At 43.0% G+C, this 71,281-nt stretch overlaps 3 protein-coding genes and 1 long non-coding RNA gene across 6 annotated transcripts in view; 3 read left to right on the forward strand and 1 right to left on the reverse strand.

Annotated features, from left to right (window-relative positions):
- Nucleotides 1-3,296, forward strand: part of LOC142071155 (uncharacterized) — a 7,745-nt gene extending 4,449 nt beyond the window's left edge. The window contains exons 2-3 of the long non-coding RNA XR_012667183.1: nucleotides 1-101; nucleotides 3,025-3,296. The exon at nucleotides 1-101 is cut by the window's left edge and continues 46 nt beyond it. This is a non-coding gene — a long non-coding RNA (uncharacterized LOC142071155). The remainder of the gene's footprint in view (nucleotides 102-3,024) is intronic.
- Nucleotides 3,297-12,118: 8,822 nt separating this feature from the next.
- Nucleotides 12,119-22,927, reverse strand: METTL6 (methyltransferase 6, tRNA N3-cytidine). 3 transcript variants are annotated; one of them, XM_048838726.2, is made up of 8 exons: nucleotides 22,804-22,927; nucleotides 21,539-21,607; nucleotides 21,056-21,436; nucleotides 19,756-19,890; nucleotides 18,423-18,593; nucleotides 15,832-15,973; nucleotides 13,324-13,388; nucleotides 12,119-12,775 (listed from the first exon to the last, which is right to left on the reverse strand). In XM_048838726.2, the coding sequence occupies exons 3-8, from the start codon at nucleotides 21,350-21,352 to the stop codon at nucleotides 12,746-12,748; spliced, it is 840 nt and encodes a 279-aa protein (XP_048694683.1). In that variant the 5' UTR covers nucleotides 21,353-21,436; nucleotides 21,539-21,607; nucleotides 22,804-22,927; the 3' UTR covers nucleotides 12,119-12,745. The 3 variants fall into 3 exon arrangements, with proteins under 3 accessions (XP_048694683.1, XP_048694681.1, XP_048694682.1); XM_048838724.2 differs by lacking the exon at nucleotides 13,324-13,388; XM_048838725.2 differs by lacking the exons at nucleotides 13,324-13,388; nucleotides 22,804-22,927 and adding an exon at nucleotides 22,488-22,617.
- EAF1 (ELL associated factor 1) lies at nucleotides 22,897-47,411 on the forward strand. The gene is made up of 6 exons (XM_048838728.2): nucleotides 22,897-23,029; nucleotides 25,556-25,650; nucleotides 28,977-29,113; nucleotides 30,854-31,020; nucleotides 40,048-40,278; nucleotides 44,950-47,411. The coding sequence occupies exons 1-6, from the start codon at nucleotides 22,927-22,929 to the stop codon at nucleotides 44,994-44,996; spliced, it is 780 nt and encodes a 259-aa protein (XP_048694685.1). The 5' UTR covers nucleotides 22,897-22,926; the 3' UTR covers nucleotides 44,997-47,411.
- Nucleotides 47,412-62,030: 14,619 nt separating this feature from the next.
- The window catches only part of MTURN (maturin, neural progenitor differentiation regulator homolog), a 23,008-nt gene continuing 13,757 nt past the window's right edge, over nucleotides 62,031-71,281 (forward strand). The window contains exon 1 of the mRNA XM_048838719.2: nucleotides 62,031-62,713. Coding sequence (XP_048694676.2) covers nucleotides 62,096-62,713 — 618 coding nt within the window. The 5' untranslated portion in view covers nucleotides 62,031-62,095. The remainder of the gene's footprint in view (nucleotides 62,714-71,281) is intronic.

Genomic DNA, 71,281 nt, shown 5'->3' on the forward strand with positions numbered 1-71,281 from the left:
TCTCTGTCTGAGGGGTTGGAGCAAATGCGGTTGTACTTCAGCGCTTGGCTGTAGACTATGGATCGTGTGGTGTGTCCGGAATGGAAGCTGGAGGCATGAAGGTAGGCACAGCAGTCAGTGGGTCTTTGGTATAGGATGGTGTTAACGTGACCGTCACTTATTTGCACCATGGTGTCTAGGAAATAGACCTCCCGTGTAGATTGGACCAGGCTGAGGTTGATGATGGGGTGGAAACTGTTGAAATTGTGGTGAAATTTTTCCAGGGTTTCCTTCCCATGGATCCAGATGAAGAAGATGTAATCAATGTAGTGTAGGTAGAGAAGGGGCGTGAGTGGACGAGAGCTGAGGAAGCGTTTGTTCCAGGTCAGCCATAAAAATGTTGGCATATTGTAGGGCCATGTGGGTGCCTATAGAGTGCCACTGGTCTGGAGGTATGGATGGTCATCAAATTTGAAATAATTGTGCAAGAGGATAAAGTTAAGTGACTGCAAAGCAAAGATTTCTCTCATCACATATTTACAGAAGTCTGGCTGGATCTTTCAGCAAGGACCACTTCCCCAGTTCAATAATGCCCCTTTTGTCTTTCAAGCATTGTTGATACTGTAAGTAAAGATGAGAGGAGAGAGATGATTTGTGGCCTCTGTTCTTCTTCTTATAGCATTTCTTTTCTCTGAGAATCATCTCCAGCTGGGGTTCAGGTGACAGCAAGTCTGTCTGCAAAGATGTAAATTTCTCATGCACACCCTTCTTGCTACCAAATAATGGCTGCTTAACCAGGTTCATTTGATTATGCTGACACTTGGCTGAGATGCTGACTAGCCTTTTGTCCCTGAGGAACTGGTTTGGGCTGCTTGCCCAGATGTGGAATGTGTCTTAGTAACACCATACAGTAGAATCTTATAAACTTAAAATGCTTGGCAATGTTGTATGTATCAGGACAATAATGATCAGTGAATTATGAGTTTTCAAATGATACCTCACAAGGCATACTTTACACAAAATTTATTTTAATTTTGTAAAAGTGCTGAATATAAGGGTATAGTCTGTCACACTCACCCCCTTGCCCCACTGCTAGGAACAGACTCTTGATTTCAGGGCTGGTGCTATCATAGGAGCTCCTGCTTTCCTTCCCTCAGCCCATCTTGTATTCAGATGGGAGCATTTTTAAGTGATGTATTTAATTTTGACCACAGCTGTTTCAGAATAAACAAGTTAGTGAGATGGCTGTGGTGGATACATGAGGAAGTGGCTGCCTGACTGCTTTAACCACAGAAAGGAAATCAACACTGAATCACAGTAGTCTGGGGAGCAAGGAGATTTTCACTATGCCCCAGAGTGCTAACAACAGAATGTTAAAACAAACCCCTGTAAATGCACTCACACTTCTCCCTAGCCAGTATACTCTTCTTCAAATGGTACTACAGAAATGTGCTGTGTAAAGGCCCAGTCCTGTAAGGTGCCACTGATTTCAGTGGGAGCTGATGGCACTTTGCACTTCGTAAGATACCACCCTTGGTGAATAAGTTGATGGCTAGATAGTGCTTCTAGCACACAGCCGGATGGAAGGAGTAGTATGTAGACAGACTGCCCCAGGGGACTACCAAGAGGCATTGTGCTTCAGAGAGGTTGCAGAGGATGGAGAAGGGAATGCTTTGTGACACTGCTGTATAGGGTACAGCATTCTGCCCCTTGCACAGCCAGTCAGCTCCATTCACCCATGCATAGGTGGGGGAAGGGGAAAAGGAGCAATGGCTCCATCTGCTCCCCACCTATGTGTCACTCAGTCACTGCTGAGGGAAGCACCTGGAGCTCAGCTTCCATGCTCTCCTGGGCACTGCATTTCAATCCAAACAGCCTTTCCCCCCAAGCCCTCTGATGGAAAAGGGATGAGGGGGAATCCTCACCCTTGGCCTAGGTGGCCGCAAAAGGCCAGGACACAATCTAGCCCTAAATGCTAGAAGGGGGAAAATGGTGAGATAGAAGATTGGAAGGCACCACTACTACAAATCTAGTCACCTGCCAGTGCAGTAATGGAAAGTTTACAATATTAAGAACTAGAAAGAATTCGTGCCTAAGACGCTACTGAGCCAACTTCATATGTCCCTATTCAAGCTGCTATGAAAGGTTTATGCTAACACCACAGTATTTAATAATACTGCAAGCTACCTATAGGTAAAAGCCATTTTACCCTCCTCTTCCTCCTCCTTCCACTGAAGTGAGGAGGGTTTGTTAAAGGCAACAAGATGGGGGTTAGTATAGTACAGGAAGTCATAAAATCGCAAACTGAACTACAGCTGTGCTCAGTGTAATTAACATACAAAATACAGCATATCCAATAGTGCACATCCTTTGTAGCTCTGGCTGAGTGACCGACTGATGGAAGAGCACCTCATCTATAAAACACAATGAGTATGAAGAAAATGGAACAATTTGTTTTTAAAATGTACCTGTGTTTTTGGAGAGGAGGGAGGTGTTAAGCAATGTGTTGTGAAGCTTAGAGACAAAGTATCTTACGGTAGTGCAGTTTCTAGGGTAACAATTTAATAAAAATCAAATGAGAGAACATTAAACTGCTAATTGTCAGTGCAACATATTACTGCCTCACAGCTACAGGAATCAATTAGCAGCACAGCTGCCATTCACAGTAATAGGAATTTCACCTTATCCTGCCTTTGCATCATGCTAAGATGTTCCCCCTAATTAGCATGCAAGCAGCTGGCCCCCTTCTTGAAGTAACTCCTAATTTTCCCTTCTTTCTTCAGGATCCAAAGAGCTATTTAAAAAGGAAACAAAGGTTTAATGGCACATGAGAAAGGCCATAGGCCCATCCGTGTATAAATCATTAAGCTAACCATGGGGAAAAAATTATGTGGAGGTTGACTGTTAAGCTTTAAAAGGAAGGTAGCACTGATAAGTATCTACTGCCACCTTGTGAGCAAAATGTCAAACACCTATTCCTTTCTCTTTCAAGTCAACTTCCTTTTAATGTAACTCTTCCTTTCCTCTAATTTTATTTTTGCACAGGTAAGCAACCATGCTGATGGACTCCGCATCTCTGGGTATTGAGAACAAAAAATGTGAAAATGAGCTGCCTTCCCACTGGGCCAGTTAGAGACTTGTCAAATAGTTTGATTTCACATCTTTGTATTGAAGCCAGCCTTGGGGCATAATTTTACATAGCCACCTAGGGGGCCAGTGATTTAGTGTTTTGTTCTCTCCACTGCAAGGTATCCTAATACAAAATATATTGTGTGTTAAGTGAAGATATTTCTGACAATAAAATGAACAGAAACATTTTTAAAGGTTTATTATTTTTAAACTAACAGCTGAAAGCCTGTGCTGTCGCCTGGGTGCGGCAGCTGGCCAAGTAATCCACCCTTTGTGCAGTCTCTCTCATACAACCAATGAAAGTGTTGCATGCAAGTTATCTGTAGTATGAAGGTGGTGAGTGGTTGAGTTCCCTCTGATGTCACAAAGGTCTAGGACTCCTAGCATGGCATAGACACATGCCTTACTGTACCTGTACAGGTGTAATTCATAAAATCAAAAAGGCAGAGAACTTCAAAACTGAAATGTTTGAACCTGGTGATATTCTAAACAAAAAGAGCTCTCAATCATGCATATAGCTGTTTCCACCACTTTGTACTGACTATACAGATATTCTAGGCAACAGAGTGACAATCCTGGATTCGTATTGTATAGATAAATAGCTCTTTTGTGGCTGGACTTTAAACAATAGCATAAAATAGGGTTGTACTAAAAAACACGGTATTGCCAAAAGGTTTACGCTATGAAGCCAGCAAACTGCCAGGCTGCAGCAATTACAGGATAAGCCATTATCCTGTAATCCTCTCCTCTTTTCCCTACTGATGCTGTGAGAATCAGAGTCACTGAGCTGCAATGATGGGTGGGACTGGGCTTAGGAGCAGTTCAGGGTTGCCAATCATCATATTTGGTACTTTTCTTCAAGCCCCAGCTTCTGGAGTCATGTGATTATGAGAATCTTGGCTTCCATTTAAAGAAAAACATTTTTAGCGCTCATGGTTATAGAGAAGAGCTTATAAACTCCAAGGGCTCAAAATCAGAAGGCTCATAAACCCCCCCAAATGTATTATTTTTAAAAAACACATGATTTGGAGAGGTCTGATTCACTAGTTTGAATGATTGGGGTTGATGACATGAGCAGTGCCTCCTTTCCCTTCATCCCCAACCTCTGAGGATCAGCAAAGGAGGGATATGTTAGAACTGTCATAGCTATGAGCCAATTCATACTTCAATGTACTGTATACTGGTAACCAAAGCTGATGCCTGAGCTTTGCATAAAAGCTGCAAGCTGGGGGCTGTCCTTGCTCTCAGTTAAGTCAATTGAAATGTTACCATTCACTTCAACAGAGGCAGGATCAGAATCAGGTCCCTCAAAATCATTTTGGGTTTGGTTTTTTGCTTTCTGGACCTAGAAAAAATTTGTCACACACTCAGATTGCCTATTTCCTTATTGATCTAGCTTTTCATTTGCTTTTTCAACACACTAAACTTTTAAAAAAAAATTTACAGCTGTGGCAGTAGCAATTTCAGGAAAAAGATTACATCACTTCATAAATAACCATCTAGCTCTCACATAGCAGTTTTCATCCATAGATCTCAATGCACTTCACAAAGGAAGCAAGTATCACTATCCCCATTTTATAGATAGAAAACTGAGGCACAGAGGGATTAAATGACCTGACCAAAAAGTCATCCAGCAGGCCAGTAGCAAAGGTGGTGCTAGAACCCAGGTCTCTTGCATCTTACTGGTAACAAATGTATTAGCCATATTTCTCTTCACCAGTGCTTCCTTTTCACTGTAGCAGAGGACATGCTCAGTGACAAGAGGAAGTGCCTTGTGATTAAGGCACTGGATAGGAACTCAGATCAGGATTTGAGTACCACTACTGCTACCAACCACTTGATAATTGGGACAAGTTATTTAATTTGTGTCTCAATTCCCATCTGTAAAATGGGGATAATATTACTTTTCTCCCACCCTTTATCAGTTTTTTGCATTTAAACTGTAAGAGCTTTATGGGAGGAACTGTCTTGCACTGTATGTTTGTATAGCACATAAAACAATGGAGCCCCACTTGGCTGGCGTCTCTACATACCACCATAATAAACATTAAAGTAAAGGAAGGGGATTTTTCAAGATCTTTGGAAGATGCCATCCTTATAGTTGTGGGGTTTAAGCCCCTTTTACCTCAGTTCCAGAGACTTCATCATCAGTAGTATCATAGTCTCTCAGATTTTTATTCCACTGCCCATCACCATAGTATGAGTACCTTCCACATAAAATCAATAGCAAGAACAAAGTCCTTAATTGACTTAATGGAGGCTTTGGCACTTCTCCATTTTTAGGATTTAAAACAAAAACAAACAAACAAAACCACCCATTTGGGAGAGGAGCTTTGATTTTTTCCCCCCCTTTTAGATGGTGGGGGACTGGGGCTCAAGGAGTGTCAATGTTGTAAGTGCCCTTAGACTGGAAAGGCCTTTTTTATGAGGAAGGTTTTGCAGCATTTCCTAAAGACAGTCAGGATTCTGGATCCACCTAATCTCTGCTGGAAGTTTCTCCCAGAAATTGGATCCCCTGAATCAAGAGTGCTTTGTCCTCAGCTCTCAAATGCTTCATCCTGGTCCACTTCATCCAGTGATCTTCACTATCCCAGAGGAGTGCAACTGTCCAAGTGGTTCATAGTTAAAAATTCAGTCTTTAAATGTAGCTGGAGTGGGGGGAAGGGGGCGGCTTGATCCATTAATTGCTTTGAAGTTTAGGACCAAAGCCTTAAACTGATATTAGAAGCTCAGTGGGAGCCAGTTGAGGGATGTGAACACATCAGGCCCATGTTCATAATGGCCTAGACCAGGGGTCGGCAACCTTCGGCACACAGCCCATCAGGGTAATCCACTGGGCGGGCCGTGACACATTTTGTTTACGTTGACTGTCTGTAGGCTTGGCCCCCTGCCGCTCCCAGCGGCCAATGGAAGCTGGGGGAAGCGGTGGCCAGCACGTCCCGGGTGGCTTCCCACAGTTTCCATTGGCCGGAAACAGCAAACCGCGGCCACCAGGAGCTGCGGGGGGCCGTGCCTATGAATGGTCAACGTAAACAAAATGTCTTGCGGCCCACCAGCGGATTACCCTGATGGGCCACGTGCCGAAGGTTGCCAACCCCTTGGCCTAGACTGTTGAAGGAGGTGGGGTGGCTGTATTTTGTGGAGGTCTTCACATTCACCTTCAAATACAGTGAATTACAGTAATCCAGCCTTGACATGACAAATGCCTGGATCACTGCAGAAAAGGCATTGTCCAGGAGGAAAAGATGAATCATCCTAGAAAGCTGGGGATGAAAGCAGGAATTTTTTTATACTGATCCTACGCGGCCATCCAAGCTTAGTGAATAGTCAAACAGGACCTCAAGGCTTTGCACCACTCTGACAAATGGGGACTGTATTTCTAGACAACGTCTCAGCTAATTCTCAAAAGCATTTCCCCTTTCTGACCAGCATCATTTCACTATTAGAGGCATTAACAGGTTTATTTGTTGTATTGGTGCAGAGAGGAACCAAGTTTTTATTTAAAAGCTTTACATTATTTTCTTCTAAACAGTTTTTACAGTGTAGGTTTTGTGTAGCAGCTACAAGTCTGGTGACATGAAAAAGAATCAAGCTCCCACTAAGTGTGACATCATAATAAATCTTCAGATTAAATCATTTTCCCAGAGCACCAGCTTGAAGTTAACATTTCAATAAAAACCTCAGAAGTTACTGGTTTTTTGGACTTCAGTTGCACTACAGGCCCATATATATACACAGGGCATCACAGCTCTTTTATACAGCCGAGAACACCAGCAGCTCTTCTTTGCAACCAAACACCCTACACAAATTGAAGTCCAGAGGCTGACTACAAGAAAATAAAATTCTGCATGCACTGAGAGTTGGGACACTCGGCAGACTGTGGTTAAACGCCTTTAATCCTTCGACCAGTCCATAAATCTCCCTAAGAGATTAGGCTGCAGAGGGCAAGTGAACGAGCTCTCCTTCTGCCAACCCCAAACACCTTTGTTATTGTGAATTACACCTCTTTTAAAGAGCTGAGTATGCCTCCCAAGGCCCCCTCCTTCACTAGCTGTTCACCAAACAAACTCCCTCTGGTATCCAGGTCATCTTCCCCGATTGCTCCTCTCAGCGGCCAATTCTTAATTAAGACTGATCATCTCTGTTGCCAAGGCTGTGCTGGAGTGCTTGCTCACCACACCCCTGCAGAAGCAGAGAGCTCATGTCTCTCACAAGGCAGTGTATTTTCTACTACAGTATTTTGAAAAGCTACATCGTAGGTAGGGTGGGGCCAAATATATGGAGATGTTTATTTTTGTGTGCTATTACAGACTAATATTGCGCAGCCACCTCCTGAGTGCCTCCTCATGGCCACAGGTCACTCTGGAGTGCCCTGCTCTGTTTCCCCCACTCTTCAGGGCCCTTTAAGAGTTCATAGGTCATTCAAACAAGCCCCACAAAGAATCATATTTCTTTAGTCCTCTTTTACAAACTGTCCCTCTAGGCCCCCAACTCTAATTCAGTCTCTCTCCAGATTAATCCCAAAACAACACAAAAGCACAAATTCACACAGTCTTCATCCCAGCTGGCCTTTACAGTCTCTCCCAGGCCTCCCTGCCTAGACAGCTTTCTCCCACTCTCCTAGCTACTTCTGTTTTTGCCCTGCTGAATCAGGGCCCTACAGAAGCCTTCTTGCTCCCTACAGCATCTACAGACACAGTTGCAGTACCCCAGGCTGCCCCCTTTTACTGCAACTTCCTGCTCTTCTTAGCCTGAAAGCACCTGATTCAATCCAGGTGTGATTCATCCTGTAATCAGGGCTATTTTAGCTCCAGGCTTCCCAGCCCATGTTGCATAGGCCTACTCAATCCTTTCATGAGAACCATACCAGGCTGACCATTTACCATACAGGGTGTACTGAGAGTTGAAAGTTAGTGCATAAATGAATACCAAATAAGTGGAAGGTTATTTGGCTGAAGCCAAATAATGGATAGATCCATAAAGGAAAGAGAAAAGTATTACATTTGCCACTTCATTGATTTTACTAAAAATACCAACATATTTGGTACTAACAATTTATACAAATATAACACCAGAAAGTCTATGTAAGTTGAAACTATTATGCTGTCGTCCAACCTGTTTTAAACGCAACCAAGAAAACATTTTCTGCTAAAAGCCACTGACTAGGCTAGTTACTTTATCTTTGCAAAATACAGTCTCTGTGCCTCTGTACAGCCCAGACCTGCCTTTGTTCTAATAAATGTGCTAACAGTAGAAATAGAGAGAGCCAACATGTACTTACGCCTTGAATCAACTGCACCTCTGAGAGGCCCAGATCTTTTTGCAGAATATGTAACTGTGAAGTCATTGCACTAAAGTGCTTGAAATTGCTCACAATTATTCTTCCTAACAACAAACATAATCAGACAACTCATTTGCTGGAAAACCCATCATGTATGCATAACTGCACTGAACGAAGGAAAACCAGTCAACAATGGAAAATTCTGCTTTCCAAAATGTCTTGCACATATTAGCAGTGGTATCACGGACCATCATTTGCACATAAAATGGTATAATTATCTGTGTCTGCAGCATTTTTTAAGCCAGTCTTGTTTTGGAACCTACATGGCTTCCTTCAGAAGATTCACTACGTAGAAGAACAATTCATTTTAGTTGCATGTTATTCAGCGTCCAGAAAATACTATCTTTTCTGGGTTCTTACAGAAGTCCAAATATCTGTGGTAAATTAATTTTTTTTTCCTCGTTATTTATTTTCTTGCAAACTTTCAGGTACACATCAGGAATAACTCTTCCAGTAAAATACTTTGTTGGTGGTATCCCATATCTCCAATATGTTCAAATGCATGAACTTAACATTCCAAACAACAGAAAAAGGTTGTCAGGTCTAATCATTTCCCTGATTTCATGGTGAAACCAAGCCTGCATCTTTTCCCACTCGTTGGCATATGGTTTACTGACATTTGTAGATGTAGAACATTGAGTTAATTACATTTTCAGGCCAATATCAATAGCTTTTATGTTGTTTCCATTCAAGCTGTGCACATTCAGTAGGGGGTTGAGCACACTGATAATTGCTGAACACGAAAGTACCACTGTGTTTGCAGAATCACAGGACAGCACAAGGGAATCCAACCTATCAACAGTCTTTTAGTTCCCAAGGTTAACACAAAGCCTGCTATTATGGGCCTGTTTTCTCCTTCGAATGGTTATTTTTCTAATTGTTTTCTGTTTTAAATTTTGCCTGAAACAGATCTAGCCAGGAGCACCTCACTGGACAAGTTTAAGCAAACTAGATCAAGCAGCCCGTTGAGCTTAATGGGGACAGGAAGGAAGTCATCTCCACATAATCAGGTCAACTAAACAGCAGCCCTGCTTGACTGACAAGAACTCGAGTAGCAAGATGAACAACACATGCTCATTAAAAGTGCTGCATAGCAATTTCTCAGCATGATAGGTGACTAGGATACCATGGAGATAGATTTTAAAATCCTGTTACACACCTTACCCTCATTCCTTTCTCCCCTCCCCAGGGACAATTCTTCAAAGAAGACAGGATTCTAATGTGTGAGCTGCAGTTAAGGTAGGTTATTATTATTATTATAATTTAAATATGAAGACTTCTAATGGTTTTGGGTTCAGAGAAATATCCAGAATTCTAGATGCTGGTCCAGAAGTATGGAGGCCCATAAGCAAGGCCCTGTGATCATCCATTTCAAATAAGCTCCAGCAAAAGGGGCTCTCTACCTACATATCTCTTCTGGGGGGGAGAGGAAGGCAGTGGTTTACTACCCACACCCATTGTCTTTAACTGAGGAAAGCATGCTAATCCCCACCTCCAGCACCTGCAGGGGGCATTTCCACTTTCCTCCTTTTTGCAGAGTTGGACTTTTCCCCTCTTTCTTTGTCCCATTCATCACTAGATGGGGTCAGGGGGACCTCAAGGTTTCTCCCTGCTGTCTGTAGGTGGGAAAGGTTAGACTTCTTCCACTGTATACTACTCCACCCTCCCTGTGTGCTCCAATCCCCACTGCAAGCCTGGTCACCATGAAATAACTGGCAGGCATTTCTCCTCTCCTCCCTAATTACATGAAAGGTAGATGACCCATGCTACAGCAAGCAAGGGCTAGAGTAGGTAAATACCTCCTCCCTCTGGGAGGAACAGAACCACAATGCTAATGGAATTCATAGAACAAACCCACCCTGATTTTGGTATGTGCTATGGGCTAAGATCAGCTTCTCCTTCCTTTCAACCATTTGGAGAACAGGATGATGACAAAACTGCCACACTGGTTCACCCAAGGACAGCATTGAATGGATACCTCAAACAATATTAAATTTCAGAGCAGTGTGAATCAGGCATTGGTTACAGTTTTGTGTAAACCTCAGGGAAAGGAGATTATCCTTTTGCAACATGGATTGTCTAGGGGACCTAGACATCACCTGGGGACTAGGGTACCATTCAGAGGACTTTGTAACCTTCTGGGTTACACAATCACCAGTCATCTCACTGGGCAAGATATCAACTTCCTGGCTTTCCCTGCCAGCAGCGATTGAATTCTGGGGTGGTGAAGGGTCAATATCTCTTTCAACACTGCTCAGAGAAGAGATTCCAGATTCCCTTTCAAGACTCAGAAGTCCTGTGACATTCAAAATGCCTTTTAAAGCAACTGAGGCATGTGATTCTTGGCTCTTTAACTCACAAAGATTAGGCCAGGGTATGTGAAGGGAAAAAGCCCAGAGGTCTCCCCCCTCTTCATTCTTCTTGGCCATTCCCTAACATTATGTAATAGCCAAGTGCTTGTCTGCAAAAAGCATCCACTGTTCTTAACAGGACAGCATTGGCCTCAGCCTCTCTGAAAACGGAAAAAGGGGGAGGGGGTGGTGGTGTCATATCAGTCACCCTTGAAACTTTTTGAGAAATGGACATAAATGCTCACACTGCACTCATGTCAAAGCAGCACTGATGGTCTCACTAACTAACAGCCTCACCAGGCCATCAACTGATAGGGCCTTGAGGTTCAATTGCTTTGTTAGTGGGTCAAAGGTCTATAGCTTTACTAATTTTTGGGGTGGAAGCAGGAAAGAAACAGACACCTGTAAAAGAAATGGACATAAATTAGAAGTAGTGTTTCTTCCTGATATTTCTAACTTGTCATTGTAAGATGTAGCCAAACAAACAAACAAACAAACAAGACAATGGTCCGTGTCAGGTCACATGCTTTACAGAGGCAATGGTTTTGTGTTCCCCCTTAAGTTCCAGGAAGTCTCTCTTTGCTGGAAGAAAGAGGAAGCATATATAAAAATAGTGATCACACTTTAAACTAAGGTTCCATTCAGAAATAGCTTATAAATGATTAATAGAGGTCTTAAGAAATAGTTCAAATTGCTACAGATGGTTATTTTCATAACAACAGTATTTTGGTTAAATTCTCACACATGGAGTCTGTCCATTTCTCTTCTTAACACCGGATATAAATTAGGTGTAGACGCCCTATATGCACTGAAAGGAGAATAAACCCCTATAACTTTAAAAAAAAAAAAAAAAAAAAAAAGGAGTTCTTATGGCACCTTAGAGACTAACCAATTTATTTGGGCATAAGCTTTCATGGGCTATAACCCACTTCATCAGATGCATGGAGTGAAAAATACAGTAGGCACGTATAAATACACAGCACATGAAAAGATAGGAGTTGCCTTACCAAGTGGGGGGTCAGTGCTATCGAGGCCAATTCAATTAGGGGATGTAGCCCATTTCTCAACAGAGGGGAAATTACTTTTTGTACGGCTAACAAGGCCAATTCAATCACAGTAGATGTGGCCCATTCACAACGGTTGAGAAGAAGGTGTGAGTATCAGAGGGAAAATTATTTTCTGTACTGACCCAGCCACTCCCAGTCTTTATTCAGGCCCAATTTGATGGTGTCAAGTTTGCAAATTAATTCCAGTTCTGCAGTTTCTCACTGAAGTCTGTTTAGGCCTTATTATAAAAATGAATATCAAACAAAAAGTGTGCATTAGCAGAAATATAAAATAGTTTTAATATGAAAGAGAAGGGACACAACACTAATCCATTCTTGCAACTAGTGGAAACATTGGCTTATAATTAACATTTAGCCTGTTTATGCTCAACAACATACTTTCCTTAATGAAAATTACAATCCTACGCAAAATCCTTGGAGAATTATTTAAAAACAGACTGTCTTATTTACACATTTTTATATTAAAATCACACAAGAGCACACAATGGTGCACAGAATTTACTTTAAAAAGGGGAGATTTAGGCACTCAAAGAGGTTGATTGTATATAGGTACCTTTATCCTATCTTAAAATTGTATTCTAATAGTCACTCTCATCTTCTATACCCAAGGATCAAAAACAGAAGGTTTTGGAAAACATGATTCTGTCATTCTGGTTTAGCAGACTCCAGGACTGTACAGCCAAGGAAAAACACCACACTAGATTTCCCCCCTTCAACACCCCATTTAAACAAGCGTTTCTGTGGTTCATTAGCAAATACTCATGCTTCACTCAGAGGCTTTCGAAATTTGCTCTGAAGAAAAACCCTTGGAACACGCAGGCCTTCTTTCCTATTCACAGTTTCTCGCAGCACATACTCATTGACCACTTGCTCATATCCTACAGCCTTAAAGAGATGAGACAAGAACTCTACAAGGGAGAAAGATGAAAGGTGGTGTTACTAAAAATTAGTTTAGACTGTTTTTAAGTACTAGTGAGCATTTTTACAAGCATTTGTTTTTAACTACTTAATTACATCCACTTTCATGAAAATCACAAAGGGTTCAAACTTGCAAGTTGCTCTGTGCAGACAGACACCGACACTTGCACTGAGCTTCACTGAAGCCTATGAGGCTCTGCTTTCATGCAGAGCAGCTTGCAGGACTGGGGCTTTAAACTGGTAACACAATCTGTTTCCCAAATTGTGTGCATTTATCCTTTTAAATTGAAAGTTTTCCCATTCCTCTTCTGAATCACTATGAAATTATTTTCACATTGTGTAGTGGGCCAGCACAAAGCCAATGCATCATCTTAAGTCCCGCTTCAACCCCACTTAGAAGATTTCAGTGGTGGACTCGCCTTGCTCTCTACAGAGGGGCAAAATATGCCAAGTTCCCACATTGTAGTTAAACAGAAAAAAAAGTAAGGTGGCACACTGGAAATGTTGATACTACATTGATACTACAGTTCAAACTTACTTTCCGTACACACATAGGAAGAAACCTTAGTGAAGTATTTCTTTCCCTGGAGGAGCGAGCGAGGCCTAGGAGACAGGACATTGGACTGGAAGTCAGAAGACCTGGCTCTGCCGCTGACCTGCTATTTCTCCTCTGTTTACCCTCACACCTTTCTTTATCTGTTCTACCTAATTAGACTGTAAACTCTCCATAGCAGAAATTGTTGCTCATTGTCGTTTGTACAGTGCAAGAAATACAAGCTACTGAAATATAAATAATAGATACTGCTAGGGTGACCAGATGTCCCAATTTTATAGGGACAGTCCCAATTTTGGGGTCTTTTTCTTATATAGGCTCCTATTACCCCCAACCCTCTGTCCCAATTTTTCACATTTGCTGTAAGGTCACCCTGGATACTGCCACCATAGGACAACTTCACTGTAATGAAATCAGGCTATGAGCAAGATCTACACACTCACTCCTCTACTAATTAAAAATAATTTAGGGGAGTGAAAAAATTAGTTCTCTGAGAAGGTGAGAAACTGATAATCTTGTTTGAGCCAATATCTATCCCTTTCAAAAAGGAACAATCACTATCTGCATTTGCTCCTCCTTTCACCTCTCTCATCTGTTTAATTTCTCTCAGCTGAAAATAAGGAGGAACGCTAGCACCTCCTGACTGGCAAGCTCCTCCACGAACCACCACCAAGTGGTCACAAAGCACATTTTGCTACACTAGACAATATGTTTTGCCTATCAAACTCCTGGAAAAACAAATTTGTTAGATCACAGTTAAACTCAACAGGCCATTTTGGAGAGAACTGACACTGGTGAATGATATTTTAAGAGTCATTCGCTACTATTGCACAATATACAGGTTGTTTTCATATCACCACAAGAAAATGAGACAGCAGGTAATAACAGAATCTTCAAAATTCAAGGAAAAAAACCTCACTAAGAATTCCCATCCAAAACACTCAACTGTGATATCTCATTCTCGAAATACCTAACAAGAGATTGAATTCAAATTTCCAGTTCTAGGCTGGGTCCCCCAGTCCCTCCCTCCAACAGCAGAACTCAGTTTGCCACAATTACCAGTATAAGTTTAACTAAACAAGCTATTTGATGAACAAAAATGACTTTAGGAATGCTTGGGTTAAGTTGCATAGCTGCTTGCATTATTTATCTTAAATTTAATTAATATCCTTTAAAGAACAGAAGCATCTCAAAAATGATCAATGGAATTAGCTTTTATTTTTAAATATGAGCAGCAACTAGGTAACCGACTACGTCATAAAATATAAAAATTATTTACTTAGCTCCAAAAGACTTTCAATGTTTGATTTTGCTTTAAAGGAGGGGGGAAAAAAAGACTTTTTTCTTTCATGTAGCCCCATAATTAATACAGGGAAGTATTTGTTCTCTAGTGTTCAGTGAGCGAAACTGGGAGTCAAGAGACCAGAGTTACAATCCCAGTTTTGTACAAGACTCTGGGCAAATTGCTTAATTTCTCTGTGCTTCAGTTTTCCTATCCATAAAGGTGGGACATTTACCTTCTTTTGTAAAGCATTTTGAGATCCCTCAATGAAAGACTATATACAGTAGAACCTCAGAGTTACGAACACCAGAATTACGAACTGACCAGCCAACCACACACCTCATTTGGAACCAGAACTAAACCATCAGGCAGCAGCAGAGACCAAAAAAAGAAGCAAATACAGTACAGTACTGTGGTACATACAAACCACTAAAAAAAAAAGTAGTATTTTTCTTCTGGTTAATAAAGTTTCAAAGCTGTATTAAGTCAATGTTCAGTTGTAAACTTTTGAAAGAACCATAAGGTTCTGTTCAGAGTTATGAACGACCTCCACTCCTGAGGTGTTCATAACTCTGAGGTACTACTGTAAGTATTGTTAGTGTCATAAGATGATGATAATGAAATGCTTTTAAAAGTTATCTTTACTAAAATGTAGAGCTGGCTGAACTTGGAAATAATCTACCAGAAGAGACAGCAGTCACAACTAGTCAAATTATTAGCACAGTGTTACCTCAATGAAAGCTTGTAGAAGCTTTCCTTCATTCCAGTCATACGTTTGCTTCAAGGCCCACTGACTTCAATGGGTTTTAAATCAGGCTTCATACACGTAAGAACATTGCAATAAAACTATTATGGGATAACTGCATCCCTTAGTTGCTTCGTGATGTAGGAGACCAAATCTTTTCCGAAGCATTTTTCTCTTTCTTTCAGAGTATTGATCTGAATGAGGCCACTGCAGGTAACAAGTTCTAAACCTATAATGCTGTGGCCTCATCATGATGGTACATATAGGTAGTTCTGTCAACAGATCAAATTGCTCCTTCAGTCCTGCCATTTTTATAAAACAAACATATACAGCTGGAAAACAAATTACACCAAGGTTGCATAGTTCATATATGTAACAAGCAACCCTTAAAGGCATAGCAGCGATTCACTGAAGCAAGTTTAAACAAAAAACTTGCAGAGAAAAAAGTTTCTATTAAATATCTTACCATCAGTAAAGAAATATGATCTTGTCCCATCTTGTCTAACATAAAAGTTTTCTCCAAGTTTGCTGCCAGATTTAAACCTAAGCATTGCATGATCATAGAGCCCGTAGTCTCGAAATAAGACACATTTGCCTGGTTTTAATATCTGTCAGATAAAATTCAGATATATCAGTAAAGTGGACATAACAAAATTATTTAAAGGAGAGCAAACATTTGTGGCTTGTAAATTTCTGCAGAAGTGAACAAATGGATTAAATGAGCTAAGCCATCTTCACAAAGAAAACAGTAATTAGCCTCTGTCCCATTTGAGCTAGGAAATAAATCTCTATTTTAGAAAACAACCTCTGAAGTATATCAAAACCTAACCTTTATTAGTCAGAGTATAGCTGATGTGATACAGTAAATATCCTATAATATAAAAATCCAAATACGAACTGCAAATAAAAATAATGTAAGTTTGAACCTTTCTTCCCAATCAGTAGCCAAATATTTTTGGACAACAGTTATCTCAAAGTAGTTGTGCGTTTATCAGCTCTTCATTTTAGTGTCTGCTCCTGCAGGATGCTGAGTTTCAATCCTCAATCAGAGTTGAAAAATCTCAGCACTTCACAGGAGGAGATGCTAATGCTCCTCCTCTACTTCTTGTTTGAAGCCTAAGACCCCAGTCCCACACAGACTTATGTACATGCTTAACTCTGTATACTGTGTGTAGTCCCACTGATTTCAATGGGACTACTCACCGTGTGTAAAGTTAAGCACATATGTTAGTGTTATCATCAGGATCAGGGCCTTAGTCACTATCAACATAACACACTACCATAGAAACTTTAAATTCAGATAAAGGAAAAATAATGTTACTTAGTTCTCATTAAAAACATCTGACAACACTGCATTTTGTTTTAGTGTGTTAAGGTGCTCGGTATAGATAAAAATGGTAACAAAAACCAAGAGAAAATAATGCTGGGAACCTAGAGAAAGCATTGTTTATCTCTGATCTGACTTTCAGCCAATCAGCTGATTTCCTTTTTATAAAAACAAGTCATAATAGCATTTTCTTAATGGGTATTTCTTAAAAAGGCAAAAAGTCATGCTGTAAAAATGGCATCATGTGATTCCATGTGCTGCGTCTCAAGGACCATATAGCAAATCTGCTTAGGTTACTTGCAAAAAAGATTTTTCTTCTAACACCCAGCCCTACAGCAATAAATGATCTGGAGGATGGTGTGGATTGCACTCTCAGCAAATTTGCGGATGATACTAAACTGGGAGGAGTGGTAGATACGCTGGAGGGGAGGGATAGGATACAGAAGGACCTAGACAAATTGGAGGACTGGGCCAAAAGAAATCTGATGAGGTTCAATAAGGATAAGTGCAGGGTCCTGCACTTAGGACGGAAGAACCCAATGCACAGCTACAGACTAGGGACCGAATGGCTAGGCAGCAGTTCTGCGGAAAAGGACCTAGGGGTGACAGTGGACGAGAAGCTGGATATGAGTCAGCAGTGTGCCCTTGTTGCCAAGAAGGCCAATGGCATTTTGGGATGTATAAGTAGGGGCATAGCGAGCAGATCGAGGGACGTGATCGTTCCCCTCTATTCGACATTGGTGAGGCCTCATCTGGAGTACTGTGTCCAGTTTTGGGCCCCACACTTCAAGAAGGATGTGGATAAATTGGAGAGAGTCCAGCGAAAGGCAACAAAAATGATTAGGGGTCTGGAACACATGAGTTATGAGGAGAGGCTGAGGGAGCTGGGATTGTTTAGCCTGCAGAAGAGAAGAATGAGGGGGGATTTGATAGCTGCTTTCAACTACCTGAAAGGGGGTTCCAAAGAGGATGGCTCTAGACTGTTCTCAATGGTATCAGATGACAGAACGAGGAGTAATGGTCTCAAGCTGCAGTGGGGGAGGTTTAGATTGGATATTAGGAAAAACTTTTTCACTAAGAGGGTGGTGAAACACTGGAATGCGTTACCTAGGGAGGTGGTAGAATCTCCTTCCTTAGAGGTTTTTAAGGTCAGGCTTGACAAAGCCCTGGCTGGGATGATTTAACTGGGAATTGGTCCTGCTTCGAGCAGGGGGTTGGACTAGATGACCTTCTGGGGTCCCTTCCAACCCTTATATTCTATGATTCTATGATTCAATGTAGATGTCATATTATCAACATGAAAAATTTTGTAACATGAATTTAGATATGTTGATGATGCACAAGCCACAGGAGAATCCAGGTCACTCACTCAGAACTAACAGAGGAAAAATGTAGTCAAAACTTCTTTTAGTCCCCATAGTAAGCAAATATGACTGAATTCACTTAGGGAGTAAAGTACTAACTAAGGAGATGCCATTTTCACATAAAGAAAAGGAGTACTTGTGGCACCTTACAGACTAACCAATTTATTTGAGCATAAGCTTTCGTGAGCTACAGTAGCTTTCTTTTTGCGAATACCTTTTCTTTTTGCGAATACAGACTAACATGGCTGTTACTCTGAAACCTGTCATTTTCACATAATTTCTTTTCAGAGTGGAATCGTATTCTTGAGTCAAAAAAGATCAAACCTCCTCCCCCCCAAAACTGTTAAGCTATACTTACATATTTACCTTATAAATATTTTGCAAGGCAAGGTGCATCTTGTCAGGGTGAATGGCAGAAAGCACGAATATTAATGTGACAACATCCACAGAATCTGCTGGTATATTTTCCAGAAGGTCATCTTTGGTCAGATCACACTGGAATACTTTACATCTCTCAATATTATATAAAGCGTTCTTCTATGGAGTGAAAAGATGTTACTTTAGTTGAAAAGTAACAGCATTCGCTATAAAATTATAAAAGACAAAATTGTATTTTGTGATTTTTATTTTTTTTTAAACTGGGAGCACAACAAAAAGGAAACAGAACTACAAAAGTGCATTCACTCCAAGCTTTCTGTTTACTCAAGTCCATAGTCACACTATGGTCTACACTAGGAAATGATGTTGGTATAACTTTGTTGGCTCAGGGATGTGGAACATCCACACCCTTGAGTGATGGAGTTATACTAACCTACCCCCAGTGTAGACAGTGCTATGTTGACAGGAAGGCTTCTCCTATCAACATATCGACCAACTCTCGGGAAGATTGAGTACCTAAGCTGATGGGAGAAGCTCTCCTGTTGCCATAGGTAGCGTCTTCACTAAGCACTACAGTGTCACTGGAGTGCTGTGTCACTATTTCTGAGGGAACTCTGTTCCAAAAAATTAAAAATTCTATGCCAAAAATTAAAAATTCTGCATACAATATTTTAAAATTCTGCATATTTTGTCAAAATAACACAATTACACCAGCGGCCCCGGGGCTGGAGGTAGGATCCACGGACTGGGTTCATTATAGCCAAAGGTTTGTTAGGCATTCTAGCGAGGGTGTAATGTATTGTATAAAAATAAATTAATGAGTATAAACATGCTATCTGTTTATAATAGGTCTTCAAATTTTCTTGAAAAGAGCCTCTCAGTTTTTGTTTTCAAGATCACTCTGGTTGTCCCTCCTCCTTCCTTGCAAAGGATGTCACAGCTGAGTTTATGTCCCAAATCAAATTTGTGTTGTATTGTGTTGTTTGTCAGGACATAGGTACGTTGGGGGGGGAAGGGAAAGGACTTTCTTTGCTGAATCAATCTATTATTCTCATTGACCAAACTTAACTTTTAGGAAATATCTAAGTACAACATTCACACTTACTATTACAGTAATATAATTTAATACTAGAAAATCAGGTCCTCAGTGATGATTCAATTTCTTGTAAATTAAGCTTCAATACTGTATATCAGATTCTCTCCTCTTCCATACAGGACAGTTTACCATCCTTATAGAAGAAAACAAAGCTAGATAATCTGGACTCTGAAGAGCACAAATTTCTAAAGAAGCACTAAAAATACAGACAAATATCACACCAACCTTTATATATTCAACAGCTCTTAGAGAGAAATCACAGGCATAAGCAAAGATATTCAAGTCCTCTTCTAAAAGTGGAAACAAGCAATTTCCAACCCCACAGCCTGCTTCAAGAATGGTCAGTTTCTGATCTTCAAACTATATGGGAGAAAGAGGCCAAGCATACAGAACATCACTTGTGTTTGATCCTCATAGTACAAAGATACTGCTTTTCACATTTTAAAGTTAGGATTAGAGTTTCAATTATCAGTTTAAAATCGGAAGTATCCTTCCACTGGCAATTTATATTACATTAAGTTTCTCTTTAAAAACCACTAAAATCTCATTTGTGATCTACTCATTTCAGCAACGATCAAATTATGCTATCCTCTTTGCCTTGGCCCTTTTATTAAATAGGGTGAACAACAAATACATTTGAATGTGTTTTTAAAATGTATATTTTAATGCATTGACTATTCTAGATAGGTGACTTTATAACAGAGTGCTCAGAAGTTTTGCAACTTGTGTCTGAAAATTGGAAGAAAGAGAGGAACTCGGATATAATTTAGGACACAGAGCAAATATTCTAGAGCAGTGGTCCCCAAACTGTGGGGCACGCCCCTCTAGGGGGTGCAGAGAGAAAGGCCCAGGCCAGCCCCCATGCGGATTGGAGAGGGAGCGCCATTCAGCCCCCAGCTCCTCTCCAACCCTGCCCCAGCCACAGCTCTGCTTCTGGCTCCACCTGCAGCCATGGCCCCACCCCAGACACAGCCACACCCATGGCCCAGCTCTGTTTGATTCCCTCTCCAACCCCAGGCCAGCTTTGCCTCTAGCCTCAGATCCTCTTCCTTTCCCGTTCAGGCCCCAGCTTTGCCTTCAGCCCAAGCTCCTTTGCTGAGCCAATTGTACAGTAATGGAGGGGGGGACATGGACAAATTCCATTACTGGTAAGTGGGAGGCACGACAGGAAAAGTTTGGGCACCACTGTTCTAGAGAGAGTTGGTCTGAATGTAAAATATAGGTCAATCATCCACTATTATTCAAAGACTTCATAAGAGATTTCAACTTTTGAAACTTTCAGATGGGTCCCGGTTGGAGCCTGCTAACAGAGATAGTGAGGAGAGAACAGACTGAAAAGTCCAATCAAAAAACGTTTCAAATATTTTATCTTAAAAGTAATGGAGGCTATCAACTACACAACACTGCACACTTGACATACAACAGTGATCTGTCACTGATATCTTATTTGGAGAACTATTAAATCATTTGAAAATAAATTAGCAATATTTTCCCCTTTACTTGTAGAACTAACGTAATGGCTCACCTCCCGGCATGCTTTTAAATCTTCAAACTCTCTAGTTGTCCAATGCCTGTCTTTAAAGAAATTTGTGCTGTTTCTTTTGTAAAACAGATCCCAGTTCTTCTGTGCCTCTTTCTCCAGTTTCAGTTTTTTGAAGTCAGACACCAAGACTTGATCTCTTGCCAGTTTCTCAGCTTCTTCAGGGCTAAGGGTCCTTGCATTGTGCCCTTTCTTTTGGAAAGCATCATCTTCACAAATTGGGGCGACTGAATTCAAGTAATTATCAAATGTGTTTCCTTGGAACATCCTGGATTCATCCATATGAATACAGACAAAGCAGATTTAAAGTGTTTTTTCCTCAGGTGTATATTTCCATCTCTGATTTCAGAAAAGACAATCAAGGCCCTAGAAACATAAGAAATAACAAGAAAAGGGTTATAGCTTGCACTTCTTAGGGACTTCTTGTAACTCGCTCTAAGCACCAGGCTTAGAAAGCACCAAACCTACTTCTCTGAAACCTCCACGAAAGTCCTCCAGCAAAACCAGGCACGATCAGACTTGACTTTCCGAAGATTTCTAAGATTAAAAACAAAAACAGTCAATAAGACACACTTCTGGTCCTCTTATACATCATACAGAAGCCACAAAAACTATCACCTTGTCCCCACACTATGGGCCTGATCCTGCAATCTGATCCACTTGAAAGGAACCTTGCACCCATTCATATCCCCAATGATTCCAGTGGGATTCCATGCTGGTGCAAGCACAGATTGGACTGGAGCCTTTGTGTTATTTTACAAAAAAATAAAAGTGAGCTACTGACCTCTGACATTCAAAAACATAAGACGAAGGATGAAGACAACATCCCCATTTTCAGGTAAAAATCAACAATGCCTCACCAAAGCAAAAATGTTATATTTTATTTATATAGTGCAGTCATGACATTACCCATTCACAAATACAAAGTTTAAAGGTGTATACAGAACCAAGTTAAAACAAGGCCAAAATTATTTGGTCAGTTATACAGGATGTCAGACTATATGATCCCCTCTGGTCTTAAAAATCTATGACAAAGTTAGAGTAACAAGAGTCCCAAACCCTGCAAGAACAAAAACCTCACAACTCGGCCCAACGATTCAAAAAAGTCAGAGTAAACTAATAGGCTTTACAATGTGCTCTGTCAGACAATAAACAGAAGCAGATACAGTACGTTTTTTAACAAGACAAACCAAACCCCCCCCCCAATTGATCATTTTCATTGGCGATATCTACACGAGAAAAATATTAACCAACATGGCGTTATACATGATATTGAGTTTAGTCTGAACATGGACAATCACATGTAAAGACACGTTAGCTGGTCTGAAAGTTACTTTGTTTTTAAACCCAACTTGTCCCCATCTCTGCTAGGTACGAAGTTAAGTTTATCGCCCCATGAGTTAACGTGTTTACAAACATGATGCCTCTTCTCGGTGTGGACGTGACCGGTGTTAAAGAGAGCTCATGGGCCACACAGCTCTTCAGCGCTCAGTGGGAACTTGATCCTGCACGCACAGGGCTGCCCTGTGTCAGAGACCCCCAGCCTGCCCCCCACGCCCCCCAGACAGCCCTTCCCTCTGTCCCACCCTCCCCTCCCACACACCCCTCTGTTCCCCGTGTCAGACACCCCTGTCCTGCTCTCCAACACCTCCTCCCCCCGAGACATCCCCAGTCTGCTCCCCGTATCAGACACCCCACCCAGACACCCCCCATCCCGCCCCCCTTGGGCCTACCCGCGCGGGGCGCGCCCTGCAGCCGGGCCGCTTTCCCGGTGACACGCTGCCCCGGAAGGGAGCGGGGCGGGGGATCCGCCGCTGCCGGGTGCTGCTGAGTGCGGGTCCGGCGCGGGCAGGGGCATGAACGGCTCGGCGAACCCGCTGCTGGACAAGGAGGAGCACGGGCTGCAGCTGGGGGAGAGCTTCGAGCGGCGCCCCAAGGCCTCCTTCCACACCATCCGCTGTGAGCCAGCCGCCCCGGGCCCCTGCCCCGCCCTGCTCCCGGGGCTGCCCCCCGCCCTGCCCGGGATCCTGCCCCCACCCTGCACCTGCTCCCGGGGCTACCCCCCGCCCTGCCCCCGTCCCCCCTGCTCCCGGGGATACTCCTGCCCCTGGGACCCCCTGCCCTGCCCGGGATCCCGTCCCTCCTGCACCTCTTGGGGACCCCCTGGCCTAGCCCTTTACTCCTCTACCGAAGGACACCCCGGCCCCCGCACTTCCTGCCTCCCCCCCCAGGCTGCACCCGCCTCAGAGGGAGAGAGGAGGAGTCCAACCTTGTCCCCTTTTCCGGGGACCCTCGTTACACTCCGTGCGCTGGGATCCCCCACTCTCTTCCCCCATATCTTCCTCCTCTCACCTGCCCTTCCTGCCTCTGAGCCCTAGCCCCTAACTGTCCAATGTCCCCTACCACCTCAACCGCTGCACAGGCCCCTTACCAGCTCGCCATCCACTCTGCCCATTCCTCCCCAGCTCCTCCTTCCTAGGCTCTTACCTGGTTATGTGGAGAGCAGCAACTTTCAATTGCAAATTTAGATGGGGGAAGGAAATTAAAGTGAGGCTAGTTTGAAAGTAATTGTAAAAATTATGGGTGGGTGGGGGAAAGGGAAGTGAATCTCTTTCTGAGTGTCATATCAGATGACATAGTTTAAACTTTATACTGTGAAAGATGCAGGGCTCTGGCTTCACCTGAGAAAGTCTGAATAAGGGAGATCATACACACACAGTTTCTTAAGATTTATTGAAATGTCCATCAAAATCCTTCAGTACACTGTAAAGAGCATGACATGACCTCCCCCATTCCCTCCAGGTGGGAGTCTGGCTCCAGATGAGTGGTATTTGGCAGTTCTGGGAGATGAGTTTTCTGACAGCCCTTCAAGCTTCACTGCATGGGGTGGGAAAGCCACTTTTGCTATTTTTTCCTCTTATACTGTGGTTGCTAAAGGCCCCAGCCTTCCATGTGGGCAGGAAGGTCCACCTGAAAATAAATAGTATCTGCTACAGGTTTGAGGCAGAATGTTTTGCATGGTGTATCTTCGTCTGCCACTGACCCTAGGAAAGAAGCCTAGTATTGAAATCCTTTGTCAGTCACCCCGGCTCCTACCATTCCTGTATGTATATGTAAGAGAGAGGTATGCCAGACTTGTAAATGAGGAGGCTCTGGTAAAATGTCAGGCTCAAAACAAACACAAAATTATTTATGATACATGCACACATAGCAATTAATGAGAAATGAGGGGGGGGCTAAGAGGCCTGCTCCCTTTTGGCTGCTAAACTAGATTAGGGAAACCTTCTGCAGCTGCCTGTTACTCAACCCAGCAAGTCCACGCTGATACATTTAGGGAAACAATAGCTAGTAATTGGTTTCAGAGTAGCAGCCGTGTTAGTCTGTATTCGCAAAAAGAAAAGGAGTACTTGTGGCACCTTAGAGACTAACAAATTTATTTGAGCATGAACTTTCGTGAGCTATCTTAGGGGTTTAAATTACCTCAGGCATATTCTGACCGACACAAGGGCTCCTGTGGATCTGCCCCTACAATTCCATTCCTATGTCATGCTCCCACCCTCTATCTGGAATGGCTTGGTGAGGGGGCCCTTCTCCCATACAGGGAGGGGCAATAGCATGTAGGCCTTTTCTCTGCTCCCTTCTCCCACTTGGAGAAGTAGAGGTAGAAGCCTAGGGGCTCTGACCAGAACTTATCGCAGCAAGGGTGTATCTGCATGGGTAGCTGAGCTCGGCCCACTGTATTCTTCTGCTTCTGTCAGACAGGGAGTTCTGAGGTTATGATGGCAGGTCCCCCCACAAACCACTCAGTCTTACATTTAACAATCTGTTGAGATACTTGGAGCAGTTCACCACTTAAAGTCATAGAGTTTAAGGCCAGAAGGGATCACCAGGTCATCTAGTCTGACTCCTGTGTATCACAGGCAACCAACACCCACTGACTAAACCCAACAACTGAAATTAGACAAAAGTAGTAGTGCCACACAGGAGACTAGACTGTTATGTGCCACAGGCAGAGAAGAGGAGGGACCGAGATGCACCAGTGCCCAAGGCCCCCGCAAAAGGCAGGGAAATGAGAATGTGAGAATATACCCGGATAATCCTGGCAAGTGACCCGCACTCACATGCTGTGTTGGCTGCTTGTTTCAGACTGTCTTCAGACTCAAATGTCACTGCATTGGTTATACCTGGGTCATATGTTGAAGCTTTTCCTTGACCAGAATGGCTAGAAACTTACTTTTTAAAAAAATTGAAAGATTAAAATATGAGGTAATCACATGATTTAAGGAGCTGGTATCCACATAATTAGATGTGTTATGCCTATGCATTAGTCCAGCTCTTCTTTAAATAGTAGCATTAGCCCATGTTTTACATTCCTTCTAATCAGGAATAAAGCAGGAGATGAGTTAGCTCAGAAGAGAAATCATGGAGACTCTAGAAACAATTTAGAAGTGAAATGTATTTACTACCACTTATTTTCCTCTTCAGATGATTTTAAGCCAGCATCTATAGACACATCTTGTGAGGGGGAGCTCCAGGTTGGTAAAGGAGATGAAGTAACAATTACACTGCCACATATTCCAGTAAGTTGACTTTGCGTTATGATGCAAATTTACCTTTTGCCTTTGTAGCAATTTCTCATCATGTGGTTTTAGTGTCAGCTAGTCAGGTACATTCTAATGAAAATGGACTTAAATCTATCCTCTTCACCTTTGATCACAAAGCTAAAACAAATGAGTCCACTGTTTGAGCAACTTTTGCACTGTCTTTCCACTAGCATTTCAGTATATCATTCTGGGAGAGGGCTGTAAAATGGACTCTCTATAAAGTGTTATTTCTGTAAACGTCCAATCTACTTTGCTTACAATTAATCCTTCTTAGTACTCTTTGAAGTACAAGAAGATTTTAATCCTAACTGGGGCCCCACCTAATTTCCATCAGTTTTTAGTTCCTCATTTTATGTATAGATATCTGATTATCCTTGACTCAGGTCAAGATCCAATTTTCAGAAGACTGAAAGTAGGCCTTTGATACAACTCTTTCTGTTGCTGAAAGCTATACCAACAACATCCTGCACCCCATGTTTGCAGAAGCTAGCACAGGATTCCTAGTCAGTTGCAATGCGGTTAAATCTAATCCCGCCACAGTTTATATAATAAAGATTTATTGTGGAAGGATGATGGACAAGAGACAGTAAAGAATATGGTCAAATGATTGTATATATTTCTGTTTTGATAATAAAGAGTTGAAACAAAACAAAAACTGCACCTGTGTTCTGGAACTGGATTTGTATATTAGCTGAAGCTAATGCTAAAAAACCAATCCAGCATAGGTGAATGAATAAGAACGTGGGTGAATAAGATTGTTTGTAGTGCATCCCCTTTCCAGATGCCTGTTCTGACAAGATTATTTTTAATGTACTATTTTATGAGAATGGACATCTTTCAGCTTGACCTGTCTCTACTATATTCTAGAGGGTTTTCTAGTTTACCAAACTGAACACAGTCAATATTGATTTGGAGCAACATCTGCATGGTGGCGGCTTTCAATCTGGTTAAATGGACAATTCTCTGAAAAGGGATGAGATATATGATCTCAAAGCTACCCCTTCTTGAAATGTTGATAAAACAATATAAGAGGTTTCAGAGTAGTAGCCGTGTTAGTCTGTATCTGCAAAAAGAACAGGAGTACTTGTGGCACCTTAGAGACTAACAAATTTATTTGAGCGTAAGCTTTCGTTTGCTACAGCCCACTTCATCAGATGCATAGAATGGAACATATAGTAAGAAGATATATATACATACAGAGAACATGAAGGTGGAAGTTGCCATACCAACTCTAAGAGGCTAATTAATTAAGATGAGCTCATGTTCCACCTTCATGTTCTCTGTATGTATATATATCTTCTTACTATATGTTCCATTCTATGCATCTGATGAAGTGGGATGTAGCCCACGAAAGCTTACGCTCAAATAAATGTGTTAGTCTCTAAGGTGCCACAAGTACTTCTGTTCAATATAAGAGGGTTCACTGATCTCCTGGATCCTGCTTTATTTCTCCTATTCCAACAAACAATTGCACTAGCTGCCTAACAATTGGATGGGGTTCAGGTTCCAATTTCTCATTTGAAATTTTGCTATCCCTGAGGGTACCACTGTTTGGAGGAGATTTTTTTGGGTCTCTTTCAGCATGTGGACAGTTTCAGGGATTACAGGTGCTTTGTGGATGCAGTGGTTTAATATTTGATAGTCAAATAGTTGTTGAGGAATTCTTTTTGTCTCTTGTTTTAGTTATGGGTTTCATCACAGTCTGATTAAACTTTAGCTCTTTCACTCAGTGGGTTTTTTTCTGGTCTTTGTAACAGAATAGTCTGTAAAGTAGCATTTTGGTTTCTGTTGCTTGGTATTTGGGCACTCAAAACTCTTACATACCTGCTTAATTTTAAGCATGTGAGAGGGACTGTTGATGCGCTTCATTGGATCTTTAGTTTCATCTCTTCTCTTTATTTCTCAGCAAAGATTATGCTTTTCTTTAAGTTATAGGCTTTCTGCAGAATAGGGGATGGTGGGATAGAAGCTTAGCACAATTTCCATTATATTTGTGCTTTATATGTTTGTCTAACTTCTCTTTATCTGTCAAGGATGATCAGAACTTAATTTTCATCTTATTTTATATTCTCTTTAATCCTTTTTTACTTTTCAATTTCTAAGTGTAGTAATATTGTAAATATCTGTAAAGGCTTGACTATATGATAGTATGATCTTATCCAGATTGGAACTTGTCTTACTGTAACATCTCTGAAGAATCCAGATGTAAGCAGTCTGTACTGTTCCATAACCAATGTGTGTACTATATGTGTACCCTATTTTTGATGGTGCAGAGAATTTAAAATTTTAGTTTGAGTTAAGTGTGAAGACATTATATTTTCTTTAGAAGAGGGGTGGGCGTGGAAACTTGTGCTTTGCACGCTGCACTCAATTCAGGATACTTCCCAAAAATGTATGTAAAGATTGATTCCTGTTCTCTGAAGCAGGAGTCTCTTCTTCAGTTGTAAGTACCACATTCGCCTTTCTCTACCACAATGTGTAAGTACCACATTCGCCTTTCTCTACCACAATGTGTAAGTACCACATTCGCCTTTCTCTATAACTATACAGCTATTGTATGTATAAAATCTGACTAGGTTTCACAGTAGAGAGTATACTTTTATACACCCCTTACACCAAGTGAATCAATTTTTTGATTCACCCAATGTTAATTAGTATCATAGAGAAACCCCCAGATTGCTCCAGAATGTAGGTCTTCACGCAATAGGTCTGCCAAGCAAACAAGCTGTATTTTTTTTTTAAAGACAGTTGTTGCTAATGTATAGCGTGTGATATTTGCTTCATAACATAGAACAGAAGTGTTGCTTTTTATTTGATGGATTAAATATAAAGGCAGTTTAAATGATGTATTGGGTACACATACATTTAATCAGGTCACAGTTCCACTGAATGCGTAATTAGATTTATATTCAGTATCCAAACCCAGGATTTTCAGAGCTGGTAGAAGTATCAGGGAGGTTTCTGATATTTGTCAGGGCAAACTACTGTAATAACATTCAGTTGTTACCATGATGGAAAGTAGAACTGTAAATGATCATAACTGAAGGGTAGATGTGTTTATCACTGCAAAGCCACATAAAATGATTACAAGCATAATAATGAATGAGGAAGAGTCTGATGTAATGCATATAAATGTATTCATCCCTTCTTTAAATGAACAAACACTTTCAATCCAAAGTAAATGATAATTTCTTGATACTAAGTCAGAAGCATGCATATATTCATTAGACTTATTGTGTATAAATGGCTTGTATAGTGTGGGCATAAGCAAATTAATGTGTGCTTTTTTTCTTTGACACCAGGGCTCAACTCCTCCGATGACTGTGTTCAAAGGAAATAAAAGATCATATCAGAAGGACTGTGTACTTATTATCAATCATGACACTGGGGAATATGTGCTGGAAAAACTTAGTAGTAGCATTCAAGTCAAGAAAACAAGGTAAAACTGGGATACATACAGTTAATAAGATGAATTCTTGCTAGAGATTCATGTTAATAGTGTCACCGTTAGCTATGGCTGTGAGTTTTGTGAATTAGCAGTAATGTTTAATTACTGAGTTTCCTGGACTTTATGAGGCCAATTATCATGCCTAAATATGGAAATCTCCACTGTGTGCATGTAGCAGAGAGTAAAGAATTAGTAGATTCTCCGTCATTTGAAGGGTGATAATTGTAACTCATGATTGAACAGTGTTGATGGTATAAGAATTTAGAAGCTGGTCAAAAGATTGGGTGGCTTTCAATAATTTCTTTCTGAAGAAGATGGAAGTGATAACCTGTCAAGTGGACTGGTGAAGTTGCAAGTAGTGGACCTAGAAACTTCCTGCGGAAGTCTAATTACATGTAATAATTAGAGTGGGGGAACATGGCTGCATCAAGGAGATAATATATAAAACAGAGCAAAAGTCCAAACTCTTCATGGGCAAAGATTCTGAAAAAATGAATGCTGGAGACATAAATATTATTGTGGGTAATTGCCTAAAAACGGCTGAGATCAGAACTTCTGTCTGATCTGATAGCCATACCTCAGTACACAAATTACACTCTAGAAAGTGTTCAGATAAAATATTTTTCAGAGTAGTGCTAATATGTAAGTACCTGAAGGCTCGGAATCAAGTTCTTTTAGCAGTGGGGAATGCATATTAGCTGAGTTCTATAGAGCATGCCATTATTAAACATTTTTTAGAAACGACACATTTAAAATAACCTGCATTACTGCAGCTGTAAAAACTTTGACTGAGAGCTCACTAAAACTTTATAGTGATGCAGGCTGGGACCAGGCTGGCAGCTACATCAGAGATCTCCAAAGAACAAATCCAGGCTGTTGTACGTGAGGGTAGTGATTCAATAGTTGCCACACTTTCCTCTGAGTCAGTGCCCTACAAGTGCGTGAACATGATGTTCCAAGGCACTGTGCTATGTCATTCAGATGAGATGTAAAACTGTTGTCATGATCACTTTGGTCTTTAAAGATCCCTTGGCACTCTTTGCAAGATAAGTGGTTTTAATCTAAAATTCAAAGTGGAGTAATTACATTCTTCCCACATAGATTCCTTCTGTAGTTTCAAGAGCATGAATCAATATTGGTAACAATTCTCTGCTCTTACATAGTAACTTTCATCTGATGATGTACTGTATGTAATCAAAGAGGATACTTCCTGTTATAAAATGCTGGGTAGTCTTGCTGTGCATCTTCTAATAGTTAGCTGCATTTCAATGATGAATGAAGTGATCCCTCTGTATTTCACGTCTAAATGTTTGTGAAGAGCTTTGGGATCATTCAGGATGAAAGGTGCTATGTAAATGTATTTTACTGTAGTTGCTGATTGTATTAAGAAGGCGTTCTTTGCAAAATGAAAAATCTTTACTGCTATTTGAATAGAGAACAAGATATTGCTATGCCTCACATGGATCTGGAGCACAGTTAGTAGGGACCTTACTCTACAGTCACTTTATGGCATGCTTCCCATGGAAGTCAGTGGTGATGCTTATTTGCCAAAGCAGTGTAGGTTGTTAGCTGTATTGTATTTAAAATCCATAATTCATCGTATAGCTCTACAGGATGCAAAGTAAATTTGTATTCAGTCTAAACTTATTAAATATATATTAATACGGATCTTACTGGAACAAAGGAACACAGCTCTGTGGCACCACTGACTGTTTTTTTATTTTGTTTCAGGGCTGAGGGCAGCAGTAAGATCCAGGCACGGATAGAACAGCAGGCTGCCCGAGCCTCCCAGCCTTCCTCACAGTTCAAAGCCCCATCCAAGCCAGCAGCTGGGCCCAAAACCTCCCCTTTGAAAGACAACCCTTCACCTGAACCTCAGCTGGATGACATTAAGAGAGGTAAAGAAGGGGTTATTTTTTTAATCTACTGTTTTATAATTATTCATTTACAAAGATACATAAGAACTTTAAAGCATTAAAAGCTGGTACATGACTGCTGGTTTATAGTCTGTGTATCTCATTTTAAGGATTCTTTATGAATTATCTGTTTTCTTCTGTCAACGTAGTCATCTAAACTGCCCCCATCTCTCTGCATGTGAGCATCCCTTCTTTGCTGATAATTTAATCTCAGACTCTTTCTCCATAAAAATAACATTAACTCAAAAGATACACATCATCACAGTTGGATGGAACAGGATTTGGCTGGCTGAGATCCATCAAGTAATTGGACAGGGATCAAATTTGCACAATATGGACCACACTGCCATGTAGTTGCTATATTTATTATGAAGGTATCTTGGGGGGGAAAGAAGGATTGAGTGCCTAAATTAAATAAATCTCCTACTAAAGCAGCAGCATCAGGCTCCTAATCTCAGTGTTTCTGTATCTGTGCCCAAAAGTTAGGCCTATTGGGGATTGATGCACAGAATCTCTGCCCAAATCGGATGTTGCACTCCATGGGTGTATTGTGGACAATGCAGTTGAAGCGATGAACGGTTTTTTTTTTAATTTATATTTTACTGAAAAGCCAGGTACTTTCTAGGCAGACGTTGTATATTAAGACCATATTGTCATAGGGGGCTGGATCTAAAGTGGCTTTAAGCCATCTTTGCACCCTCCTGATCCTAAGATGCTCCAAGGGCTGGGATGCCTCTGGTGTTACTAACACAGCTCTGTGATCCTCTCTAAGTTCCAGCAACCACCACAGGCTACTCTGTGGGCTGCTGTGCTGCCCAGAATTTTCATAGCATACTGTGGCCCCGCACTTGACATGCCTGTCCCTCTGTGACATGTGTGAGGGTCTTTGGGAGGCATCTTTAGAGCTGACTTTGCAGTGCTAACTGCAGGGGAATCCTTTACCTACTAGTTATGGCAGAGGATTGTCGCTCTTTATGCCCCTGCAGCCCTTTTACACAGCATCAAGGGGCCGGAGTACAGGCGAGGATTTCATGCATTATGAATACTTATTTGCACCTTATCACATGTCACTGTGCAATGAGAATGAATGATCATATTGTGGTATGTGCAGGAAAAAATTGTTGACGTATTTATATAGCATGCTTAATCACAACAGATGCATTTTTAATAATGTTGACATAATGTAGGTATACAGTATCTGGAAAAAGTACAAGTTTTCCAATGTTGCTGGAAAACTATAAATTTAGTGCTTAAAATGTGCTCTAAAGTGTAGTTGTACTTTGAAAAATAACTCTAAAGATGACATAATTGCATTTTTGTTGTCTCTTGTGGACTTGTAAATCAAATTTGCTGAATTTCAATGTAAAACATTATTTTTTAGCACTCTACTCCTCTTTCATTACTGTCTTCTTCTCCCTTCTGTCATCTTCACACCATCTTCCAATCTGCCTCCTTCTGTCCCTAAGAGCCCCTTTATGCCACCCACCATGCTGTTGTCAGAATATTTAGCCAACGATATCTTGTAAGATATATGTAAAAACTCTTGACACAGTGGTCATTAATATTATTGCATGATGTATGTATGGTTAGTGTATAAAGAATTATGTCTGTGCTGGAAATATGTTCCTGAAATATGTTCAGACCAAGCAATCGGAGTAGAGCAGATAAACAAATTTTTTGTAGACAAAGGAATTCATTTTGCCAGTCTGCCTGGGTCTCTGATGTAAATTGAGCAAGGTGAGGCCAGAGTACATTTACATCAATGGTAAACAAACTGATTAAGCCAATCAAAAAAACAAATTGATTGGAGGATGAGGAAGACAGCATGGCATCTACACACCAGTAGAGGACAGGAACTGTGTCTGGGTTTAATTTTCAAAGAATATATTTCAAAGGCTTACTGGACTAGAAAAAGAAGGGGAGAGAACCCCTTTTTTATCCATCTCTTAGGGAACAAAGGGGACAACAAGCTCTGACTCTGTAAACATTGGAGCTCCTGCCAGGAAGGACTGGAGATGCTGTGAGTGAGAAAGCTGTTTAGGCAAAGGCATAACTAGCTAGAATTAAATTTTAGGTACTAGAAAGTATGTTTTGTTTTGTTTGTAACCATTTTCTATTATCTCTGCTTAGTATCACTTAAGTGCCTGTTCTTTGTTCATAAACTTATTCCTAGTTTTACTGTAAACCATCTCAGTGCTGTTCTATTGAAGTATAGAGTGAATCCTCAGCTAACCTAACAAGCTGGTGTGCGTACTGTCTCTTTCGAGATAGCAAACTTAACAATTTCTGAGAGTATCCAATCAGAGGGACTGGACACTACAGAGACACGTCTCTGGAGAACTCAGGAACAGGGATTCACTGATTTGTTACCTGCAAGACAAGGTTAAGACTGGCAGAATCTCAATTAATTTGCTGGCGAAGCAGACAAACTGGTGTGTCAGGGAGCTCACACAGAGTCTCATCTTCAGCAAAGCTCTCTCTTGCTAAGGCAGAGGGTAACAGTGACTTATGGTGCTGTGCTGCCCTGAGAAGAGCACCACACTCCTATGTTGGAGGGCCCTCCCGGTCTCAGTGTGCCAGGTCATCCCAACTTCTCATTCATATCCTCCACATACGACTCGTGTCTTCCACAAGGCTTATAAACAAGGAAATGGGTGGAACCCCCTTCCTCTAGATCTCTCAGTGCATCTTTTCTGTCCATCAGATTTTCAGCTCTTTGAGGCATGGACTGTCAATGTTTGCACCATGTAAATTTTTAGTGCTCAGTGAGTAGTTATAATTATCAGCTCCCTTGATCCAAAGTATCACTCGAGGCATGTGGAAAATTTACTGAATCAAGCTAGGGCAAAAGATATTCACATCTGTGGGATTTCCATTTTCCATTGTACTTAGTTTCCCCAAGTTGCTTAAGTTTAGACATTGAGAGATCCTCTAAACCCGAAAGTTGTTATGGGATTCTAGAAACACGCAGTTCGGGAATAAATTGAGAACCCAGACATTGGAGTGCTCCTTGTCCGTTTTTCAGGATATGTCTACACTACAAAATTAGGTCAATTTTATAGAAGTCGATTTTTCAGAAGTGGTTTTATATAGTCAATTGTGTGTGTCCCCACTAAGCGCATTAAGTCAGCGGAGTGCATCCACAGTACCGTGGCTAGCGTTGACATTCGGAGCGGTGCACTGTGGGTAGCTATCCCACAGTTCCCGCAGTCTCCGCTGCCCATTGGAATTCTGGGTTGAGCTCCCAGTGCCTGATGGGGCAAAAACATTGTCACGGGTGGTTTTGTGTACATGTCGTCAGTCACCCGTCCCTTGCTCCCTCCCTCCGTGAAAGCAATGGCAGACAATCATTTTGCGCCCTTTTTCCTGGATTGCCCGCACAGATGCCATAGCACTGCAAGCATGGAGCCCGTTCAGATCACTGCTGCAGTTGTGAGCATTGTAAATACCTCGCACGTTATCCTGCGGTTTGTGCAGAAGCTGCAAAACCAGGCGAGGAGGAGACGGCAGCGCGATGACGAGAGTGACGAGGACATGGACACAGACTTCTCTCAAAGCACGGGCCCTGGAAATTTGGACATCATGGTGGCATTGGGGCAGGTTCATGCTGGGGAACGCTGATTCTGGGCCCGGGAAACAAGCACAGACTGGTAGGACCGCATAGTGTTGCAGGTATGGGATGATTCCCAGTGGCTGCGAAACTTTTGCATGCGTAAGGCCACTTTCATGGAACTTTGTGACTTGCTTTCCCCTGCCCTGAAGCGTAGGAATACCAAGATGAGAGGAGCCCTCACAGTTCAGAAGCGAGTGGCGATAGCCCTCCAGAAGCTTGCAACCCCGGACAGCTACCAGTCAGTCGGGAATCAATTTGGAGTGGGCAAATCTACTGTGGGGGCTGCTGTGATCCAAGTATCCAACGCAATCGCTGAGCTGCTGCTATCAAGGGTAGTGACTCTGGGAAATGTGCAGGTCATAGTGGATGGCTTTGCTGCAATGGGATTCCCTAACTGTGGTGGGCTGATAGACGGAACGCATATCCCTATCTTGGGACCGGATCACCTTGGCAGCCAGTACGTAAACCGCAAGGGGTACTTTTCAATGGTGCTGCAAGCACTGGTGGATCACAAGGGATGTTTCACCAGCATCAAGGTGGGATGGCCAGGAAAGGTGCATGACGCTCGCATCTTCAGGAACTCTGGTCTGTTTGAACAGCTGAAGGAAGGGACTTACTTCCCAGACCAGAAAATTACCATTGGGGATGTTGAAATGCCTATAGTTATCTTTGGGGACCCAACCTACCCTTAATGCCATGGCTCATGAAGCTGTACACAGGCACCCTGGACAGTAGTAAGGAGCAGTTCAATTATAGGCTGAGCAAGTGCAGAATGGTGGTCGAATGTGCGTTTGGATGTTTAAAGGCTCGCTGGCGCAGTTTACTGACTTGGTTAGACCTCAGCGAAACCAATATTCCAATTGTAATTGCTGCTTGCTGTGTGCTCAATAATATTTGTGAGAGTAAGGGGGAGACTTTTATGGCAGGGTGGGAGGTTGAGGCAAATCGCCTGGCGGATGATTTCGCACAGCCAGACACCAGAGCGATTAAAATAGCACAGCTGGGCGTGCTGCACATCAGAGAAGCTTTGAAAACCAGTTTCATGACTGGGCAGGCGACGGTGTGACAGTTCTGTTTGTTTCTCCTTGATGAATACCCGTCCGCTTAGTTGACTCTACTTCTCTGTAAGCTAACCACCCTCCCCCCTTCGATCACAGCTTGCAGAGGCAATAAAGTCACTGTTGTTTCAAAATCATGCATTCTTTATTAATTCGTTACACAAATAGGGGGATAACTTGCAAGGTAGCCCGGGAGGGGTGGAGGAGGAGGGAAGGACAAGGCCACGCTACAGTTCAAAACGTATTGAATGCCAGCCTTCTGTTGCTTGGGCAATCTTCTGGGGTGGGATGGAGTGGTTGGGTGCCAGGAGCCTCCAACCCCGCATTCGTGGGCGTCTGGGTGAGGAGGATATGGAACTTGGGGAGGACGGCAGGCGGTTATACATGGGCCGTAGCAGCGGTCTGTGCTCTTGCTGCCTTTCCCCCATCAGATCCACCAGATTCCTGAGCATTTCACTTTGCTCCCCCATTAGCCTCAGCATTACATCCTGCCTCCTCTCATCCCTCTCCTGCCTCCTCTCATCCCGTTCATTTAACGCTGTACTCCACATATTCTGCTGAGCTCTGTCATAGCAGGAGGACTGCATGAGCTCTGAGAACATGTCATCACGAGTGTGGTTTTTTTCGCCTTCTAATCTGCGTTGGCCTCTGGGATGGAGATGATAGGGGGAGCATAGAAACATTTGCAGCTGCGGAAGAAAAAAAAGGGAGAGTAGTATTTAAAAAGATACATTTTAGAGAACAAAGGGGAGACTCTTTCACAGTGAATCAAGTGATTCACAGTACATAGCACATGTGCTGTCGGTACAAGGTCGCAATTTGCCTCTTATATTGAGTGCCTGCCGGTTTGGTGTGAGACATCACACAGACACAGCTGGGCAACAGAATTCAGCTTGCAGGCAGCCATGGTAAGCCAAAGGGTTTCGGCTTCTTCAGCCTTCATAACATGTGGGAATGGTTTCAAACAGCAGCGCCCTCCTTTCCCATACCAAGCAAAGCTCATTAGGTTGGCCATTTAAAAGGAGGGGCTGTAGTTTTAGGGTGAATGTGCAGCACAACCTCCCACCATCGCTGCCCAATTCCCTGGGATGATTGCTTCATCCCTCCCCCCACCATGTGGCTAGTATCAGGGAAGATCCCAGTCAGCCAGACGCGAACAGCTCAGCATGAATGGGCCTCCCCCAGCCGCGTGGCTAACAGCGGGGATGATTTCTTTTCAGTCAAAGGCAAACAGCCCAGCAGGAACGGGCACCTCTGAATGTCCCCTTAAACAAATTTCCCGTATTTCAGCCAGGTAACCATGAATGATATCTCTCTCCTGAGGCTAACACAGAGAGATAAAGACCGAATGTTGCTTGAATACCACCAAAGCCCAGGCCCATTCGCTGCCATGCTCTGTGTTGCAATGATTCCAGACTACTTGCTATTGGCTTGGCGTGGTAAAAGTGTCCTACCATGGAGGACGGAATAAGGCAGCCCTCCCCAGAAACCTTCTGCAAAGGCTTTTAGAGTACCTCCAGGAGAGCTTCATGGAGATGTCCCTGGAGGATTTCCACTCCATCCCCAGACACATTAACAGACTTTTCCAGTAGCTGTACTGGCCGCGAATGCATCCAAAGTCTTCAGAGCAAATTAATCATTAAACACGCTTGCTTTTAAACTCTGTATTATATTTACAAAGGTACACTCGCCAGAGATGCCTTCTCCGGCTTCATGGTTCGGGAGCTCGCCTTGGGAGGGTATTGGCTCCAGGGTGATGAACAGTTCCTGGCTGCCGGAGAAAAGGGATTCTCTGCTTGCCACTGTGCGCTATCCTCCTCCTCCTCGTCCTCATCTTCCTCATCCACAAAATCCAAATCCCTGTTGCGTGAGACTCCCCCTTTGCAGGTGTCCACGGACAATGGTGGGATAGTGGTAGGGTCCCCCCCTAGACTTGCATGCAGCTCATCATAGAAGTGGCATGTATGGGGCTCTGACCCAGAGCGACCGTTTGCCTCTTTCGTTTTTTGGAAGGCTTGCCTGAGCGCCTTAATTTTCATGCGGCACTGCTGTGTGTCCCTGTTGTAGCCTCCGTCCATCATGCCCTTGGAGATTTTGGCAAATACATTGGCATTTCGTCTTTTGGAACGGAGTTCTGCCTGCATGGATTCTTCTCCCTATACGGCGATCAGATCCAGTATCTCCCGTTCGGTCCATGCTGGAGCTCTTTTGCAATTCTGGGACTGCATGGTCACCTGTGCTGATCAGCTCGCCATGCTGGCCAAACAGGATGTGAAATTCAAAAGTTCCCGGGGCTTTTCCTGTCTACCTGACCAGTGCATCTGAGTTGAAAGTGCTGTCCAGAGTAGTCACAATGGAGGCCAATACTGTCGAATTGCGTCCACACTACCCCAAATTCGACCCAGGGAGGTTGATTTTACGCTAATCTGCTCGCCAGGGAGGAGTACAGAAATCGATTTTAAGAGCCCTTTAAGTTGACAAAAATGGCTTCGTCGTGTGGACAGGAGCAGGGTTAAATTGACCTAACACTGCTAAATTCAACCTAAACTCGTAGTGTAGACCAGGGCTCAGACTCGAGAGTGAAATAACATTCTAAAAGCTGCAAGACTAAGTGGGAAGGAGAATAAGAGAGAAAAAAACATCATTTTTGAAAGATACAGTATTCCCTGCCATTGACCCAGTCATGTAAATCCAACAGAAACAGATTTTTTTTAAATCTAAAAGATTGAATAGAAATGGCTGACTTGCAAACAGATGAACTGTGGGTAACATACCCAGTATGTTTTGCTTCAGCAGCCAAATTGCAAAAACAACCTACTTCCTCAAGAAATACAATTTGATTTAGACAGTCTATTGGTCCATTGTATTGGTATAATATTGTTTTCCTTAATTCCAGTTGAATGTAGCTGACTTAGAAATTGAAAGGTAGCAAATTTAAAATTGATAAAAGGAAACTTTAAGCCAGTGCATAATTACCCAATGGATTTCATTGCCAAAATACAGTGGAGGCTGAGAGCTTTGCAGGGTTCTTTAGTCTTATTTCCTGACCCTGGAGGGCTGTTGTATCATCGAGCATCTGGAACCCTCTCCTTTCCAATCAGATACAGTATTTAGCCTTAATCCTGAAACAGTCGAGATCATGAACTTTAACGTCATGGCATTTTTATGTATAGAAAAGTTCTGTTCCAGCTCATTTTGGAAATACTTTACACAAAAAGAATGGTCTTGTGATTCAAACACTAGAGTAGGATTCAGGAAATTTGGGTTCAAACTCTGTTTCTGCTACAGTATTCCTATGTAACCTTGGGCAAGTCACTTAAATTTTTCTGTCCCTTAGGTCCCCGTCTGTAAAATGGTGATAGTACGTGCTTTTTCCTACTCTTTCTATTAGACTGTAAGTTCTTTAAGACAGGAACTCATTTCTTAGGTTGTGTATGTACAAAGTCCAGCACAATGAGGCTTGAACTCTGAAGATTTTGGGTGCTTTCATAATATAAATAATGCTAGCTTTATTATTTCTCTCTCTCTGATCCCTATACCTTTGGACTTATGGTAACTAGATGCTTAATGTTATTGGTGGAGGGATACAAGTTGTAGTCCCCATGAAATGTTCAAAAAATTCTTCAAAATAGGTTTTTAGTAACATGGAATATTCAAAATATACAACAATGGTGTGATTTGGGATGACTTATCTAAATCACTGGTAAGTAATGTGACTATTCCAAACTCTTGCTGATATAACTTTCAGATTACCATTGGCACCACGAAGAAGTCTGCATGGCAAATCTAAAGAACTTCATAACTTTATTGTTGTAGTCCCCTTCTCTCCTAATTGTAACTATCACTTGTTGCATCTGATACCATTTTCAAATGAACCTAAATCCCACAGATTTTTCAATGGAACTTAGGCTCCTAAGTCATTGGGTGCTTTTGAAATTTTTACCCATTGTGTCAAGTATTACACCCTCCCCCCAAAACATTTGCATTCTATGCCTGTTTTGTCTGTAAGTGCCTGGCACAATGAGCACTCAGTAAATGAATAATACAGTAAGGAGTGGTTTTAAAAATAGAAAACATATAAGAGGTAGTGAAATAAATGAAGTTTAGAGAACCAGTGATTATAACCTCTTCTCTAGATTCAGCTGCAGCACTTAGGCACAGTTGTGTGTATCTTTTGTTTTCCCTTCCCCTCTCTCTCCTTTTGATTTGAATTATTTAGACTTGTTCATTGTGCTTGGTAAATTATACTTGACAAAACTGTTGCATTTTAACATTCCCTTCCTGAAATTCACAGAGGCCTGTAAATGTTTTGACCCAACAAATGTCATCTTATTCCAGAGCTAAGAGCAGAGGTTGAAATTATTGAACAGATGAGTAGCAGCAGTGGTAGCAGCTCATCGGACTCTGAGAGCTCTTCTGGGAGTGATGATGAAAGCTCTAGCAGTGACGGGGAAGAGGCTGCACGCATTTCCCCCTCTCAGCCACCACACCAGCAGTACAACAACAGAAATGCTGTTGCTAATGGTACTAGCAGGCCACAAGGAAGCAATCAGCTAATGAACACTCTCAGTAAGTAAAGTTTTGTGTGTTGTTGCTGTGGGAACCTGTGTGATGCCACCAAAAGGCATAGATTTTCTAAGCAGATTTAGATACCACTGCAGAATATAGTTTACCAAATAGTTATCCCAAGCAGTAGCACGCATGCAGGTTGAAATATGTGAAAGGGAGACCTTATAACAAAAACCTCTCATTTATTTGAAGATATAGAGGCTACTTGGGCATCAAAGGCTTGAGCCAAAACCCAAAAGACTCCTATCAGCTTCAGTGGGTTTTGAAGCTGGTCCTCAGTGTGACTGGGCAGCAAAGCCCCATCAGGGAGGAGTAGGATACACTTGGGGGAAGGGAAGAATTGTTTTTTAAATTAACAAAAAAAAATCTGAGCTTTTGAAAATGTGGGATTGGGTGTATATATAGTAAACCCCTTAGGGAAGTTGCTGTGTTTGTGAGAGAGTTACTTAGAAGTTGATATAGACGTATGAAGGACGTGGAGCTAACGTGTAATAACAGATGAATACTGCATGTGACCTGGTTATTGGAATAATTACTGCATGGCTAGTTTGGGTTATTGGGATGCTGACTATCCTTACTAGGTTGGTTTAGTTTAAGAACAGGGCTGTTAAACAAGCAGGAAGGTGTCACAGGACCTAGTGAGCACCCTCTTGTGACCACTCACTGGGACTGCAACCTTCTGTGTCCCTGAATGGTTTAAGCTTCTCGAGCCTCAGCAGGCTACAGCACTGTTTCCTCCCTGGGCCTTTCTCGCACATTTCCTGGGCAGTGACTCTGTCTTCTGCCCCTTCTCCAAAATGGAGCTCCTATGCCCATCTGTTCTAGGCCCCCAGGCCCAGCACTGACCCCCGAGATAACCCGGTTGTTCCAACATACCCCTCTCCCCGAACTCCAAGAGGTGTGAAGCTTCTGGTTACAGTTTAACTTTCTCAGGGGCATGCGGCAGTTGCGAAGCCTGTAACACCCACACCTTACACAGAGCGTTGTGCTCTTTTACTTAATCATACACCACACAGGAGAATACAGATCATACAAAACAACAAACATCTTACACCAGTGTCCCTCGCTAGCTCACTGTTCCCTTGTGAGTCCTTGGGGACCATCGGTGTGGAGGGAGGCAGGCAGGCAGGATGTCCCCTGCCACATGCAGGCTGTTACCTGCTGGCTGGTCTCTATATCCTGACACCAAGTCTAAGGGTAGGAGAATCATGGGATTCTACCCTGAGAGAGGTGAAGGTACGAGGCCAGGATCTAAGGAGGGTGCATTCAGAGAGGTCAGAGAAAGAGTCAGAGGTGCAGCTAAATTATGCATCACACCCTCTCAAATGTTTTCCCCTCCTGTGTTACTGTACCAGCCATGCTCATAGCTAACCCACCCATCTTTCACTGCCAGTTTAAACGCATAAAGAATGTGAGGATGTGGAGGAACTGTAGAGAGACCCGCTCCTGTCTACCATAGGAGATGGGCAAGGGTGAGGAGATTATGGCTAGTCAAATTGCTATATCCCCTCTGTCGTTCCTCCATATGCTCCATGACAAATTGGACCTAAAATGTGTGATGTGTGCTAAGTGTCCATGGTTTCTGCAGCAAATTCAGGTAAATTCAAACATGGAGGGTTTCGGTGAATTAAATATGAAAATGAACCATGCCATCAGTATAGGGTAGCTTGTATTATTTAATTTTATATTGAATTCAGTTTTTTATGCTATGCCTATATTTCTATTGAGCTACAGGTTATTGTACTGAAAAAAAAAAACTATCAAGATCCAGCTGGGGCACCCAGAAAGGTGTGAGGTGGGGTTGATGGGTTTTGGTAACTAAAAGGTAGTTGAAACTAGTTACTGGGAAGGTGCTTCATTTTCTCCTTCTGTCCCTATTTGGACAGGAGCAGTGGGGACGTTAAATTTTGGGGTGGTGAAGAGGCCAGAGGGTTGTTTGACTTCCTAGCTCCTCCCAGCCTATTCTATAAAGAATAGTGGACAGTTACATTTGTTTAAGGGATTCATCCTAGTGGTGGGGAAATCTTAATAGATTTCCAGTAAGGTGGGCCTTGGTTTTCACATAGCATTCTTAATTCTGCCTGAGGTGTTTGTGAGTACAGTAAGTCCTCACTTAAAATCGTCCCAGTTAACGTTGTTACGTTGCTGATCAATTAGGGAACATGCTTGTTTAAAGTTGTGCAATGCTCCCTTATAACGTTGTTTGGCAGCCCCCCTATCAGCTCCCCGCTCCCTTAAGTTCCCTGTGCAGCAGCCGCCCATCAGGCTATCCGTTGCCGGCAGTTCAGCTGTCCCTCCCCCCACTGCCATGTTCTGCTCCTGCTCTCTGCCTTGGAGCTGCTCCCGGGAGCCTCCTGCTTGCTGTGTAGGGGAAGGGGGAAGAGAGGGCCTAATATCGGGGTGTCTCCCTCCCCCGTACTCCTGCTTCCTGCGTGTCCCTTCTCCATATAGAGCAGGGTGGGGACAGGACAACAGGGCTCAGGACGGAGAGAGCTTGCTGGCCTCAGCTGCCATCTCAACTTCCTGATCTTTTTAAAGGCAATGTACTTAGAATGGTGTCAGCGTACTTAAAGGGGCAATGTGCATCTCTCTCTGTCTCTGCCATGCTGTCTCCCCTCTCTCCATTTGTGCTGCCTTGTAGAGTGAGGCTACATTAACAACGTGTTAACCCTTGAGGGCTCAGCCAATTGCTAGTTCATCATTTAGCAGTAAGGCATCCCCTGGGAAATATCCCACCCTCTGACTTCACCACCTCAACCAAGCTTCACAATCATCATTGCTGTGTACAGTATTAAATTGTTTGTTTAAAACTTATGCTGTGTGTGTGTGTATGTATATATATGTATGTATATATATATATAAAATATAGTTTTTTGTCTAGTGAAAAAAATTTCCCTGGAACCTAACCCCCCCCCCATTTGCATTAATTCTTATGGGGAAATTGGATTAGCTAAACATCGTTTCGCTTAAAGTCGCATTTTTCAGGAACATAACTACAATGTTAAGCGAGGAGTTACTGTACATCTCTTGGTGCTCTGCAAATAGGGAATTGGGTGCCTTTGTGAGGTTTACATGTTCACATATATGGGCTCTCAAATATTGTCAGTGCAGTGTAGAATGTCCATTGAAAATCTGGTTTATCTAGTCCTCCTTGATTAGTCCAGTATGTAAAGAGAAATGTGAGTTTTGCTAATTAGTATTTAGACCTTCACTCAGGCCAGATCCAAAGCCCACTAAAGTCAGTAGAGTCTATTCACTGACTTAGTGGGCTTTGGATAGGCCTTTATTTAGGAGGTCAGATTTGCCATGCTTGGAATGTGCTTGAATTTCAAAGACTTGATCCAACATGTGTCCCTGGATAAACTATTGATATTTCTGTAACATGAAGACCACCTCTACAGGGGAAGGCCTGCCATTGCATGGAAACCCCCCAAAAACGTTAAAAAGGAAAAGAAACAGCCACTGTCTTTTTTTTTTTTTAAGTAGCTCCCTTGCAATTGACCTGCATTTGAGGGCAGGAATGTGGAAGAAGATGGGGCACGTGTTATAGGCCAGCTTAAAAGAAAGTATGTACATTGCTCAAGAATGAAGAGGACCGTTCTCATTGTCATGTTCACCAGAATGCTGCAAGAGAGGCAGCAGACATTGCTATATAGCAGTGGTCCCCAAACTTTTTCCATCATGCCCCCCTTGCCTGTAATGGAACCTGTCTGCGCTCCCCGGGAACCAGGGCTGGGAGGGGGGCTGGAGCTGTAGTTGGGAGCCACAGCCAGGGGGCCAGGAGCCGCGGCCTGGAGCTGTGGTCAAGGCCGGGGGTTGCAGTCAGGATTGGAGCTGCAGCAACGGCCTGGTGGCAGGGGCAGAGCAGGGAGGCGCTCCTTCCCTACCCTCCATGGGGGCTGGTCCAGTAACTGCTGTGCCTCCCTTCCCCACTCCCCCCGAACATTCCTCTGCACCCCCCTAGGAGGGTGCACCCCACAGTTTGGGGACCTTTGCTATATACTATGAGGACAGGGTAGGGCTCTGAGCCTCCCTGCTTCTGACCTGTCTTTGAGCCTCAGAGCCCCTTGGTTTCCCCTTCCTCACTGACTTCTGAAGCAGAGCTATCAGATAAGTTGAGCCCAATACTCCTGAGCTGCTGGCACTTGAATATTCTTTCCTGATTTATCCACAGGCTAGAAGGAACCACTGTGATCATGTAGCCTGACCTCCTGTATGACACAGAACTTCCCCATGGAACAGCCTCATCTTCACTACTATCTTTAAAAAATGGTTATTTTAATAGCATAGATGGAGCCAGGGACTTCCCTAGTGTCCTGCCCAAAAGTCATATATGGCAGTTTGGCTGGGCGGAGGATGTGGAATTAATTCCACAGCTGCTGAGAAGGGGAATGCTTTTGTGAACAAGGAGTAGTAGCCTTTGTGGTTGTGGAGCCAAGGAGACTCAACTTTGCCTGGCTTGGGCCTTAAATAAACTCCTGCAGATTTTAATGTTCTTGAATATGGAGAATGATTATATTTGACAAACTGCTGAGATGCTGTTCATGTTCATTTCTGGGTAATTCTTATTTAAATCTCCAGTTTAAATACAATAATTCTTAAATTTGAATATCATCAAAGTATGAATTAACGTCTGGCCTGGTGTTCTTGTTTTTTTTTTTTCCCCAATAGGAAATGACTTGCAGTTGAGTGAGTCTGGAAGTGACAGTGATGACTAGGGCTGAGGTTTCTCTTTTTCTGCTGCATATATATGAAGAACTAATTTACTTTTCAGTGAGCCCAGTGCTGATGAGGAAATTGGCACAGGAATAGCTCCATGCGTGGAATTTTAATAGAAGCAATGTGTAACCCTATGGAATATCGATTGTTATCCTAAACAGAAGCTGAGGAGGATTTTACTTTGTGTATTAAGCATATATTTTATGTATATTCTTAGTCTTTTAAAGTTTTAAATAGATATGTACAGTGGATAAGCCAGTCTGTGTTCCTGACTGTTGTTGATCTATAAAGCATAATGCATATTCTCTAGATGTTTCTTGTTCATCGGAGATGTTCAGTGCCGTAATACATTAAGGAAAAATGTGTGTTTAGGACAGACGTGAGCCAACAGTTCATTAAAAAGCCCGTGTGGGAGCTAGAGTGTAAACTAAATTTCATCACTAAATTGTCTTCTTCAGTTTGGGACTTTTCTAATGCCTTTTTATTGCTATTTATGGCTAACCGTGATGTGGGAGTGTTTTAAACAGTTGTAAAAGAAGTTATAAAATTGCCTCTTCAATCACTACCCTGTTGCACAAATGCCTCACAGAATAATTTTAAATAAAACTTCAGTTGCTGCCTCCATTATTAAAGGAAACAATACTAGAAATTGTTCAAATTACCTTCAGAAACAAACCACAGTCATGCATGTATACACACTACATATGTGTAATAATGGGCACTGGAGACCGGTATTCTCTCAGAGTAATGTTCTTAGATGTTTTAAGTAACAAAAGTACCTACCTATGTAAATAAGAACCAGGACAACTTTCTCTAATACATCACACAGTCTCATTTAGTTCTGGTATTCAGTCTCTAACGAAAATGGTTTAAATATAGAATATCCACTCCAAAATACTCCATTTGGAACGGGAGAAAAGATATTTGCAACTGCAGGGCTACAGCCCATTGCTACAAGATGATTACATCAAATACATCAATAACAGTTATCAGATGCAGCTGGAAGCAGCCCACCTTCTCCAAGGTTCCCTACATGGAGTTTTCCCCGGGTTGTTTCCTTGGCGTGGATCTCATGAGGGACAACTGGCCCTGTCATTCCTCAGAGCAAGAAACATTTACCCCTCTAAGTTTTTTGTTTGTTTCATTTTGTGCGTACATGCGACTTAAGTGGTGCATGAGGTTCGTGCTGCCCACTCTGCACAGGGTTCAATTTCAGCTGTTACCCACATGGTGTAAGGCAAGTGGCAGTATACTTCTAATGTAAACCAGGAAATATAAAGCTAAATGTTTACTTTCCTGGCTTTTGTCTATCACTGATAGTCTACCATCATTTGTGTGTTTGTTTCACTGTTAGTGGTTTTTTTTTTTTTTCTTTTTTAAAAAAATGCATTGGAGGGCGCTAGGGGGATTTTGAAGGAAGGTGATAAAACGCAGATTATTTTCCTGCATTCGATATATATTTAAAGAGGCATCTTTCTTGTACATACGTTTTTAAAAATATTTGGTTCTAAAAGAATATGTATACATATTTTAACACATAATTAAGAAATACAGTTGGTTTATAACCAAAATGATTTGATTTTTCTCTGTGAGCAAAGGGAATACAGGTGCTCTCTTCTAGCAAGCTGTAAAAGCTTTAGTCTTAACAATTGGCGTAGCAGCTATTCAACTGAATGTGTGTTTGCAACCTAATTAGTAGTAATGTTGCTTCCAAAATATCATCCTGAATTTCCCTTGACTTACGTGTTAGATAAGCAGTGAAGTATCTAATTACTTCAACAATGCATTATAAGTTATTCAGTGGCTGCATTGTGCCCTCTAAAATTATTAGGAAGTGTTTTGATTATTCAGCGAGTATATGCAATTTAAAAGGGGATAAGACAACGTAAAAAGAAATATACCAGACATTGCCTATGATCATGTCTGGGATTCTGGGTACACTAACAGTACTGAGTCAGCACTCATCAAGCCGGAGGACCTAAAACATACATACCTGAAAGGTCAGCATGGGCCACACTTGTATCCCACTCCCCCAAAAGGTTTTAAGGCTTCTTGTGTACCCATGCTGTATTCCTTGATGTTGCAGCAAAACAAATTGGAACATCCCATGTTCTCAGAAACCAGACTTAACCAATTGGTTTAAGAGGAAAGGCTGATAGGAAAACATTCTCACTTGTGTCTTTTTCTCTAGGGACAGAGAAATGGATACTCGGGAATAATACAAAATTGAATTACGTATAACTATTTGGAGAGCACTGTGCCTCAAGTTTATTTTGCATAGTTTGATTTATTATAGGCTAAACGTGTGCGTGTTTACAGTTATGTAAGAAAATAATTTGCAGTGTAAAGGTATATCATTTTTTCTCTTTCAAATTCAGTTTATTTAAATAAAAAATGAAGTTTAGCAATCCAAATGTGTGTGTGTGTATTCTTTTAAACTGGGAAACTAATGGAAGTGTCACTTGGAGTTATTTGGAGTGAAGGATATTTTTATTTACAGCAGCTCTTCATACTTCATTATGTAGCCTGTTCACTGTGTTACGTATCCCCTTCTAGTAGCCTGTCCACAGAGGAAATTAGTCTACTACATCTACCAGATAATGGAGCCATTCCTTTAGCTTAAGTGGCTATTAGCAATGGAAATCCCAGGTTCAATTCTCAATGAGAATTCGTGACTTGTTAAAATTGCACTTGGGTAGTGCAGTAACGGATGGATTATCAAGGGGAATATTTGAGGCTGAACATCGGCAAAATCTTTTTGAATGAAATGCTGGATTATGGAGTAGTGCCTTAAGGGAGTCATTGGAAACCCAATTGCTTGTGCCGTTTCAGTTTAGCTTGGACAAAGCACTGGAGTGTATACTGTAGGGAACAATCCTCCTGTTGGCATAGGTTATGTCTACAATGAAGTGCTACAGCGCAGCTGAACTGCTGTAGTGTGTTAAGCGTAGATGAGCCCTAGGATTTAAAGGTGTGATGTTAGATTTGAACTACAGCCAAAATTTCCCCTAGTTAACTTGACCAGTTTATCACATTCTAAAGTACAACTCCTTTGTCTTGGCTAGAGTTTCAGAAGGTGTTAAATTGACTGAGCTAGCTACTCTCATAGCTTGAGCTAACGTCACACCTTTAAATCCTGGGCTAGACAAGGCATTCATCATTGCTGGCACTATCTTGTGGCTCTGGGGATTTGAATGAGAGGGTGTCCGCAGACCTGGAGTAGAGGGGTGAGATGTAGGTTTTAGTTTGGTCCTGTCACCAACTTGCTGAGTGGCTAAAGGCAGAGGGTGAAAGTGCTTGCAATAGTTTTTCCTCAATGCTACCTGACAGCAGTTTGAAAATTTGATCCTGAAACAGTTTGAAAATGTACTGGCTGGCAAAACCCCAATCAATTGTGGAATACTGTGGACAGAATCATGAATTTGACCTCAAGTCCCAGAATTCCAGTCAGTTCCACTAGTTGTCCCGCAATCCACTGCGATAAACAGCCTATAACACATTGAGTCTAGCAGAACATTGCACTTTGGGATCCCTGCCCAAAATGCTGTGTGCTTATTTTGAAAAAGAGCAGCGCTGCCTGGATGCTATGATTCACAGGGGAAGTAGTTTAAGCTGCTTTAGGCAAAGCAATGTAGCTATGCTCTTTTTGTTTCGTTTGATCTGTATAGTGATAGCAACAACAAAAAATGTTGAAAACACTTTACCAGGTACACAAGGCCTAAGTCTCATTTTCTTTCAGTGAAGCCTGTAACTTCCTAAATAAAGTCTAAAAATGAGGTGTAGTCTCCTAAGTCACTGAGGTGTTTTTGAAAATGTTACCAAGTAACTAGCTTTTGACTCTGAATTTCTCCATCTGTAAAATACGAATAACAATATTTTCCTGTTAACAGCCTGTTATTTAATAGTGCCATGTAACTGCAAAGTTTTAATGGCAGTTAGTAGCAGTTGTTGGGAGTAGAATTCAGGGCTCCCTGTCTTCTAGCTTTAGGCTTCATCTCTCATGCTATTGGTAAAATTTTCCAAAGCACCTATGTGATTTAGGAACCCAAGTCCCATTTTAAAAGTTACTCAGTCATTTAGGAGCCTAAGTCCCATTAACTGTCAGTGAGATTTAGGCTCTGAGGTCGCTGAGTGACTTTTGAAAATAAAACAGGCTCCTAAGGCATTTAGGTCCTGAAAATTGTGTGTCTGTTGGAGGACACCTCTGCTAAAATTCACACAGGTAGATTTTTTTAGTTTTCACAGGTTTTGCTATGAATTGTCAATCCCCCATAACCTTTGCAAAAATAGACAATTTAGGGCAGTGTGAAGTATGCTAAATTGGTTGAAAGTTTTGCATAGACTTGCATGAAAATTTTTGCTTAAATTATTGCCAGCTCAGCTATATTCTAAACCCCAATGCAAAGAGCCATGGGACAGACAAACAGGGTCCTGGTTCTATATAAAAAATTCTCCATACAAAGTCTTAGCTCCAATATGCAAACGGGTTTTTAAGTTCACAGCACTAGCCACCCTATAAGCTCTTCCACTGTACTCTGGTAACCTGGAGGGAAGCCTCTTTCTCCTTAGGTCTGCTACTTCCTTAAGTCCTAATTAACATCTTGTTGGCTGCCAGACGTTACAATCACTAGCAAAAATAACTGAGCATCTGTTACGCTGAACAACATGATTTTTATTCCCATGCTCCAAACAAGTGTTAGATGTTTATGTTCTACCAAGAGCAAGCCCAAGGTTTTGTAAGGCCCTGGGTGAAATAAAACAGTTGGCAGGAGACTATGTAGACAGTACATGTAGGGACAGGACAATTTAGTAACTGGGCAAGGGATCTGGGGGGCTTGTCTGGTGGGGGAGAGCAACGGGACATGGAAGGGCACTGATTGCTGTGACGCTAGAATGTCCCTTTGTTCCTTTTTTGAAGTGGAATGGTGGATTGCATGGGGAGGCAGATCAGAAAAGCATGGTTGGAAAAGGATGCAGACAGATTATGAGCCCTACAAGTGAAGGGTTCTCTGTGACTTCACAACTGTCCGACACTGAAAGCCAGCCTTGCAGTTGCCCCATCTTGTTACAGGATAAGTCTGTGCAGCCTTTTGCAAGTGAGGAAAGTACATTATACCAGCTAATGATTCTTCTCCCATGCTAGTATATATAGTAAGAGTAAATCCACTTGTAACCCATGTGCCTAATAGGCAGGTATCTCCAGAGAGACCCATCCAGGGGAGGTAGGAGTGAGTTGTGTCTGGGTCATTGTTGCTAGGCTGAATCTTCCAGAAGCTTCTGGAATTGAATGTGGTAGTTTTGGGTATTGTCCAATAGGTTCCCCTGTTGCTGGGGTCAGACTCCATGAGGGCAAGCAGTCAGGGCAGGGGCAGCTGCTTTGCAGGGGGCCATGCCTAGTGAGAGTTGGGAGAAGCTGAGCCCAGGAGCAGAAAGCAGGCTGTTTTCTCAAACAGTGATGTATTTTGCAGCAGGTTAGTGACATTGTTAATCCTCTAACAGGGAAGCCTGGGCAATGTTAATTATAGCAAAGGGAAATTGGGAGGGGAAAATAATTTCTTCTATTTTAATTGTATGCTTTGAATGTTGTTTTGATTTTGGCCAGACTGTTTTAAATTGTCTCAACTCGTGCGATTCACCAACTTTTCTTTAAATGTAGTAATAGGGAAAGGGTCATTTATATTTTACTATTTTCAGTTTTGTATTTTTTGTAACTGGGTGGGTTTTTTTTTTTTTTTAAATCTATACACTTAACTGAGTGATTGGTTAATCAGTTAGCTGACTGGCTAACGGTGATTTCAGCAGAGGAAGGGTCTGCATGGATTCCATCTGAAGATTCCTATAAGCAAGTGGAGGCAAGATGTTATTTTAGACTCAGTAGACTGTATAGATTTGGGAATCAAAGACTCTGAGACCTAGGGGAACTCAACCTAAGCTTTTGGGAGTTCTCATTTTCTTCTCATTGTGCTTCTGTGGGGACTAAACTGTTCAGATTTTAATTTTTCTTTGTTTATGTATAACTGTGTAGATAATGTCTTTAGATTATAAACGAGTCATGTTATGCAGTAAAAATTAGATTATTTGTTTTTCATAAGATTTTATAAATGTGTTTAATTAAATTAATTTCTTTAGTTCCTTTGGGGACTTGAACGTGGGGAGGTTGACCTTGTGCAATTCTTGCTGAAAATCTTTAGAGACTCGACTCTGGGTCTCCAGCTACTTTTCTGTGGGAGTTGCGGGGTTTTTTTAGGCACTGGAGAAGGCAATGAAGTGATCTCTAGCCTACCCAAAGGTTACACACTGACAAAGAGAACTAACATCAGTGTAAACAAGAGGAGGATCAGTCCCATAATGTAGCACTCAGCCAAGATACCATGTTTGGTGAACAGTTGAGTCATTAAATTAACACCTGCTTCCCAGTTACCAGAACCAGAGTTCAAAGTATGACAAGTATGTATGTTATGTGGAATGGCCCCATAACCATACAAATAATATCCATATTCTGGGATAAAAAAAATTTAAGAAAAGTGATTTACTCTATCCCAGAAACATAATATTAAACCTTGATGGTGCAGTCTCTTTGTAGTATTTATGCTTAACAATAACACACAAGAAAATAGTTGACACTTTCTACATCTTCCAGGAGAGAATTTCACAGTTGTTATAGATTTTAGTGAGCATCTCTGTGAAGTAGGCAAAGGCAAGTTAAGTGACTTGGCCAGGTCACAGAGGAAGCCAGATCTCCTGATCTAGTCCTGTGATAGACCTTAATGCTCTACACTATCCTCAATAAATGTAGGGCTTGTCACCTACGCAAGAAGCTATACTGGTATTATTAAACCACTAGAGTTATAATGGTATACATGGATGCTCTGATTATGGAATAAGAGTGGCTTTCTCCAGTTTAGCTTACACCACTTCCAAACCAACATAAGATAAACCAGAAAAAGGCACTCTGATCCCACATGGAGAGTTACAGCCATATAATTATAGCAATTTAACTATACCAGTGTAACTTCCTGTATCATTTGTCCAGTGCTTCTCTCAGCCATAGTAAGGAAAATAAAACAATACGTTTAAAATCACCAGTACTGGAAAACCAGATTTTGTGCACATAAAACTAAAGTATCAGGCTTGTCTGTATCTCAAGAAGGAGAAGTGGCATCTTTTTCAATAAATTTACATATCTAAAGGGAAGATGGGTGATGAGTCAATTTACATATTTTTAAAATAGTAAGTCATTAAAAATTCTGGCACTTGAAGCAATCATCTGATTTGGAATTATTATGAAAATATCTTTTATACTAGTGGAGCTACTCATCTGAGAAATAGGGATAGACAGTCAGCGAGCCTATGTTCTTATTTTAATATAATAAAATGATAGAAAATTGAAAAAATACAGAAAATTCCATGTAGTGATCTGTAGAGATCACAGTGCTTCATAACTGTGATCCTAGATTAAATCCAAAACTACCTCCCTAATTACATCAACTCCTAATAATCTAGGTGAAGTTCACAACTGGTCATTCCTATGATCAGGAGGTCCAGCTTATAGCTATGGTGAAGGTAGGACCAGAAATGTTCCATTTTCAAATGGATACTAAATACCAAACAATTTTACATCATCCCCACTTCCGAATGGTCCAAGAAAAATCAAATTGACTACTCCATTGTTTTAAAATGATTCACTAGTGCACTGTGTTTTTCATCTTTGTGAGGTAGGATGCAAACTGCAGGGACGGGCTTTGAGAGAAAAGTTAAGAGAGTGAGTGAATGAAGGGATCCTCAGAGCTTCAGCTGAATAAAAAGAGACTAAGTTATATTCATACCTGGTGTCACTCCACTGCAGTTTACACCAGAGAAGAATCTAGTCTGTTGTGCCTCCTAACTTTGCTGCATAGTCAAACATCACCATTGTATTTCAACACCCTGCTCACAAACACTAGCATACTGTCAGCACTTAAATACAAAATATATAACATCCACCATTTGAACGCAGCTTGTGCTGCTATTTAACAGTACACAGAAACATGACCTAATACTCCAGGCCAGGAGGTAAAGAAAGATGCTGCTGCTGAGCAAAGTTATGAGCAGCCGCAGAGACGCTGGAACTGCCTGTCTTCAGAGCCAGGAAGATAACACTGCATCGAGTTACACTCCAGTCACATTTAGCAGGTGATCTTCACAATCAGAATGAAAGCTTAAATGCTGCAGAAAATAATTCTCACCAGGGAAGAAGATTTGTCAGACCCTGATTAAGTTATCTTCACTTCAGTATGTGCGTGATCCTTCACCACTAAAATCAATCTGCCTCATTGGAGAGTTTTAAGAACAGGTCAGACAAACACTTATTCGGGATCATCTAGGTATACTTAATCCCGCCTCAGTTTGGGGGATGGACGAGAGAACCTCTCAAGGTCCCTTCCAGCCTTAAATTTTGTAAGATTCTGCAACTCAGTGGGTTTTTTGCCATTGACTTCAAAGCTAGGAGCAGCAGCAGTAGGTTTATTGTGTTTAGATTTTAATCTAGGAAAAAGAAGAAAAAAGCCTAGATCTAAAAATAGAGCTGAGAAAAAAGATGTTTCTAAGCCACGTTCCCTTCCCTCCTCCCCCCAACAATGTCTTCCTCTCAGCTGGCATCATTTTGCAGCTTCCTTGCTCTTGCATCTTCTCCGTCTGCCTTGACAACTGGTAGAAAAATAACAGACTCAGTATTAAAAAGGATCCACTACAACTCACTTTCTGTGCATTCTGAGAAATTGAGTATTCTAACCAGTCAAGTGATAAGAAATTAAAAAGGATACTAATGACCTAGACTCAAACCTTAGACAGTCATGTTTCCAAACAGGATGGTTTGTCCAAAATGTTGGTTGAAGGTATGCCAGTGAGTCAGGGATTTTGCAGCGCTCAGCTGATGGGTGTGACTTATGGCTATCACTTGATGACCCACAGGTTGAGAATGGCTGTGCTAGAGGATACTGTACTTGAGTGCCTCGAAGGCTCAGTATTCTTTATCAGAATATTAGGGTGTCTAAACATTTCCTATGATTGCTAACACTAGTTCATCTGCACCAGCATTAGCAACGCTGGGAGTCCTAGTGCAGCCAAAGGTCCCACAGCTGCAGCTGTTTTTAACGCCATGCCTATTCCACCACTCCAGAGCAAGTTTAATAGACATGGTGCTGAAAATGACTCCAGCGGCAGGACCCTTCCCTACACTAGAGCTCCCAAAGCTGCTCACCAATGCAGCTGAAGCAGAGTTAGCAAGAATAGGAAACATTTAGAAATTTTCTCCAGTGCAGACAAGGGTTATGAGCATTTTGGCATTGGCTTCAATGCAATCAGGCTTCTACTGCATCTTTATTAAGATCCAAAGGGGTTCATATGCATACGCAGAGAGCCAAGGCTACCACCCCATCATTAATAGGCCAAACTGCCCTGATAGCATATGGTTCACTAAGCACTATGGCCCTGATCCTCAAAGGTATTCAGGCTCCTCTGACCATTGATTTCAAATCCCGATCCACGTGGCATCCAAAGGCACCTGGGGATCTGGTCCTATGTGATACAGCAATCAGGCATAGCAGGGATATATCTCTAATAATGTACTGAAGTTTATACTAATGTTCTTTCTCTATTTAGACCTGAAGAAAGTGTGCATAATGGGGACCATGGGAGGACAATTTTGTTCTGACAGCCAATCAAGCAAATTAGTGTGAATTACTTGGCAATTCATCAAACAGACCAAAGAGGGCTCTTAAATAAATAAATAAAAACCCTGAAGGCGGCATGTGCCTGGACTGGATTTGTCAGATATTAAGTCCTCTGGACAATATAGCAGAAAACATTAGCTCAGTATTCAAAAGAGCGCAAATACAGCAGGCAAACTGTCTCCTGTTCTTGTCCAGCAATTTGACAGTATTCCAGAAATCTTTCAGACATTCTACCTCACTCTCACTCTGGTGTTCTGCACCCTTTTGTCATTCCACCATGCTCCAGGATTGCAGTGCAGACAGCATTTGCATGACACATATTGAGTCAACTAATATCTCCAGGACAGCATAGGAATTGTGGGATATATTTACACAGGAGCATTCATCGTCCTGTTTTTCCCTCCTCTCAGCAGAAGACTAGAACAGTCTCTGGTTCCTAGGGTGAGCCAGATAGCAAGTGTAAAAAGTTGGGACCGGGAGTGGAGGGGTTAATAGGCACCTACATAAGACAAAGCCCAAAATATCAGGACTCTCCCTATAAAATCGGGACATCTGGTCACCCTACTGGTTCCCAACCTAGCTTTCTAACTTTTGAGACTGCATTCATCACCACAGTAGCTGAGTACTTTTTCATCAATGCTATGCAAATGTTAGTAAATTGGCTTATCTGCCGGAAGGTGTACGTGGCTGGTATTTCCTCCCATGTGTGGCCCTTTATATCTGGGATGATGCAAAACCTGTACAATATCAGTGGTCACCTTGACAATATTGATAATTACCTTTTTATGTAATCTTATGGTCATACCATAAGATTATATAAGATACTCAAAGGGTAAATGTCACCTTTTTATTGTCAATCACTGTAGATACCACTGTCCTTTTAAAATTATTTGGCAAATTTATCCTGAATACATTGGAAAGGCAACTGTCACAGTCTGAATGATAAAAGGCATTTATGCTATTGTGTCCTACTGGTGGATTGAAAAATAAATGTATCCCCATGAGGGACCCAGATTGTATCTTCCCCTTTGTATCCCTCACTCGGTGTAGCAGGCAAGGTCAGCTTTTTCTTCATTCCTTCAGCCACTTCCCAGAGACACTCCCTCTTCCCCAGATTCAGCCTTCACTGTTTGGAGCTTTCAAAGTGTGCCATTAACAAAATCATGACCAGTGATTTACACAATATGTTGGAAAGGCTTAGACAGAGTTCATCTCCACTGACCATCTACTTGTCTACTCAAACAAGCGTTAATTGTTTCTTCCTCAGAACTGTCCTTTTCTGTTTGTTTTCTCAAAGGCAAAAATCCAAACTCTGCTGCCCAGATTTTCAGTGGGCATCCTATCCATCTCAGAATGTTGCAATCCTTTGATTCTGAGAAGTCTGGCTGTGCCACAAACACACTAATGAAAATAATCTCTGCGAGCGACTGAGACCAACCAAGTCTCGCTCATTTGGAGTGAGGGACTTCTTCATTTTGGATTGCTGCTTGTTAGTTTTGAAAATATGCGCATATAAAGGACAAAGATTCCTGCCTCAGAAAATTTACAGTCTGATTTAAATGGCTACTAATGCAGGATGTGATAAGGTTTTGGCTGCATGTGCAGCAATGAGACATTTAAAAATCTCATTCAAAACCTGTCTCAGATTCCCTACCTATTAAATGGAGATAACAATACATGGTTCAGAGGGGGTTGTAAGGATTCATTAGCGGTTCTCACAGTGCTTTGAAATTATACAGAAATCGTAAGTGTTAAGCTGCTTGCTTGAACTCTCATTTATTTTAAACTGCCACAGCCTGAGACTCAGCCTTAGCTGCTCGGTGTTGCCAGGAACCAGGGCCCAGTCAGTCAGTAGCACCTAGCAATCCACCTGCAGGCACAACAAACAATGCACACAAGACAGAGCAAGCCCTTATTGGTGATCCAGGAGAGGGCGTGCCAAGCCCAGCAGCTTTCATTGTGAGTGACCTCAGCCAGGCGAGAATGCTGCATGCACCAGAATGGCTGCTCACTCAGCCACATCTTCACTAAATGCTGCTAAGTTTACCTCTCTGGTAGGGGCAGAGAAAAGGCTGGATCTTAGACATGGTGAGAAGGAAGAAATGGCAGGATTTGGACATAGCTTGGTTGGATGCTGTCCCTTATGCTTGGAATGCCCATCCTAGGTTCATCTGCAAAGCTCCTCCCCATCCCTCATTCCAGTCCTCCCTGAAGACCCTTCTCTGCATGCTGCCAATGTGTAACTTGCTAACTGACTATGTCAGGCTGAAGGAGGAATTTCTGTATTATTTATATCTTATTTTTGTACTAATTATATAGAAAACCTACATTAAAAGACTGTTCAGATTGCAAAATCAAGCCCTCCAAAAATAGAAAATGCCAGAATTAAAGCTGACTGTGCAACCTTAATTTGGCCCCTCTTGTTAGTATTCGTTAAGATACAATCTTTAATTACACAAAGGAAGGATGGTCCAGTGGTTAGGCTCTAGCCCAGAATTTGGGAGACAGCTTCAAGTCCCTGTTCTGCCACACATTTCTTGCGAGACGTTGGGCACGTCACTTAGCCTCTCTGTGCACCTCAATTCCCTATTTGTCAAATGAGGTGTAACATAGTCCTTGGTGGTTCCTCCCTCAGGGGTGGGTGAACCTGACCGTGCCCAGTTATCTGCACTGGGGTGGTCGCAGCACCTGCCTCTCTTCCCTAATATTCGTGGCAGGGATAGGTGGGTTCTGCCCTTTGTTGGCCTCCTTAAAAATCTCTCCGGTTGGGGGATCAAAATGGAAGTCACAGACCACCCATGCCTTCGAGATACTCTCTCCCTGAGATCCCAGAAGAAAGGAGGGGTGACTCTACAGTGCTGCCAACAATCTAGTCCCAAGGTAATGGGTTTAGGGAAATAGCTGTGGCTAGGTCTCTGTGACAGGCTCAGCCTGTTTGCCTTACCCTGGGAGTCTGCTATATGCTCCTCAGGGTTGGGGTGAAGGTCTTCTGCCTAGGAGTTCACTCTGGAGCATCAGGAGTCACTCCTACAGTCTGGTGCCTTGCTTCCTGCAGTTTCTTCCCTTTTAAAGCCCTCCTCCCTATCAAGGCATGATTGACAGGATGGAGAGGTGGAGCAAGTCCTACCGCTGGGGCCTCTCTGACCCCTTCCTCATCCATGTGGGGCCTATATGCCCGATCACATGGGGATAACGGCAGTGGTGAGCTGGAGCCGGTTTGCTAGAACTGGTTGTTAAATTTAGAAGCCCTTTTAGTACCGGTTGTTCCGTGAGGGACAATCGGTTCTAAAAGGGCTTCTAAATTTAACCTGCCAAAAGTGGCACCTTAGGTGCCGACTCCATGGGTGCTCCAGCCCTGGAGCACCCAAGGGGAAAATTTGGTGGGTGCAGAGCACCCACCGGCAGCTCCCCGCCCCACCCCGGCCCCAGCTCACCTCTGCTCCTCCTCCGCCCCTGAACGCGCCACCCTGCCTTGCTTCTCCACCCCGCCCAGGCTTCCCGCAAATCAGCTGTTCGCGCGGGAAGCTGGGGCAGGCTGAGAAGCAGGCCGCAGCTTCCCGCTCAGGCCCAGGGAGGCGGAAGTGAGCTGGGGCAGGGGGGCGCGGGGAAGGCCGCCCACGCTGCAGCGGGTAACCCAGGGTGGGAGGCGTGCAGGGGAACTGCTCCCTGCCTCAGCTCACCTCCGCCACCTTCAGCCTGAACGGGAAGTCGCCGCCTGCTTCTCAGCCCTCCCTGGCTTCCCGCCAAACAGCTGATTCGCGGGAAGCCGGGGGCAGGGCGGAGAAGCAGAGCGGGGCAGTGTGTTCAGAGGCAGAGCGGAGGTGAGGTGAGCTGGGGCCGAGCGCGGGGTGGGGAGCTGCCGGTGGGTGCTCTGCACCCACCAAATTTTCCCCGGGGGTGCTCCAGCCCCGGAGCACCCAGGGAGTCGATGCCTAATGTACCACTTTTGATGTGATCAGTGGGGGAGCGGCCGCTCCCTCTGCTCCCCCCCAGCTACGTTCCCCCACCCCTAGGAACCAGAGGGACCTGCCGGATGCTTCCTGGGAGCCACCCCAGGTAAGCACCTCCGGGACTCCCCATCTTGCCCCCCGGCAGGTGCCTCTGGCTTCTAGGGGCGGGGCGGGGTGGGCACCTGCCGAGACCCTCCTGCACGGTTCTGGGGGCAGCCAGGGGACAGGGGAGGGGGGGTGGATGGGGCAGAGGTCCGGGGGGGGGCATCAAGGAACGCGAGGGGGTTGGATGGGGCAAGAGTCCCTGGGGGCAGGGATGGGCAACGACCCCCTCGTGGGATGAGGAGGGAACCCGTTGTTAAGATTTTGGCAGCTCATCACTGGATAACGGCACTGCCTCATAGGGCTGTTGTAGGGATAAATACATTAAAGATGAGGAAGCACTTTGAGATCTAATGATGAAAAGTGCTTTGTAAGACCAGGTATGAGTATTATTAATATGTTTGTTTTTCAACAGGCCTCCTGCCTCATTCCATGAATGGGTAGCTATTCAATATTTCTTTTTATTCTCCATATTCAGTGTGTCACCCAGGCCTTATTTGCCTCACACCTGCACTGAATACAAAATCATTAATTTCCTCCCAGGCATTTTTGTCACGAGGGGCCGCTCCCCATCCAGCCCCTGCAACCCTTCCCCAGTCTCTTCCACCCCCACCCCCACCCGATCCCCATCCTTCCCCTGGGGCTGGGGACTTGCTCCCCATTCAGCCTCCCTGCTACCTTCTCCCCTCAGCCTCCTCAACCCCCTGGGGCTGGAGCCCCATTCCTTCTCCTCAGAGCCCTGTCTGCCAATAGATAGACTGTGGCGTGACTACAGTGGTGCCTAAGGTAGAGCGGCCTCTGCTGGTTGGGCCCCCATAACTTCATGGGCCCTAGTGCGACAGCATCACTTGGAGCATTGTAGCTACTACGTCTGTTGCACCTAGAAAATGAGGAATACATAGATTATGGCAAATTGCGAAACCTTTGGTGTAGGTGACTTGCCTGGCATCACACAGGAACTCTGTGGCAGAGGCAGGAACAGAATCAATTTATCCAGGGCAGCATTCAACTGTCTTACCCATGAGACCAGTTTTCTCTTCCTGCAATGCCCAGATTCATTCACTACACAACTTCCAACTCCTGTAAAAAAATGAGGCATGGGTCCTACAGACAACAACCTCCGTCACTACATAACCCTGATTCATTTTCACAGCACCATCTATTCCATGCAGTGAATGGGACAGGGGTCCTGTGGACAAAATAATCTGTGATCATGTAATTGTATCATCATGTATACATACATTTGCGCTAAATTAAGGTGGCACAGGCAACCTTAATTATGGCATTTCTTAACATACCAGTGCTTGACTTGGCAACCTTCCTGATATTTTAATGGAGGGTTTTTTTTTTGTTTTTGTTTTTTTTGGTAATATATCATCTAGAGTAGTTAATTGTAGATAGATGTTGCACCTTTCTTCCTCTCCTCTGTGGTGTAGATTGCGAAAGCGCCAAACATGGTAACAATATGTTTCCAGTTTATGCCTCTACTTCGCTCCACAACAATTGTTTCCTTGCTCATACCTCCTCAACCTTCACCTTCTTTTTCTGCTCAGTATTTCATCAATTATGTTGGCAGCAAAGGCATGATTAAGTGTCAGCCAATTAATACTTTTGATTGAAGATTATAATGTATTGAATACATTATTTCAACAGTGCATACAGGACTCTTTTCCAGATCACCAACAGGTTTGTGTGAACCTAAATCTTTTATATAAACTTAACATGTTGATCCACAAAAAATACCAATTAGCTGACATTATCTAGAAACTGATTTTGCGTTTGACTGTACCAAGCAACAGATAGTAGCCACAGTGAAACAAACAAAAAGCAGAAATGGGATATTCATGATAGGGATCCAAATTATATAAGCCTGTATTTGAAAGCTTAGTTTCTGGGATCTGTAACTAAAAAGCAAGCTTTTCACTTCTTTATGCTACTAGTTGATCAGCTAAACCACATATAATCTGAACCTAACACAGCCCATCATATTCCGGTACATCAATCCCATTTATTGCCTATACAGATAGTAGAATTACAGTGTTATTGGTGGAAATATGTCTGTATTTAGAAAGATGACACATCTGGATTATTGTGGCTTCATTGAAATAGAGTACAATGGATACAGATTTTTTTAGTGTAAAACGATCCCTACATTTGTTTTCTATATAAAAGATGAAGCTCTGAAAATCTAATGGAAAAAACGGGCTAGATCTTGCTGGATACAGATTCATGTTTGGATTTTTCAGGTTGTATCAGGCCCCAGTTAGTGGAATTTATGTCTCTTTTGCAAGTAAATTTTTGATGCGTGGGGCCAAAAATTGGCAGGATCTGGAAGGATTCTAATATATATTTTTGAAGTGCTGTTGCAACTAAGAGATAGCAGGATTCAGATTTTTCGGGTAGAAAAGAAGTGCCGACTCTTATTCTGTTTAGATGGTAGAAGCTGTTGATTTAGGTAAAATGTTAGTAGGATCTTGCAGGTTTTAGGTGCAGGTTATATGTTGTACAAGGATGTATCAAAGCCCAGATTAGTCTCGCAGAGTCAGAGCAGCAACAGGGTTCTGAGTTAAGCTTATTCAGAATTTATGAGTTCAAGGACAAAATCTGGTCAAGGTGTTCGATATGGGGTTATGTGTTTTACACAGGATATGTCTGGGTCTGGAATTTTTAGGTGCAGAAGGAACATCCACATATGTTCTCTACTTAGGCATTGGAATTTGGGGGGTTGTGGCCAAAAATACAACGTGGTCCAAGTGGTAGAGAGCTGTTTTTGTGGCAGAATACATCGTTTTTGCTTTTACTGGTGTGGCAATGTGTGCTGATTCTTTCGACAGTATAACTTGGGGTCCTGGGTTCAAAATCTGTCATGCTCTGTATGTTGAATCCAAGTGCTTGCAATACTGTGGAGCTAGGATGCATGAAGGTTCAAGCTTTACTAGAGTATTAGGAGTAGTAACGTTCTCTATTTAGACAATGGAATTTGTGGTTTGGGGGCCTAAACTTGGCAGGAGCCAACACAGAACATACCATGAGTGTCAGTGCCTGCAGCATCATTACACAAAGAAATTTTGGTTTCTAGATTTTTCTTTGTGGAGCAAAAGCAGTAAGATGTGGTCTCTGTTTCGACAGTGGAATTTGGGGAGTTGGTAGCAAAAATTGGCTGGATCCAGCAAGATTCAGATGCCGAGTCCAGCTTTTTGCGGCACTGCTATGCATCTGGGTCTGGAGTTTTTAGGTGGATCAGAGCATCTAGTCTCTATTTATGCAGTGGAATTTGGGAGTCTGGTTCAAAAACAGGCTGGATCCAGCAGGCAAATATGGTTTTTCGCAGCCAGGATGCTCCCGGGTCTGGAATTTTTTGATGCCCTCGGAGAAACTGGTCTTTGTCGTTCTCTACACAGTCAGTGGCATGGGGGGCGCTTGGGTCCAAAAATTGCCTGGCTGTGGCCGAATCCAGGAGGAGCCGGCCACATCCAGCTTTTATCCACACCCGCAAATGACCTGCACACAAGACACACAACGCAGCCGCGCTTAGCCAATGTCAGGCTGCACGGGGAGCAGCAGGAGGAAGAGGAGGAGGAGGAGGGCGCCTTGTACACACGGCATGTAAACAATACATGCAAGTTAGCAAATAATGCTGAGTGGGAGCCGCAGCCCGCGGTGCTGAAGTGGATCGGGAGCTCCCCAGCCCGGACCTCTCCCCACACCCGTTTGCTAGCGGGAGGGCGGGACGGAGCCAGGCCCCGAGGGCGCGTGGGGAGCGCGGCGGCTGCAGGGAGCGAGGCAGCGAGCATGGCTTTCCAGCAGCTGGCGGACGTGGCGGAGAAGTGGTGCTCCAACACCCCCTTCGAGCTCATCGCCACCGAGGAGACCGAGCGGAGGATGGATTTCTACGCCGACCCCGGCGTCTCCTTCTACGTGCTGTGTCCGGACAGCGGCTGCGGGGACAATTTTGTAAGTAGCTGGAGGGGGGGGGCGCCATACTGCTGCTCGCTCCTTATCCCCCGTCTCCCCCCGGCCCGCCTGCTTGGGTGGGACCCCGCGGGGAGCGCCTGGGTCCCCCGCCCCCCCTCTCCCGCGGGCAGCCGGCCTGGTTGAGAGGGAGTGACCCGCCGCCCCGCCCCGCCGGCGCCGCCTCCCCGCGCTGTGTGGGGCTGGGCGCAGCCCGGTTGCCCTGCGGCTGGGGCGCAGGGGGCGGGCTCCGGCCGCAGCGGCCGGGGCGGGGAGAGCGGGCCCCGGCCGGGCCCGGGGCTGGGCTGGCAGAGCCCTTGGCTGGGGGCGGGGGGAGAGAATTCCCAGCCCGTAGCAAAAAGCTGCAAAATGGAGTCTGGTGGTGGGTGGTCATTGGCGGGCTGGGCTGCCGGGGGGTGGGGAAGCAGCCACCACCCTATGGAGGGAGGCCCTCGCCCCAGGTAGGGCAAGGAGCCGCGGGGCCCTTCGCAGCACCACCCCAGCCCCACCCTGTGGAGCTGGAGGAGTTGGGGGTTGGGTGAGGATGCGGGCCCCCAGAGGATGGGGAGGAGCCTGAGGCCCCCCTCTTGCTCCTGCGCTGTGGTTTGCTTATGGCTTGCGTACCACTAAGTGCGCTGACCCCCTAGGCTGTGGTTGGGGGGCTGCTTTGCTGTTGCAGCAAATGGAGACTGTGGAGAATAAAATGGAGTCAGAATGACAGGGCTCCCTCCCCCTGCGTCCCGTCCCATCCCCTCTCTGGGGTTAGGGGTGTGTGAATTTACTCTTAGTCACCCTTGATCCTCCAGGAAACTGTTTCCTAAATATCCTTCCCCACTCCCATCTTGCTTATAGTGTGATGGGAGGCAGGTGTTGGCCTTTCCTTTTCCCCCTTCCCCAGCAGCCTCAGTTGCCTGCGCATCCTGGCCTGCTGGAGTTCAGCAGCAAGTTCCTACAGTGATGGTAACAAAAATGGCTTCAGGATGGAAAGAGTGTCCCCCCCCACTCCAACATCTTAGTGTTGAATGGAAAAACCTGACCTTTACTGCAGGGTTTATAAATTGTACAGCTCTAGTTCAGTACTCTTAAGAGAATGTTTTATTTTTAAAATGGCTTCTTGCATTATTGAAGAAATACCATAGCATATTAATTCATAGCACCTTACATCCCTCAATCTGCTATGCAAATGTTAGTAAGTTCTCCCTCATAAAACCTCTGATAGATAGGTGCAATAAGAACCTATTTTACAGCTGGGTAAATGGAGACAGAGTGCAGGTAAGGGACTTCCCCAAAGAGCACAAAACCCAGTCGGAAGATGCTTATTTATCAGATTATGCAGCTGGTGTTGCAGAATTATAAATCAGGAGACAATGTAGAGTTTAACTGAAGGACTAACGTATCCACCAGCTACTGTATAACAAAAGTCAGGGTTCTGCCAGTTTGTGGAGGCCCTTTTGCCCATTGCAGGACTGGATCCTGACACCCCAATGCTGCAAACACCTATGCACGTGTACAGCTCCCTGTAGGACCAGCCCTAAATGGCCACATCCTTCAACTGGACACCTGCAGGTGAGTGCCTGTGGCCATGCCAACCCCTACTGAAGTCAATAGCACTTTTGGCTATCATGTAGATCCAATTGCAGGATCTGGGCTAAGACTATAATTCCGTCCAGGGATTCTAATGATATCCTACATCACAGAGAAAGCTCATGTGTTTTTTATTTGTGTGTTGTATTATATTGTTATATAATCAACATTAGTTGAAATCTAGTCAATTAAAAAGCAAACTACAAAAGTGTAAGTAGTTTCAGATCCTACTCCTGCCCCTGCACTATCCTGCCAATTTTTGTGGTTTTACAACCACATTTTCTTTTTTCTTCCCAGTTTTTCTGTTTGAAAGGCTCCATCCCCAAACCCAAAGCTACCAGAAAAACTGAGAACTATGTCTCTCCAATCTCTTTCAGCTGTCGTCCCCTCAGGAGGTACTTTTAGCATTAGTCCTTTTACAAAAAGACAGGAATGATTGTTCCTCAGTTGATGATGTCTCTTTAGTATAACAGCTTAGAACTTATAATGATCTGTTCACCATATTAATTACACCAGCCTGACAGACTCATTTTTGCGGACTCTTTTTTTTTTAAATGTTCCAAAGACAGTTTTAATTATATGTGGAACTGTGTATTAAAGTTCATTTTAAGAAAACAATAAAAACATGGGGCCTGATTCTCATTTGCACTACGGACCCTTCCTATGTCTTTGGCCACATGAATGGATCTGACTTTAATTTACGTCAACTTTCAGGCCCATTTTCACTGCCAGAATGGTGTGATTACATGCTTTGAGGCCTCTTTACACTGTCAGAGTGTTGTGAAGGGGTCAGAGGGCATGTCTGCACTTTAAGTGAAGGTGCGATTGTAGCATAGGTAGGCGTACCCATGCTAGCTATAATTTAGCTAGCATGAGTAACAAATCAGATCTGCACTTGCAGTGTATAAATGAGAATCAGGCCCATAGTGTTTTCATCACCTTTCTTTACATGTTTATTTCAGAATAAGGAAGAGACTTCAACAGAGTACATAGAGGTCCCCAAACTGTCGCCGTGCTCCCCTTGGGGGGTACAGAGGAATGTATGGGGGGGCGGGGCCTGAGCCAGCCCCCACTTGGGTCGGGAGGGAGCACCACCCTTCCCCAAGCTCTGCTCCGACCACGACCCGGGCTCCAGGACCCGGGCTCCAGGACCCGTCCCCAGCTTTGGCCGAGGCTCTGCACCCAGCTGCAGGCCCTGCTGCAGACCTGCTTCCTGTCCCACCTACAGCCGAAGCTCCATTGCCAGCCTGGGGCAGAGAGAGGAGCCACACCTGTCCGCGGACACAGCTGTGGTTCTGCTCCCACCCTCAGCCCCTGGCCGTGGCTCTATTCCCAGCCCTGGCCGCAGACCCAATCCCAGCTGTGACCCCAGCCTTGTCCCCCTTAGCCCGGTCCGTATTCCACCCCCTCACCCCCTCCCGAGGGAGTCCGGCTCCCAAGGTGGGGGGATGACGATAGGGGTAAGGGAGGGGCGTGACCGTGAAAAGTTTGGGTACCACTGACATAGGGGGTGCCAGAAATGTATGTGATAAATCATGAACTTTGAAGGATGAAATGATTAATTAGAGGAGTGTGACAGAAGGAAGAGGAAGACAAGTAAGAGCAGGGAGTAGATGAGAAATATGCGGGGGAGAATAATTTTTTTATTGTGTTAAATCAGAAATTCCCCAAACTGTGGCCCACAAAGCACTTGCTAGCAGTCTAGCGAGAACTGGCTAGTCAATGGGTATAGGTGATTCCTCCTAGTTTGCAACTGCTGAATTACATTAAAAGAAGGTAAAAATATATTAAATACTTTCCTAATATTACTTTTCCACTTAAGCAATTGCTGTAGTTGCCAGGGGAATGTTGTGTGATTGTGAATGCAAAGGATGTGGTCCATAAAGTGATCTCTGTTAAGATGTGGTTCACCGGCATTAGAAAAGGTTCAGAAAAGGGCAACTAAAATGATTAGGGGTTTGGAACAGGTCCCATATGAGGAGAGATTAAAGAGGCTGGGACTTTTCAGCTTGGAAAAGAGGAGACTAAGGGGGGATATGATAGAGGTATATAAAATCATGAGTGGTGTGGAGAAAGTGAATAAGGAAAAGTTATTTACTTGTTCCCATAACATAAGAACTAGGGGCCACCAAATGAAATTAATGGGCAGCAGGTTTAAAACAAATAAAAGGAAGTTCTTCCCACAGTGCACGGTCAACCCGTGGAACTCCTTGCCTGAGGAGGCTGTGAAGGCTAGGATGAAAACAGGGTTTAAAAGAGAACTAGATAAATTCATGGAGGTTAAGTCCATTAATAGCTCTTAGCCGGGATGGGTAAGGAATGGTGTGTCTAGCCTCTGTTTGTCAGAGGGTGGAGATGGATGGCAGGCGAGAGATCACTTATGTTCACACTATGAAAATATTTGAGAACTCCAGTATTGCATAGTTTTAATTACATGAGAAGATCTCTTACGGCTAGATTTTAAGAAGTATTTAGGTGCCTTACAATGCAGATAGGTACCTCGTGGGATCTTCAAAAGCACTTGAGGTGCCTAACTCCACTTGGCATCTATCTGTACTTTAGGTGCTTAAGTACCTTTAACATCTGGGCCTTAATCTCTGCTTTTATAGGTTATAGGGGCCCCAAATACTTTGCTGGATTTGCTATATAACCTTACCCAGTATGGGTGAGGGTGGAATAAATTATTCTTTATATTATGTATTCTCTGTTGTCACTTTGTTATTTCTAGTATTCATACTAAATGATACTACAAGCACCAATTTTGCGTTACCTTATTACAGCATTTCCTCTAATACATGTTAGTATAGAATCAGCTAGTCTGAATACTCTTCATCACCAAAATTACCTCAGTAAAGATAAAATACTTTACTAACATGCTCAACAGGTAGATTTTGGAAAAAAATGATCCATAAATATTGTTTAATATTGCTGAACCAGCTAAAGACTGAATGGAAAAATCTTCAAGCGCTATACAATGAACTGCTTCAGCCTTGCTTTCCAAAGATTCCAAAGATATGCACAGATGCTGAATTAAATATTTCAACCTTGATCCTGGGTCAGCTGAGGTTGAAATTAGTAGCTGTGTGCTTTTGTGTTAACACAAAGCAACCAGGAGCAAAATAGGTCTAGCCTGAAAACAACTTATCTGGAGGATGAGGTTTACCTTTTCCTTATTGCTCTGCCACAATTACACTCTCTTACCCCAGCTTACCAGCAGGCTGTTTTCCCTACTGCAAAGAGATTGCAGATATTTAGTGGGTTTCTCAACAAAAGCATCCTCAGTGTGTGCAGTTTTTAAGTCCTGCTATAACTTCCAAAGCAAGAGCTGAATCATCAATTTTCATTTATCTTATTGTGAAAGACAAAAATTCCATTTACTGGGTCTTTTGGAGACACGTGAATCAGACTTTAGATTCAAATCCTTAAATTGCTTCATGCATCAGTACTAAACTTGCAGAAAAGACTGTAGGTGCAGCTTTATTAAAGATATCATGATAATACTTTCATGTTTTCTTTTGGTAGAGGAAAGCAAGCCTTTCCCACATGAGATGCTTACTGATGACACTTACGACCTTCCATAATACATTTGTTGCTACAACCAAAATTTTAAATCTCCCGTAGATGTGGAAATTGCTGGAAGCCTTAATTGCTTATTGCTTTACACTATGTAAAAAAAATCCCTCTTTGAAGACTAAAAGATTTTCTGATGAGTAATTTGCTTGAGTTTTCCCTCGTGCACAAGACCAGTTTATTTTGAGCAAATGCTGATAAATTCACAGTGGAGTTTAAAATGTGGTGGGACTCTGACTGTAAAAAAATAGCGTTGTGAGGTTACACGGGATTACATTTCCCTGTAAAAACATATTTTTGTCACTAAAATGGGCAGGTATGACTCTGGACAAATACCAGAAGCAAATCTGCTCAGTAGGAAGGGGCCATTTTTGCATGTATTGGCAGAAATATATTGGCAGAAATTTCACTTCAGAAACACACACTACTTTTGTAAACTGTAACAGGCATCAAAGAAAATGTAGGTCAAGTGAGGTTAGTACAAAGGTAGTTATAATTTTTCTTTTTAAAGAGGTAGCTTAGCTGATGCTTTGCAATCCCTTAATTGGAGAAATGTAGAACTTAATTCATGTCCGCTAATTTCTGCTGACTAGGAAATAAGTTTGCATGTTATGGGTTGAGACATTTTTTGATTCTTACTCTTTCCTTAATATTAGGTTAATTTCAGAGTTTCTACTGTACCCTTATTAAGTGTAGCCTACTGTTCATGTACTAACAGATACGTTAGATGCCCAGTACTTTGGGGGGAAAGTAAGAGAAGATGTAGCATCTAGCTTTCCCTGTAGTGTTATGCTTCTGTCGTTAGAATCTCAGTGAGAGAGGCATTCAGAAAGCATCCTGTGAACAGTGTTTTCACCCAGCACTTCAATGCAAGTCATGTCCCTGTTTTAAGGCTTTCATCAGCCCTTGCATGCAGTCTTTTTCAAACAACATTGTATTGGCAGAATATGCAGGGGTTACAGGAAAGGTTGGAGGCGTGGAGTTTCATAGAACCAGGCTGTGGGGCAGGTCAGAGTACTCCATGGACATACTCAAGATTGGTTTCAGAGTAACAGCCTTGTTAGTCTGTATTCGCAAAAAGAAAAGGAGTACTTGTGGCACCTTAGAGACTAACCAATTTATTTGAGCATAAGCTTTCGTGAGCTACAGCTCACTTCATCGGATGCATACTGTGGAAAATACATAAGATGTTTTTATACTACAGTTTTTACAGTTTTATACTGTAGTTTTTATCACTACAAAAGGTTTTCTGTCCCCCCACCCCACTCTCCTGCTGGTAATAGCTTATCTAAAGTGATCGCTCTCCTTACAATAAGAAAAGGAGTACTTGTGGCACCTTAGAGACTAACCAATTTAGTTGAGCATAAGCTTTCGTGAGCTACAGCTCACTTCATCGGATGCATACTGTGGAAAGTGTAGAAGATCTTTTATACACACAAAGCATGAAAAAATACCTCCCCCACCACACTCTCCTGCTGGCATAGCTTATCTAAAGTGACCACTCTCCTTACAATGTGTATGATAATCAAGGTGGGCCATTTCCAGCACAAATCCAGGGTTTAACAAGAAGGTCGGGGAGGGGGGTGGGGGCGTAGGAAAAAACAAGGGGAAATAGGTTACCTTGCATAATGACTTAGCCACTCCCAGTCTCTATTCAAGCCTAAGTTAATTGTATCCAATTTGCAAATGAATTCCAATTCAACAGTTTCTCGCTGGAGTCTGGATTTGAAGTTTTTTTGTTGAAGAATTGCAACTTTCATGTCTGTAATCTCGTGACCAGAGAGATTGAAGTGTTCTCCGACTGGTTTATGAATGTTATAATTCTTGACATCTGATTTGTGTCCATTTATTCTTTTACGTAGAGACTGTCCAGTTTGACCAATGTACATGGCAGAGGGGCATTGCTGGCACATGATGGCATATATCACATTGGTGGATGTGTAGGTGAACAAGCCTCTGATATTGTGGCTGATGTTATTAGGCCCTGTGATGGTGTCCCCTGAATAGATATGTGGGCACAGTTGGCAACGGGCTTTGTTGCAAGGATAGGTTCCTGGGTTAGTGGTTCTGTTGTGTGGTTTGTGGTTGCTGGTGAGTATTTGCTTCAGATTGGGGGGCTGTCTGTAGGCAAGGACTGGCCTGTCTCCCAGGATTTGTGAGAGTGTTGGGTCATCCTTCAGGATAGGTTGTAGATCCTTAATAATGCATTGGAGGGGTTTTAGTTGGGGGCTGAAGGTGACAGCTAGTGGCGTTCTGTTATTTTCTTTGTTAGGCCTGTCCTGTAGTAGGTGACTTCTGGAAACTCTTCTGACTCTATCAATCTGTTTCTTCACTTCCGCAGGTGGGTATTGTAGTTGTAAGAATGCTTGATAGAGATCTTGTAGGTGTTTGTCTCTGTCTGAGGGGTTGGAGCAAATCGGTTGTATCGCAGAGCTTGGCTGTAGACGATGGATCGTGTGGTGTGGTCAGGGTGAAAGCTGGAGGCATGTAGGTAGGAATAGCGGTCAGTAGGTTTCCAGTATAGGTTGGTGTTTATGTGACCATCGTTTTATTAGCACTATAGTGTCCAGGAAGTGGATCTCTTGTGTGGACTGGACCAGGCTGAGGTTGATGGTGGGATGGAAATTGTTGAAATCATGGTAGAATTCCTCAAGGGCTTCTTTTCCATGGGTCCAGATGATGAAGATGTCATCAATATAGTGCAAGTGGAGTAGGGGCGTTAGGGGACGAGAGCTGAGGAAGCGTTGTTCTAAGTCAGCCATAAAAATGTTGGCATACTGTGGGGCCATGCGGGTGCCCATAGCAGTGCCGCTGATCTGAAGGTATACATTGTCCCCAAATGTAAAATAGTTATGGGTAAGGACAAAGTCACAAATTTCAGCCACCAGGTTAGCCGGGACATTATCGGGGATAGTGTTCTTGACGGCTTGTAGTCCATCTTTGTGTGGAATGTTGGTGTAGAGGGCTTCTCTACATCCATAGTGGCCAGGATGGTGTTATCAGGAAAATCACCAATGGATTGTAGTTTCCTCAGGAAGTCAGTGGTGTCTCGAAGGTAGCTGGGAGTGCTGGTAGCGTAGGGCCTGAGGAGGGAGTCTACATAGCCAGACAATCCTGCTGTCAGGGTGCCAATGCCTGAGATGATGGGGCGCCCAGGATTTCCAGGTTTATGGATCTTGGGTAGTAGATAGAATATCCCAGGTCGGGGTTCCAGGGGTGTGTCTGTGCAGATTTGATCTTGTTCTTTTTCAGGGAGTTTCTTGAGCAAATGCTGTAGTTTCTTTTGGTAACTCTCAGTGGGATCAGAGGGTAATGGCTTGTAGAAAGTGGTGTTGGAGAGCTGCCGAGCAGCCTCTTGTTCATATTCCGACCTATTCATGATGACAACAGCACCTCCTTTGTCAGCCTTTTTGATTA

Source organism: Caretta caretta, chromosome 2 (assembly GCF_965140235.1).
Source record: "Caretta caretta isolate rCarCar2 chromosome 2, rCarCar1.hap1, whole genome shotgun sequence".
Taxonomy (NCBI): Eukaryota; Metazoa; Chordata; order Testudines; family Cheloniidae; genus Caretta; species Caretta caretta.

Bases quoted from the DNA above. Each gene is read 5' to 3' on its own strand.
- METTL6 (XM_048838724.2), bottom strand. From the start codon at position 21,352: ATGGATGAATCCAGGATGTTCCAAGGAAACACATTTGATAATTACTTG. The intron at 19,891-21,055 runs GTGAGCCATTAC...TCTCCCATATAG, and splicing joins ATTTAAAAGCATGCCGGGAG to TTTGAAGATCAGAAACTGAC. The intron at 15,974-18,422 runs GTAAATATGTAA...TTTATCTGACAG, and splicing joins CCTTGCAAAATATTTATAAG to ATATTAAAACCAGGCAAATG.
- EAF1 (XM_048838728.2), top strand. From the start codon at position 22,927: ATGAACGGCTCGGCGAACCCGCTGCTGGACAAGGAGGAGCACGGGCTG. The intron at 25,651-28,976 runs GTAAGTTGACTT...CTTTGACACCAG, and splicing joins TTACACTGCCACATATTCCA to GGCTCAACTCCTCCGATGAC. The intron at 40,279-44,949 runs GTAAGTAAAGTT...TTTCCCCAATAG, and splicing joins TCAGCTAATGAACACTCTCA to GAAATGACTTGCAGTTGAGT.